The sequence below is a fragment of the Balaenoptera borealis genome (genome assembly GCF_965194805.1).
Source record: "Balaenoptera borealis genome assembly, chromosome: 13".
Classification (NCBI taxonomy): domain Eukaryota; kingdom Metazoa; phylum Chordata; class Mammalia; order Artiodactyla; family Balaenopteridae; genus Balaenoptera; species Balaenoptera borealis.
Genome location: NC_138870.1, coordinates 26,707,694 through 26,779,782, shown reverse-complemented (window position 1 = coordinate 26,779,782; position 72,089 = coordinate 26,707,694). Strand labels below are relative to the sequence as shown.

Here is a 72,089-nt window from a genome sequence, read left to right as displayed (position 1 = left end):
TTTTGTGTATGGTGTTAGGGAGTGTTCTAATTTCATTCTTTTACATGTAGCTGTCTAGTTTCCCCAGCACCACTTATTGAAGAGGCTGTCTTTTCTCCATTGTATATTCTTGCATCCTTTATAAAAAATAAGGTGACCATATGTGCCTGGGTTTATCTCTGGGCTTTCTATCCTGTTCCATTGATCTATATTTCTGTTTTTGTGCCAGTACCATACTGTCTTGATTACTGTATCTTTGTAGTATAGTCTGAAGTCCAGGAGCCTGATTCCTCCAGCTCCATTTTTCTTTCTCAAGATTGCTTTGGCTATTCGGGGTCTTTTGTATTTCCATACAAATTGTGAAATTTTTTGTTCTATTTCTGTGAGAAATGCCCTTGGTAGTTTGATAGGGATTGCATTGAATCTGTAGATTGCTTTGGGTAGAGTAATCATTTTCACAATGTTGATTCTTCCAATCCAAGAACATGGTATATCTCTCCACATGCTTGTATCATCTTTAATTTCTTTCATCAGTGTCTTATAGCTTTCTGCATACAGGTCTTTTGTCTCCCTAGGAAGGTTTATTCCTAGGTATTTTATTCTTTTTGTTGCAGTGGTAAATCAGAGTGTTTCCTTAATTTCTCTTTCAGATTTTTCATCATTAGTGTATAGGAATGCAAGAGATTTCTGTGCATTAATTTTGTATCCTGCTACTTTACCAAATTCATTGATTAGCTCTCGTAGTTTTCTGGTAGCATTTTTAGGATTCTCTATGTATAGTATCATGTCCTCTGCAAACAGTGATAGCTTTACTTCTTTTCCGATTTGGATTCCTTTTATTTCTTTTTCTTCTCTGATTGATGTGGCTAAAACTTCCAAAACTATGTTGAATACTAGTGGTGAGAATGGACAACCTTGTCTTGTTCCTGATCTTAGTGGAAATGGTTTCAGTTTTTTACCATTGAGAAAGATGTTGGCTGTGGGTTTGTCATATATGGCCTTTATTATGTTGAGGTAAGTTCCCTCTATGCCTACTTTGTTGAGGGTTTTTATCATAAATGGATGTTGAATTTTGTTGAAAAATTTTTCTGCATCTATGGAGATGATCGTATGAGTTTTCTCCTTCAATTTGTTAATATGGTGTATCACATTGATTGATTTGTAAATATCGAAGAATCCTTCCATCCTGGGATAAACCCCACTTGATCATGGTGTATGATCCTTTTAATGTGTTGTGGGATTCTGCTTGCTACTATTTTGTTGAGGATTTTTGCATGTATGTTCATCAGTGATATTGGTCTGTAGTTTTCTTTCTTTGTGACATCTTTGTCTGGTTTGGTATCAGGGTGATAGTGGCCTCGTAGAATGATTTTGGGAGTGCTCCTCTCTCTGCTATATTTTCGAAGAGTTTGAAAAGGATAGGTGTTAGCTCTTCTCTAAATGCTTGATAGAATTCGCCTGTGAAGACATCTGGTCCTGGACTTTTGTTTGTTGGAAGATTTTTAATAACAGTCTCAATTTCAGTGCTTGTGATTGGTCTGTTTATATTTTCTATTACTTCCTGGTTCAGTCATGGAAGGTTGTCCCTTTCTATGAATTCGTCCATTTTTTCCAGGTTGTCCATTTTATTGGCATATAGTTGTTTGAGGTAATCTCTCATGATCCTTTGTATTTCTGCAATGTCAGTTGTTACTTCTTTTTCATTTCTAATTCTATTGATTTGAGTCTTCTCCCTTTTTTTCTTGATGAGTCTGGCTAATGGTTTATCAATTTTGTTTATCTTGTCAAAGAACCAGCTTTTAGTTTTATTGATCTTTGCTATTGTTTCCTTCATTTCTTTTTCATTTATTTCTGACCTGATCTTTATGATTTCTTTCCTTCTGCTAACTTTCGGGTTTTTTGTTCTTCTTTCTCTAATTGCTTTACGTGTAAGTTTAGGTTGTTTATTTGAGATGTTTCTAGTTTCTTGAGGTAGGATTGTATTGCTATAAACTTCTCCTTAGAAATGCTTTTGCTGCATCCCATAGATTTTGGGTCGTTGCCTTTTCATTTTCATTTCTTTCTCGGTATTTTTTGATCTCCTCTTTGATTTCTTCAGTGATCTCTGGGTTATTAAGTAGTGTATTGTTTAGCCTCCATGTGTTTCTATTTTTTACAGATTTTTTCCCAGTAATTGATATCTAGTCTCATAGCATTGTGGTAGGAAAAGATACTTGATACGATTTCAATTTTCTTAAATTTACCAAGGCCTGATTTGTGACCCAAGATATGATCTATCCTGGAGAATGTTCTATGAGCACTTGAGAAGAAAGTGTATTCTGTTGTTTTTGGATGGAATGTCCTATAATTGTCAATGAAGTCCATCGTGTTTAATGTATCATTTAAAGCTTGTGTTTCCTTATTTATTTTCAGTTTGGATGATCTGTCCATTGGTGAAAGTGGGGTGCTAAAGTCCCCTACTATGATTGTGTTACTGTCGATTTTCCCTTTTATGGCTGTTAGCATGCCTTATGTACTGAGGTGCTCCTATGTTGGGTGCATAAATATTTACAATTGTTATATCTTCTTCTTGGATTGATCCCTTGATCATTATGTAGTGTCTTTCTTTCTCTCTTGTAATAGTCTTTTTTTTAAAGTTTATTTTGTCTGATATGAGAATTGTTCCTCCAGCTTTCTTCTGACTTCCATTTGCATGGAATATCTTTTTTCCATTCCTTCACTTTCAGTCTGTATGTGTCCCTAGGTCTGAAGTGGGTCTCTTGTAGACAGCATATATATGGGTCTTGTTTTTGTATCCATTCAGCCAGCCTATGTCTTTTGGCTAGAGCATTTAATCCATTTACATTTAGTAATTATTGATATGTATGTTCCTATGACCATTTTCTTAATTGTTTTGGGTTTGTTTTTGTAGGTCTTTTTTATTCCCTTTCTCTTTTGTCCTCTTTTCTTGTGGTTTGATGGTCATCTTTAGTGTTGTGTTTGGGTTGCTTTTTCTTTTGTGTGTGTGTATCTATTGTAGTTTTTGGGTTTGCTGTTCCCATGAGGTTTTGATATAGCAGTCTATATATGTAAAAGGTCATTCTACGTTGCTGGTCTCTTTCCTGCCTAGAGAAGTTCCTTTAGTATTTGTTGCAGAGCTGAATTTGGTGATGCTGTATTCTCTTAGCTTTTGCTTGTCTGTAAAGCTCTTGATTTCTCCATCAAATCTGAATGAGGGCCTTGCTAGGTGGAGTATTCTTGGTTGTAGCTTCTTCCCTTTAATCACTTTATTTACTTATTTATTTATTTATTGGCTGCATTGGGTCTTTGTTGCTGCACCTGTGCTTTCTCTAGTTGTGGTGAGCAGGGGTTACTCTTCGTTGTGGTGCATGGGCTTTTCATTTCAGTGGCTTCTCTTGTTGCAGAGCATTGGGTCTATGTGCGTGGGCTTCAGTAGTTGCAGCACATGGGCCCAGTAGTTGTGGCTCTCAGGCTCCAGAGCACAGGCTCAGTAGTTGTGGTACACAGGCTTAGTTGCTCTGCAGCAGGTGACATCTTCTCAAACCAGGGCTCAAACCCATGTTCCCTGCACTGGCAGGCGGATTCTTAACCACTGACCCACCAGGGAAGTCCCTTTCATCACTTTAAATATATTGTGCCATACCCTTTTGGCCTGAAGAGTTTCTGCTGAGAAATCAGCTGATAGCCTTATGGGAGTTCCATTGTATGTTATTTGTTGTTTTTCCCTTGTTGATTTTAATATTTTTTCTTTGTCTTTAATTTTGGTCAGCTTGTTTACTATGTGTCTCAGCCATATTCCTCCTTGGGTTTATCCTACCTGGGACTCTCTGTGCTTCCTGGACTTGGGTGACTGTTTCCTTTCCCATGTTAGGGAAGTTTTCAGCTGTTATCTCTTCAAATATTTTCTGAGGTCCTTTTTCTCTCTTCTCCTTCTGGAACCCCTAAAATATGAATGTTGGTGTGTTTAATGTTGTCCCAGAGGTCTCTTAGACTGTCTTCACTTCTTTTCTTTCTTTTTTCTTTATTCTGTTCCATGGCAGTGATTTCCACCATTCTGTCTTCCAGGTCACTTATCTGTTCTTCTGTCTCGGTTATTCTGCTCTTGATTCCTTTTAGTATATTTTTCTTTTCAGTTATTGTATTGTTCATCTCTGTTTGTTCTTTAGTTCTTCTACGTCTTTGTTAAACATTTCTTGCATCTTCTCAATCCTTGCCTCCATTCTTTTCCTGAGATCCTGGATCATCTTCCCTATCACTATTCTGAATTCTTTTTCTTGAAGGTTGCCTATTTCCACTTCACTTAGTTGTTTTTCTGGAGTTTTACCTTGTTCCTTCATCTGGGACATATTTCTCTGCCATTTCATTTTGTCTAACTTTCTGTGATTATGGTTTCCTTTACGAAGGCTGCAGGATTGTCCTTCTTGTTTCTACTTTCTGCCCTCTGGTGGATGAGGCTATCTAAGAGGCTTGTGCAAGTTTCCTGAGGGGAGGGACTGGTGGTGGGTGGAGCTGGGTCTTGTCCCTCTGGTGGGCAGGACCATGCTCAGTAAAACTTTAATCCACTTGTCTGCTGATGCGTGGGGCTGTATTCTCACCCTGTTTGTTTTTTGGCCTGAGGTGACCCAGCACTGGAGCCTACAGGCTGTAGGGTGGGGTTGATGGTGGCCTCTGGGAGGGCTCACGCCAATGAGCACTTCCCAGTACTGCTGCTGCCAGTGTCTTTGTCCCCACACTGAGTCATGGCCACCCCCCGCCTCTGCAGGAGACCCTCCAATACTAGTGGGTACTTCTGGCCCAGTTTCTTATGGGCTCACTTCTTTTTTCCTGTGGATCCTCGTGTACATGAGACTTTGTGTGCACCCTCCAAGAGTGGAGTTTCTGTTTCTCCCAGTCCCATGGATGTCCTGTGATCAAACCCAACTGGCCTTCAAAGCCAGATTCTCTGGAGACTCTTCCTCCCCCAGGCTGGGAAGCCTGATGTGGGGCTCAGAGCTTTCACTCCTGTGGGATAACTTCTGTGGTATAATTGTTTTCCAGTTTGTGGGTTGCCCACCTGGCTGGTTTGGGATTTGATTTTATTGCAGTTGTGCCCCTCCTACCATCTCATTGTGGCTTCTTCTTTGTCTTTGGATGTAGGTTATCTTTTTTGGTAGGTTCCAGTATTTTTTTGTCAATGGTTGTTCAGCAGTTAGTTGAGATTTTGGTGTTTTCGTAAGAAGGGGGTGAGCTCACGTCTTTCTACTCTGCCACCTTGAGCTAATCTTCTTATTATTCCCTTTTAGAGGTAATAAGTCTAAAGTTCTAAGAATATAACTTACACTTAGCTACTGTTCTTATCTACCTGTGTCTGAACGTAAATCTCTTTCTTAGAAGAAAATTACGTCAGTGAAGAAGCATTTAAGTGAAGTTCATTTAGTCTCTGCCCCCCACTCCCCCCACCATGTTGTTTAACTTGTTAGCTGTTAGGCGTTTTGAAAAAACTATTAGGAAGGTTTTAAAAGTCTACATCTTTTTTTTCTCTTTCCTATTAAAATCAACATGTTGTTTATTTCCCTTTCTTTTCCATGGCCTAAGAATAATTTCACTGCCAACGTACAGGAAGAGAACATACATTCTCTCAGGATTCCTCCTGAGATTAAGGTAAATATTCTTATTTTTGAAACAGGTAATTTAGTGAATTTATTCTGGCACAGACATCTGTTTTAAATAAAGCTTTAATTAAAGCTGCATGGTTTCAAAGAGGTTAGTTTCCAAGAGACTGAAAAATATCAACACTGTGATGAGTGTGAAACAGATGTAGGGACATTCAGACCAAATAACAAGAAGTAGCTCAATTATCTTTGCAAAGGTAGAGCTTGCTCACCCCACTTTTGCCTGATTTTAATTCCAAACAAAAAGAATCCAAGGAAAGCACTTCCAGTTGGGCAGCTGGGAGAGGACACTGGAAAGGGAAGTAGGGAAGTGACATAGAAAAAGTGAGGCAGCTAATGAAAGGTACATTAAAAAAAAATTTATTTATTTATTTATTTATTTATTTAAGGCTGCATTGGGTCTTTGTTGCTCCACGTGGGCTTTCTCTAGTTGTGGCGAGCAGGGGCTACTCTTCGTTGCGGTGTGAGGTCTTCTCATTGCAGTGGCTTCTCTTGTTGCGGAGCATGGGCTCTAGGCGCACGGGCTTCAGTAGTTGTGGCACGCAGGCTCAGCAGTCGTGGTGCATGGGCTTAGTTGCTCTGCAGCATGTGGGATCTTCCTGGACCAGGGCTTGAACCTGTGTCCCCTGTGTTGGCAGGCAGATTCTAAACCATTGACCCAGCAGGGAAATCCTGAAAAGTACATTATTAAGCTAGCTATCTTGTGGAAAAACTCTGAGAGATAGTGCAACATATCAACCTCAGAATTGTGCCACCCAAGGGAAGAACGAGCTGAAAAGTCATGGGTGAAGGCTGACCCTTGTGTGTGTGTGTGGAGGGGTGTGTGAATGAAAAATATTGCCTGCCATATCAGTAAATAAAGCAAGTCATCACATTACAGCTGCCCCGAGCCCTGAGGGAATTCAGGATAGAAATAGGATGTCCACCATCTAGCAGTCAACTGCTGCAGCCACCCTTGACATTGCACCCCGAGGAGACTCAGGATGAGAAAGCACAGGATACTGGTCCCAGATAGCTCAGGTGCATATCAAAGGAATGGTTTCAGTGAGCCCAGACTCTTGCATCTTCCCACACATAGAAAAGCACTAAATTCCTTAACTTGAGATATATGGTTTTCTTTAATTAACAGTAATCATTTGATGTTTTGTCTACCTGGTCTTTGTTGCAAAAACTCCTATATATCCTGGCTTCTCCCTTACTTCTTCAGAGCAGTCTCTCAGAGTGATCGGAGATGCTGTGTCCTAGGCTTGAAGTCCTCAGTTTTGTCCGCCAAATAAAACATAACTCAACTTTTGGGTTGTGCACTTTTTTCAGTCGAGGAGGTGGGAGAGGGAGAATAATTTTCTATGCTTTTGACCCTTCTTCGTCTCCCCAACTCTGCAATCCTACAGGGAACCATCTGCAGTTGTGGTTGGGGGAGGGTGAACCCTCAGGCACAAGGATGTAGATATTGACAGTTGGAAGTCACAGAACTCACTGACAGGTCTGTGGAACGTGAGCTGGGCTCAGGTGGCAAATGCTGCACATGTTGATGAGGGTGAGTTCATTGCTGATGGGGATCCAAATGCTACTGCTTCTATGGACGGCAATTTGGAGACATCTATCAAAAGCATAATTCAGTAATTCTACTTCAAGAGATTTCCCCTCCAGATACACTCACAAGTGTGCAAGATGATATATGAATAAGACTATTCATATAGAGAAAAATGCAAGGTGCAGCAGTGTTTGTGTGCAAATATTTGGCTAAAAAAATGTTAGTTGTGGGAGAATATATATGTGTATTTGTTGTATGTGTGTAAAATTCTTTGAAAAGATACATAAGAAATAGTTAACACCGGTTGCCTTGGAGGAAGGGAACAGAGGATAAGAGTAAAGGGAGATTTTTCCTCCTGTAGAGTGGCTGTATTGCATTAGCTATTCAAAAATAAATTTTAAATAATTTACAAAGAACATTTAATCTTTTTTTTGAAACTCCAGAGTACTTGGGAAACTTTATTAAAACTACATACCGTTTTTATTTTTATATTTTCAAACTTTTTATTTCATATTGGAGTACAGTTGACTAACAATGTTGTGTTAATTTCAGTTGTACAACAAGGTGATTCAGTTATATATATACATGTATCTATTCCTTTTCAAATACTGTAAGTTCAGAACATTTTATCTTGAGGGCAGTAGGGAGCTACTAAAATTTTGTTTTGATCTTTCATTGATGATAGAGTGACATGAACAGACACGTTAGGACAGACTGGCAGTTAGGAGGGATGCAGAATTTAGGACAGTTAATGACTGGGTAAAGTAGGAACAAAAGTTTAGTTCTCAGGGCTAAAGCTCCAAACAATCAGGAAATACTATTTACTCGTTAACCTCTCAGGCAATGTACTTGAGTAGATAAGGGACTCAGTCCAAGGTAAAAAGTAATTGGATATCTGTTCTTACTGTGTTTTCTTAGATTCTATATGTTTATCCTATTTCCATTAATCACAGCCAAAGTGTTTACCTTTCTCCCGAAATTCAGCTTGTCTGGAACTTACACACCTTATTTAACTCTCATGTACCAAGCCAAAATTTCCCCTGCCCTAAATCTTCCCACAGCAACTAGAGACCACCCGTGTGACCAAAAGCCCACTGAAATTAATCAAAGTAGCCAATCCTACACTGTTTACTCTGCTCTACCTTGCAGAAACCCCACTTAAGGCTCTGGCCTGTGCCTTCCCCTTGCTCCTGCTTCCGCCTCCTTATCAAACCTGGTGCTTCCCATGTGGTGACCCCCCCCCTCCTCTCAGAAAATGCAGATAACACAAATCTTCTTTCAATGCACTGACCTCTCCATGTTATCACTCAGTCATCTCCATAAATTAAAATCCCAAGGGTACAAATGAGACAGTGTCCAATTTTGCATAATAAACATTACTTGGGGGAAATTTTCATATGTAGGAGAATGCAGAGTATCTAAGACTGTCTTCTAGTCCAGTCTGTTCTTAGGAAATCTGAGAATCTATGATAAACTGAGAAAATAAATGGAGTAAGGAAATGGAGAGAACAAGGTTTCTTTGTCTGTGGCCCAGTTACAGAATTAAATGGAGGTGGGAGAAGGTTTCTCAGATAAGGAAACATAAAAGACCTAGGAATGACTGAATTATACTGTCCGGCAGCCCAGACAGTCCCATATGCAATAAAACATAAGTTCATGGCCCCCCAGGAGAAATCTACATGGTTAGGGCCATCTTTTGTCTTCTAGACGTCCAATGCTCTCTGCCACAAAAGTATATAACTTTCCACTTACGACAAACTAAACCCAGAGCCCTTAAAAGACAAAACAAAACAGAACAGAACACGTTTATTAGGATATAATTCACATACCATATGAATTAGTTTCCTAGGGCTGCCATAACAAATTACAGTACCACAAACTAGGTGGCTTAGGACAAAAGAAATTTATTCTCTCACAGTTCTGGAGACCAGAAGTGCGAAATCAAAATCAAGGTGTCAGCAAGGCCACGGCTGCTCCAAAGGCTCTGGGGAAGATTCCTTTGTCTCTCCCTAGTTTCTGGTGGCTGTCAGCAATCCTTGCTGTTCTTTGATTTGTACCTCCGTAGTTTCAGTCAATGTCTCTGTCCTCACATGACATTCTTTCTTTCTTTCTTTTTTTCAGTTATATACATCTATATACTTTTTCAGATTATTCTCCATTATAGGTTATTACAAGATATTGAATATAGTCCCTTGTTGCTTATCTATTTTATGTACAATAGTTTGTATCTGTTAATCCTATACTTCTTAATTTATCCCTTCCCCTCTCCCTTCCCCTTTGGTAACCACAAGTTTGTTTTCTATGTCTGTGAGTCTGTTTCTGTTTTGTAAATAAGTTCACTTGTATCATTTTTTAAGATTCCACATATAGTGGAATAGCATATGCGACAGCATATGATAGCATATGATATTTGTCTTTCTCTGTCTGACTTCACTAAGTATAATATTCTCTACATCCATCCACATTGCTACAAATGGCAATATTTCATTCTTTTTTGTGGCCGAGTAATATTCCATTATATATATCTATATACATACCACATTATGTGTGTATGTGTATATATGTATGTGTGTGTGTATATATATGTATATATATATATATATATATATATATATATATACCACATCTTCTTAAGCACTTGGGTTGATTCCACGTCTTGGCTATTGTACATAGTGATGCTATGAACGTTGGGGTGCATGTATCTCTTTGAATTAGAGTCATCAACTTTTCTGCATATATGCCCAGGAGTGGAATTGCTGGATCATATGGTAGCTCTATTTTTAGTTTTTAAAGGAACCTCCATATTGTTTTCCATAATGGCTGTGCCAATTTACATTCCCACCAACAGTGTAGGAGAGTTCCCTTTTCTCCACACCCTCTCCAGCATTTATTGTTTGTAGATTTTTTGATGATAGCCATTCTGACCAGTGTGAGGTGATATATATATTCTTTTTCATATTCTTTTCCATTATGGTTTATCACAGGATATTGAATATAGTTCCCTGTGCTATACAGTAGGACCCTGTTGTTTTCCATCCTATTTATAATAGTTTGCATCTGTTAATCTCAAACTTCCTATCCATCCCTCCCCCACCCCCCCTCCCCCTTGTCAATCACAATTCTGTTCTCTATATCTATAAGTCTGTTTCTGTTTAGTAGATGTGTTCATTTGTGTCATATTTTAGATTCCACATATAAGTGATACCATATGGTATTTGTCTTTCTCTTTCTGACTTACTTCACTTAGTATGATAATCTCTAGGTCAATCCATGTTGCTGAAAATGGGATTAATTAATTCCTTTTTTATGTCTGAGTAATATTCTATGGTATTATATATATGTGTGCATGCGTGTGTGTATGTATGTGTGTGTGTGTGTGTGTGTGTGTGTGTGTGTATATATATATATATATATATCCCACATTTATATGTACCACATTTTTATCCTTTTAATCTGTCCATGGATATTTTGGTTGTTTCCCTGTCTTGGCTATTGTAAATAGTACTGCTGTGAACATACGGGTGCATGTATCTTTTCCAATTAGAGTTTTGTCTGGGTATATGCCCAGGAACGGTATTGCTGGATCATATGGCAATTCTATTCTTAGTTTTGTTTTTTTTTTAACACCTTTATTGGAGTATAATTGCTTTACAATGGTGTGTTAGTTTCTGCTTTATAACAAAGTGAATCGGCTATACATATACATATATCCCCATATCTCCTCCCTCTTTTGTCTCCCTCCTACCCTCCCTATCCCACCCCTCTAGGTGGTCACAAAGCACCGAGCTGATCTCCCTGTGCTATGTGGCTGCTTCCCACTAGCCATCTATTTTACATTTAAAAATGTGGAATGCTGCACAACTTTGCATGTCATCCTTGTGCAGGGCCCATGCTAATCTTCTCTGTATTGTTGCAATTTTAGTATATGTGCTGTGGAAGTGAGCACTAGTCTTAGTTTTTCAAGGAACCTCCATGCTTTTTTCCATAGTGGCTGCACCAATTTACATTCTCACCAACAGTGTAGGAGGGTTCCCTTTTCTCCACACCCCCTTTAGCATTTGTTATTTGTAGAAAAAGGTTTTAAGTTTGATTAGGACCCATTTGTTTATTTTTGCTTTTATTTCTTTTGCTTGGGAGACTGAACTGAGAAAATGTTGCTACAATTTATGTCCGAGAATGTTTTGGCTATGTTCTCTTCTAGGAGTTTTATGGTGTCATGTCTTATATTTAGGTCTTTAAACAATTTTGAGTTTGTTTTCATATATGGTGTGAGAGACTGTTCTAATTTCATTGATTTACATGTATCTGTCCAGCTTTCCCAACACAATTTGCTAAAGAGACTGTCTCTTTTCCATTATATTCTTGCCTCCTTTGTTGTAGATTAATTGGCTGTAGGTGTGTAGGGTTATTTCAGGGATCTCTGTTCTCTTTCATTGATCTATATGTCTGTTTTTGTGCCAAAACTACACTGTTTTGATTACTGTAGCTTTGTAGTATAGTCTGAAGTCTGGGAGGGTTATGACTCCTGCTTTGTTCTTTTTCCTCAGGATGGCTTTGACAATCCTGTGTATTCTTTTTTTTTTTTTTGTCATCAAGGCCCAGAGAGCCCTTCAAAACCGATTTCTTTATTTACTGGCCATGGATAAACTTTGAGACACTGCGGACACCCCCAAATTATATGCTAATGTTTTAACGTTGTTTATTGAACTAAAATTAATGCGCATACATAGTTTAAAATATATATACATATACTAGAAGGCTTGTAATAAGAAAAGCAGTTTCTGGCCTACTCTTTAGAGGCAATAGCCTCAACTCTTTTAGATATACATCCTGATTGGATCCATATATCTAAATAAATGTGTATACTACTAATTCTTTTTTTTTCCACTTTGCTTTAAGGTTTAATTAAATATCACCTATTTCTGTGATAGCAACATCTATATAAATAACATGAGGTCAATAAAATTGCATAGGATTCTGAAAGTCACACTAGTGTCTATCTCCCTGGTATTGTCACAACACTAAGAAGCCAAAAGGAGAAGAAACATGGTATCAAGAGCAATTTTTTTGTACATCTCACATGGTACAGTTTGTGATAGGTTTATGGAAAAGTGAGGTTGCCCTTCTTTTTTTTTTTTTCTTGACATTTGTTTTCTTTTATCAACATAGATGTCAGTTTCTTTTCTTTTTTTTATACAGCAGGTTCTTATTAGTCATCAATTTTATACACATCAGTGTATACATGTCAATCCCCATCTCCCAATTCATCACACCCCCACCCCCCGCCGCTTCCCCTCCTTGGTGCCCATACATTTGTTCTCTACATCTGTGTCTCTATTTCTGCCCTGCAAATCGGTTCATCTACCATTTTTCTAGGTTCCACATATATGTGTTAATATACGATATTTGTTTTTCTCTTTCTGACTTATTTCACTCTGCATGACAGTCTCTAGATCCATCCATGTCTCAACACATGACCCAATTTCGATCCTTTTTATGGCTGAGTAATATTCCACTGTATATATGTACCACATCTTCTTTATCCATTTGTCTGGCGATGGGCATTTAGATTGCTTCCATGACCTGGCTATTGTAAATAGTGCTGCAATGAACATTAGGGTGCATGTGTCTTTTTGAATTATGGTTTTCTCAGGGTATATGCCCAGTAGTGGGATTGCTGGATCATATGGTAATGGTATTTTTAGTTTTTTAAGGAACCTCCATACTGTTCTCCATAGTGTCTGTATCAATTTACATTCCCACCAACAGTGCAAGAGGGTTCCCTTTTTTCCACACCCTCTCCAGCATTTGTTGTTTGTAGATTTTCTGATGAAGCCCATTCTAACTGGTGTGAGGTGATACCTCATTGTAGTTTTGATTTGCATTTCTCTAATAATTAGTGATGTTGACCAGCTTTTCATGTGCTTCTTGGCCATCTGTATGTCTTCTTCAGAGAAATGTCTATTTAGGTCTTCTGCCCATTTTTGGATTGGGTTGTTTGTTTTTTTAATATTGAGCTGCATGAGCTGTTTATATATTTTGGAGATTAATCCTTTGTCTGTTGATTCGTTTGCAAATATTTTCTCCCATTCTGAGGGTTGTCTTTTTGTCTTGTTTATGGTTTCCTTTGCTATGCAAAAGCTTTTAAGTTTCATTAGGTCCCATTTGTTTATTTTTGTTTTTATTTCCATTACTTTAGGAGGTGGATCAAAAAAGATCTTGCTGTGATTTATGTCAAAGAGTGTTCTTCCTATGTTTTCCTCTAAGAGTTTTATAGTGTCCTGTCTTACATTTAGGTCTCTAATCCATTTTGAGTTTATATTTGTGTATGGTGTTAGGGAGTGTTCTAATTTCATTCTTTTACATGTAGCTGTCCAGTTTCCCAGCACGACTTATTGAAGAGACTGTCTTTTCTCTATTGTATATCCTTGCCTCCTTTGTCATAGATTAGTTGAAGATAGGTGCGTGGGTTTATCTCTGGGCTTTCTATCTTCTTCCATTGGTCTGTTTCTGTTTTTGTGCCAGTACCATATTGTCTTGATTACTGTAGCTTTGTAGTGTAGTTTGAAGTCAGGGAGCCTGATTCCTCCAGCTCTGTTTTTTTCCTTCAAGACTGCTTTGGCTATTCGGGGTCTTTTGTGTCTCCATACAAATTTTAAGATCTTTTGTTCTAGTTCCATAAAAAATGCCATTGGTAATTTGATAGGGGTTGCATTGAATCTGTACATTGCTTTGGGTAGTATAGTCATTTTCACAATATTGATTCTTCCAATCCAAGAACATGGTATATGTCTCCATCTGTTGGTATCATCTTTAATTTCTTTCATCAGTGTCTTATAGTTTTCTGCATACAGGTCTTTTGTCTCCCTGGGTAGGTTTATTCCTAGGTATTTTATTCTTTTTGTTGCAGTGGTAAATGGGAGTGTTTCCTTAATTTCTCTTTCAGGTATTTCATCATTAGTGTATAGGAATGCAAGAGATTTCTGTGCATTAATTTTGTATCCTGCAACTTTACCATATTCATTAATTAGCTCTAGCAGTTTTCTGTACTAGTTTTCTAGTAGTTTTAGGATTCTCTATGTATAGTATCATGTCATCTGAAAACAGTGACAGTTTTACTTCTTCTTTTCCAATTTGTATTCCTTTTATTACTTTTTCTTCTCTGATTGCTGTGGCTAGGACTTCCAAAACTATGTTGAATAAGAGCGGTGAGAGTGGACATCCTTGTCTTGTTCCTGATCTTAGTGGAAATGTTTTCAGCTTTTCACCATTGAGAATGATGTTTGCTGTGGGTTTGTTGTATATGGCCTTTATTATGTTGAGGTAGGTTCCCTCTATGCCCACTTTCTGGAGAGTTTTTATCATAAATGGGTGTTGAATTTTGTCAAAAGCTTTTTCTGCATCTATTGAGATGATCATATGGTTTTTATTCTTCAATTTCTTAATATGGTGTATCACATTGATTTATTTGCATATATTGAAGAATCCTTGCATCCCTGGGATAAATCCCACTTGATCATGGTGTATGATCCTTTTAATGTGTTGTTGGACTCTGTTTGCTAGTATTTTGTTGAGGATTTTCGCATGTATGTTCATCAGTGATATTGGTCTGTAATTTTCCTTTTTTGTAGTATCTTTGTCTGGTTTTGGTATCAGGGGGATGGTGGACTCATAGAATGAGTTTGGGAGTGTTCCTTCCTCCTCAATTTTTTGGAAGAGTTTGAGAAGGAAGGGTGTTAGCTCTTCTCTAAATGTTTGATAGAATTCACCTGTGAAGCCATCTGGTCCTGGACTTTTGTTTGTTGGAAGATTTTTAATCACAGTTTCAATTTCATTACTTGTGAGTGGTCTGTTCATATTTTCTATTTCTTCCTGGTTCAGTCTTGGAAGGTTATACCTTTCTAAGAATTTGTCCATTTCTTCCAGGTTGTCCATTTTATTGGCAGAGAGTTGCTTGTAGTAGCCTCTTAGGATGTTTGTATTTCTGCAGTGTCTGTTGTAACTTCTCCTTTTTCATTTCTAATTTTATTGATTTGAGTCCTCTCCCTCTTTTTCTTGATGAATCTGGCTAATGGTTCATCAATTTTGTTTATCTTCTCAAAGAACCAGCTTTTAGTTTTATTGATCTTTGCTATTGTTTTCTTTGTTTCTATTTCATTTATTTCTGCTCTGATCTTTATGATTTCTTTCCTTCTGCTAACTTTGGGCTTTGTTTGTTTTTCTTTCTCTAGTTCCTTTAGGTGTAAGGTTAGATTGAGATTTTTCTTGTTTCTTGAGGTAGGCTTGTATAGCTATAAACTTCCCTCTTAGAACTGCTTTTGCTGCATCCCGTAGGTTTTGGATCATTGTGTTTTCACTGTCATTTGTCTCTAGGTACTTTTTGATTTCCTCTTTGATTTTTTCCAGTGATCTCTTGGTTATTTAGTAACGTATGGTTTAGTCTCCATGTGTTTGTGTTTTTTACTTTTTTTTCCCTGTAATTGATTTCTAATCTCATAGTGTTGTGGTCAGAAAAGATGCTTGATATGATTTCAATTTTCTTAAATTTACTGAGGCTTGATTTGTGACCCAAGATGTGATCTATCCTGGAGAATGTTCTGTGCACACTTGAGAAGAAAGTGTAATCTGCTATTTTTGGAGGGAATGTCCTATAAATATCAATTAAATCTATCTGGTCTATTGTGTCATTTAAAGCCTGTGTTTCCTTATTAATTTTCTGTTTGGATGATCTGTCCATTGGTGTAAGTGAGGTGTTAAAGTCCCCCACTATTATTGTGTTACTGTTGATTTCCTCTTTTATAGCGTTAGCAATTGCCTTATGTATTGAGGTGCTCCTATGTTGGGTTCATATATATTTATAATTGTTACATCTTCTTCTTGGATTGATCCCTTGATCATTATGTAGTGTCCTTCTTTGTCTCTTGTAATAGTCTTTATTTTAAAGTCTATTTTATCTGATATGAGTATTGCTACTCCAACTTTCTTTTGATTTCCATTTGCATGGAATATCTTTTTCCATCCCCTCACTTTCAGTCTGCATGTGTCCCTAGGTCTGAAGTGGGTCTCTTGTAGACAGCATATATATGGGTCTTGTTTTTGTATCCATTCAGCGAGCCTGTGTGTTTTGGTTGGAGCATTTAATGCATTAATGTTTAAGGTAATTATTGATATGTATGTTCCTATGACCATTTTCTTAATTGTTTTGGGTTTGTTTTTGTAGGTCTTTTCCTTCTCTTGTGTTTCCTGCCTAGAGAAGGTCCTTTAGCATTTGTTGTAGAGCTGGTTTGGTGGTGCTGAATTCTCTTAGCTTTTGCTTGTCTGTAAAGCTTTTGATTTCTCCATCGAATCTGAATGAGATCCTTGCCGGGTAGAGTAGTCTTGGTTGCAGCTTCTTCCCTTTCATCATTTTAAGTATATCTTGTCACTCCTTTCTGGCTTGTAGAGTTTCTGCTGAGAAATCAGCTGTTAACCTTATGGGAGTTCCCTTGTATGTTATTTGTCATTTTTCCCTTGCTGCTTTCAATAATTTTTCTTTGTCTTTAATTTTTGCCAATTTGATTACTATGTGTCTCGGCGTGTTTCTCCTTGGGTTTATCCTGTATGGGACTCTCTGCGCTTCCTGCACTTGGGTGGCTATTTCCTTTCCCATGTTAGGGAAGTTTTTGACTATAATCTCTTCAAATATTTTCTTGAGTCCTTTCTCTCTCTCTTCTCCTTCTGGGACCCCTATGATGCGAATGTTGTTGCATTTAATGTTGTCCAAGGGGTCTTTTAGGCTGTCTTCATTTCTTTTCATTCTTTTTTCTTTATTCTGTTCCGCAGCTGTGAATTCCACCATTCTGTCTTCCAGGTCACTTATAGATTTTGTGAGACTCTGTTTTCATTTTCATTTGTCTCAAGGTATTTTCTGATTTCTTCTTTGATTTCATTGTTGACCCATTGTTTTTTAGTTGCATGTTGTTTAGTCTCCATGTGTTCATTCTTTTCCTGTTTTCTTTCTGTGTTGATTTCTAGTTTCATACCATTGAGGTCAGAAAAGATGCGTGAAATAATTTCTATCCTCTTAAATTTGTTAAGGCTTGTTTTGTGACCTAGTATGTGGTCTACCCTAGAGAATGTTCTATGCGTGCTTGAAAAGAATGTGTGCTCTGGTTTTTTTGGTTTTTTTTGAATATAGTATCCTGTAGATATTAATTAAGTCCAACTGGTCTACTGTGTCATTTAGGACCTCTGTTGCCTTATTGATTATCTGGATTATCTGTCTATTGATGTCAGTGGGGTATTAAAGTCTCCTACTATTATTGTATTCCTGTCAATTTCTTCCTTTATATCTGTTAGTATCAGTTTTATATACTTAGGTCCTCCTACATTGGGTGCATATATGCTAATGAGTATAATATCCCCTTCTTGTATTTGTCCCTTTATATAATGCCCTTCTTTTCTTTCTTTATGGACTTGTTTTAGAGTCTATTGTTTTTGATATGAATATTGCTACCTTCCCTTTCTTGTCATTTCCATTTGCATGAAATATCTTTTTCCATCCCCTCACCTTCAATCTATGTGTGTCTTTTGCCCTAAAGTGAGTCTCTTATGAGCAGCATATTGTTGGTTTTTTTTTTAATCCAATCTGCCACTCTATGTTTTTTGATCAGAACATTATGTAATTATTGATAGGTATGTACTTTTTGCCATTTTAAGCCTTGTTTTCCAGTTGTTTTTGTAGTTATTCTTAGTTTCTTTCCTCTTCTTTTTGTTTTTCCTTTTGTGGTTTGATGATTTTCTTTTGTAGTATGCTTGACTTCCTTTCTCTTTGGATTTTTAAAAATCTATTGTATGTTTTTATTTATGGTATTCTGGATTTCAAGTATGTTGATCCATAACTATATCTACTTGCTTTATTTTTTTTTAATAAATAGCCTTTATTTATTTATGTATTTATGTATTTATTTATTTTTGGCTGTGTTGGGTCTTCGTTGCTGTTCATGGGCTTTCCCTAGTTGCAGCGAGCAGGGGCTACTCTTCATTGTGGTGCGTGGGCTTCTCATTGCGGTGGCTTCTCTTGTTGCGGAGCACGGGCTCTAGGCACATGGGCTCAGTAGTTGTGGCTCACTGGCTCTAGAGCACAGGCTCAGTAGTTGTGATGCACAGGCCTAGTTGCTCCATGGCATGTGGGATCTTCCCGGACCAGGGCTCGAACCCGTGTCCCCTGCATTGGCAGGCGGATTCCTAACTACTGCTCCACCAGGGAAGTCCCTATCTACTTGCTTTAAATCAATAGCCATACAAGTTCAAACACATTCTAGAAGATCTACATTTTTATATTCCCCTCCTGCACATTTTGTGATTTTGATGTCCTATTTTACATCTTCATGCTTATCCTTTTGCTGTTGTAATTGCTTGTAGTTATAATTGCTTTTACAAAATGTTTTGATTGTTTTTTAATCTAGGTACTGGCTTATTTAAGTGATCTTCAATCCTTTTATATATCTGCCTTTCCTACTGTGACTTTTCCTTTCCTATGAATTCTTGCTTCTTTTCTATTTAGAGAAGACCTTTCAATATATTTTTTTTAACATCTTTTTTGGAGTATAATTGCTTTACAATTGTGTGTTAGTTTCTGCTTTATAACAAAGTGAATCAGCTATACTTATACATATACCCCCATATCTCCTCCCTCTTTTCAATACTTCTTTTAGGGTAGGTTTAGTATTGCTGAATTCTTTAATTTTTGTTTGTCTGAGAAATACTTTATCTCTTCTTCTATTCTAAATGATAATTTTGCTGGGTAGAGTATGCTAGGCTGCAGGTTTTTCCTTTCAGGACTTCAAATATATCATTGCCACTCCGCTTCTGGCCTGCAAAATTTCTGCAGAGAAGTCAGCTGAAAACCTTATAGGGGTTCCTTTGTAACTGACTCATTGTTTTTGTCTTGCTGCCTTTAGAATCCTCTCTTTAACTTTTGCCATTTTAACTATGATATGTCTTGGTGTAGGTCTGTTTGGGTTCATCTTGTCTGGAACACTCTGTGCTTCCCATACTTGGATATCTGTTTTCTTTTTTAATTTTAGGACGTTTTCAGCCATAATTTTTTTTTAAATTTATTTTATTCAAGTATAGTTGATATACAATGTTGTCTTAATTTCTGCTGTATAGCAAAGTGATTTGGTTATACATATATATATATACACACACATATATATACGTATATATGTATATATATACATATATATATGTGTGTGTATATATATATACATTTTCATATTCTTTTCCATTATGGTTTATCACAGGATATTGAATATAGTTGCCTGTGCTATACCATAGGTCCTTGTTGTTTATTCATTCTATATATAATAGTTTGCATCTGTTAATACCAAACTCCCAATCCCACCCTCCCCCCCCCCCCTTGGCAACCACAGTCTGTTCTCTATGTCTGTAAGTCTGTCTTGTAGATAAATTCATTTGCGTCATATTTTAGATTGCACGTATAAGTGATATCATATGGTATTTGTCTTTCTCTTTCTGACCTTCTTCACTTAGTATGATAATCTCTAGGTCCATCAATGTTGCTGCAAATGGCATTATTTCAGTCTTTTTTATGGCTGAGTAGTAGTCCACTGTATATATGTACCACATCTTCTCTATCCATTCATCTGCTGATGGACATTTAGGTTGCTTCCATGTCTTGGCAATTGTGAATAGTGCTGCTATGAACATTGGAGTGCATGTATCTTTTTGAGTTAGAGTTTTGTCTGAATATTTGCCCAGGAGTGGGATTGCTGGATCATATGGCAACTCTATTTTTAGTTTTTTCAGGAACCTCCATATGGTTTTCCATAGTGGCTGTACCAATTTGCATTCCCACCAACTGTGTAGGAGGGTTCCCTTTTCTCCACACCCTCTCCAGCATTTGTTATTTTTTAGACTTTTTAATAATGGTCATTCTGATCAGTGTGAGTTGGTACCTCACTGTAGTTTTGATTTGCATTTCTTTAATTACTGGAGATGTTGAGTATCTTTTCATGTGCTCATTGGCCATCTGTATGTCTTTTTGGAGAAATGTCGATTTAGGTCTTCTGCTCATTTTTCAATTGGGTTGTTTGCTTTTTTGTTACTGAGTTGTATGAGCTGTTTTGTATATTTTGGAAATTAAGCCCTTGTTGGTTACATCTTTTGCAAATATTTTCTCCCAGTCCATAAGTTGTCTTTTTGTTTCATTTATGGTTTCCTTTGCTGTACAAAGCTTGTAAGTTTGATTAGGTCTCATTTGTTTATTTTTGTTTTTATTTCTATTGTCTTGGGATACTGACAGTATCTAGTACTATCGTACCCAAGAAAACATTGGTACGATTTACGTCAGAGAATGTTTTGCCTATGTTCTCTTCTAGGATTTTTGTGGTGTCGTGTCTTATATAAGTCTTTAAGCCATTTTGAGTTTATCTTTGTGTATGATGTGAGGGTGTGTTCTAACATCATTGATTTACATGTGTTCAGCCATAATTTCTTCAAATACATTTTTGATCACCTTTTCTCTTTCTTCTTCTTCTAGATCCCCTATTATGTGTAGGTTGGCATGCTTTACATTATCCCATACATCTTGTATGTTGCTTTCATTTTTTTTTCATTCATCTCTCTGACTGCTGTTCTGATTGGGTGATTTCCATTATTCTGTCTTCTAGATCACTTATTCCTTTTTCTATGTCATTTAATCTGCTATTCATTGCTTCCAGGTTGGTTTTTATCTCTGCAATTGAATTGTCTAATTTTGATTGGTTCATCTTCATTGTTTCTATTTCCTTGTTACTGTGATCTGCATTTCTTTTGATAATCTTTCTTAATTCCTTTAGCATTTTTATTGTCTCCTTTTTGAACTCTGGGTCTAGTAGACTGGTGAGGTCTGTTTCATTATTTGGTCCTTCAGGGAATTCCTCTTGTTCTTTTGATTGGGAATAGTTCCTCTGCTTTTTCATTTTACTTAACTTTCTCTGTTTCTATGAACTTAGGAGAAACAGTTAGCTACTGTGGTCTTGAACTGGTGTTTTATGTGGGAGCATCCCTGTCTAGACTTCTGTGACTCCAACTCTTTTGGTTCAAGAGCTGGCTTTGGTATGGATGCCAGCCATATCTTTCTTTATAGTGTGCCAATTGTTATCCCCTTGATAGGGGATGTGATTTGTGTTGTGGTGTCCAGAGCCTGTGCTGGATGTGCGGCAGGGCTTCCTCTTTGCTCTGCAGCTGTCCCTGCCCTGTCGGGGGCAGGGTCTTCTCCCCAGTTGTTGGAGTAGAAGCCCTGAGGATTGGGTTCGATCAGGCTCTTTTGTCTTTGAGTGCATGCCCTGCCCCAAAGGAGGTGCCATTGAAGCATGTGAGGCCTGTGTGGTCACAGCAAACCTATGTGTTACCCATGCAGGTGTCTGCAGTTCTGCCCAAAAGTAGCCCAAGATGGCATCCCTTTCTCTGTTATGTTTTTTCCCAGACCTAGTGCAAGGCTGTGGTGTGGAGTATGCTGGGGTGGGGACCAGCGTGCTGTGGCTGCAGGTCGAGGTGGCTGTGCTGCAACTGAGGTCCTGGGCTGCCGCTGTGGCAAACTTCTCCCAGGATCTGTTCACCCCAGATCCAGCTCCAAGCTGAGGTGTGGAGTGGGAGGAGCTGGAGTGCTCGTAGTACACAGAAACAAACCAATGTGTACTCCTGCCAGGCCCTGCCTGCCCAAGATTCAGTGCCCAGCCTCTGCACATTCTGGACCCACGCTGCTGTGCATGCACTAACAATGGGCTCCCTCTGCTGTTCTCCCTGGACCACACTCCAGCTGCATCCAGTCCTCTCCTGGGGCCTGTCCGCCTGAGATTCAGTGCCAGGCCACTGCACATTCTTGTGGCACTGCCCAGCGCATGTGCTGACAATGGTCTCTGTGGTTGGGCCTGGATCACACCCCAGGCGTCCCTGCCTGTCTCTGCACAGCTAGACTGAATCCCTGACATGATCTCATGCTAGGCTATGGTGTTGAGTGAGTGGGGCTGGGCATTCACCCCTTCAGACTGGGAAGAGCAGTGAGGCAGCAGCCACCAGCACAAGTCTCTCTCAGCCTTGATGGTTCGCATGCAAGCACTCCTTGTGAGCAGAATCTAGTCTTCTCCAGCCCCTCTATCTGTCCAGGTAGATTTCCCAGCAGGCAAGGCAGCTCCTTAGGGTATGAGCCTGCCCATGTGGAACTTCTCTTTCTTACAGATCCCTCCCAGGGGCGCCAGTCCGTCCTGATGCCTCTTTTTCCCTCGTTCTACCTCTTTATGTGGAGATCTTTCTTGTAGCTTTGATTGTATAGGAGCACTTCTGCCAATTTTCAGTTGGTTTTCTGTGAGAAGTGGTCCACATGTAGATGTATTTTTGATGTGTTTGTGGGGGAAGGTGAACTCCATGTCCTCCTGTCAGCCATCTTGGTCTTCCTCCCTCTAGTGGCTTATTAAAAGTAATGGACCAGATGCTCCAACGCTTATATCACCCTAATGGCCTGATGGCTCTGAAAGCCTTCGGCTTTAATCAGATTTTTGACTGCAGCAGGCTCAGGAGATTCCATGATCTCCGGTAGCCAATTCTCTCTTCTTCCAGGGTCTGGCCTTCTTTCTTGTTTCTCCTCTGTGTCTTCAAATCTCTCTCCTCTTATAAAGACCCCAGTCATTGGATTTAGGGTTCCCCCTCATCCAGTATGACCTCGTCTTAACTTGATTATATCTGCAAAAACCCTATTTCCAACTAAGGTTACATTCATGGGTTTTGAGGGTTAGGACTTCAGCATATCTTTTTGACGGACGTAAATCAACCCATAGCATCAAACCACTCACCCATTTAAAGTGTACAATTCAATGATTTTTAGTATATTCACAGAATTGTGCAACCATCATTACTATCAACTTTACAGCACTTTAATCTCCACAAAGAAACCATGTATTAGCAGTCACTCCCCATTTCCCCCTAGAAATTCCCCCAAGCCCTAGACGACCAACTAATCTACTTTCTGTCTTTATAGATCTGCCTATTCTGGACATTTCATATAAGTGGAATAATACAGTATGTGGCCTTTTATGTCTGGCTCTTTTCTTGTAGCATGTTTTCAAGGTTCATCCATGCTTTTGCATGTATCAGCACTTCATCCCTTTTTATGCTTGAATAATATTCCTTTGTATGGGTATACCACATTTTATTTATCCACTCATCAGTTGATGGACATTTGGGTTGTTTCTAATTTGTAGTTATTCGAATAATGCTGCTGTGAAAATCTGTGTTCAAATTTTTGAGTGGAGATATGTTTTCATTTCTCCTGAGTGTATATATATATATATATATATATATATATATATATATATATATATATATATATGACTATATACTTGGAATTGCTGGGTTATATGGAAGCTGTATGTTTAACTGTTTGAGGAACTGCCAAACTGTTTTCCAAAGAGGGTACACTATTTTACATTTCCGCCAGCAGTGCACGAGAATTCCAACCAATTTCTCCACATCCTCATCAACATTTGTTATTATCTGTCTTTTTGATTATAACCATTCTAGTAGGTGTGAAGTGGTATCTCACTGTGTTTTGATTTGCATTTCCTTGATGACTAGTGATGTTGAGCAGCTTTTCAGGTACTTATTGGCTATTTGTATATCTTTTTTGCAGAAATGCCAAATCAGATTCTTTACCCATTTTTAAATTGGTTTTTAAAAGATTATTTAGCTGTAGAGTTCTTTGTATATTCTTATATAAGGAATAAAGACGCAGACGTAGAGAATGGACTTGAGGACATGGGGGGGGAGGGGAAGCTGGGATGAAGTGAGAGAGTAGCATTGATATATATACACTACCAAATGTATAATGGATGGCTAGTGGGAAGCAGCTGCATAGCACAGGGAGATCAGCTCGACGCTTTGTGACGACCCATAGGGGTGGGATAGGGAGGGTGGGAGGGAGGCTCAAGAGGGAGGGGATATGGGGATATATGTATACATACAGGTGATTCACTTTGTTGTACAGCAGAAACTAACACAACATTGTAAAGCAATTAAACTCCAATAAAGATGAAGAAAAAAAAAAAGAGATAACCAGAAAAAAAAGTACAACATTGTATATATATAATATAATATATATTGGTGATATAAGTACCTTATCAGGTATGTGATTTGAAAATATTTTCTCCAGTTCTGTGAACTGTCTTTTCATTTCTTTGATGGTGTCCTTTAAAACACAAAAACTTTTCAGTTTTGATGAAGTCTAATTTATTTATGTTTTTCTTTTTTTGCTGTGCTCTCAGTGTCACATGTAAAAAAATAGAACTCTTTTAAGATGTTTTGCTTATTAAAGATGAGTAAATAATTTATGTGAGAAATTCTGAGGTAACAATATGATGGTGGATAAAAAGTAGTTTTTCAAGTGACAAAATAACTTGTACTATTTTAGGCTTTCTTTTAGGGTAACTTTTTCATGTTTCATTTAGGATTCTTGTCCTTTTATGGGGGGAAGAATTATACAGATTACCATTTATTCAAATATTTATTATTATATATTATTTTTGTGGTTCCATTTGGACAATTAACATTTCTGTTAAATAATGAGGTATCTAACTGATACTTCAAGTAAAGTGTTATTTATTGTTTTTCTAATTTCTAACTTGTTCACAGGGAAGTAAAAAGAAGATAATTAACATCATACAAATTCTAGAACTCAAACGTAACTCAAAGTTAAAATTTGTTTTAATAAAAAGATGTGTACCATATTTTAAGTGAAAATGACTGAATTGCCAAATGCGTTTAGTACATTCCTATTTTTGCAAAAAGATTATATAGATATTTGCTTGGAAATAAAGTCTGGAAGGATGTAAGCAAAAAATTAAGAGTAGTAGTTTTCATGTTTTGGGGTAATTTCTTGGGTCTACTTTGCTATCTAAAATAAACATATGTGGGAATTCCCCGGTGGTCCAGTGGTTAGGACTCCACACTTTCATGGCCTGAGGGCCCAGGTTTGATCCCTGGTTGGGGAACTAAGATCCCACAAGCCGCGTGGTATGGCCAAAAAAATAAAAAAAATAAAAATAAAATAAAATATTAAAAAAAAATAAAATAAACATATGCTATATAAATAAGGAGGAAAATATCTTCTAGCCTTTCCATGCATATTTAAAATTAAATATTTTACAAAATCACAACTGTATTCAATGTCTTATGTTATTATCCTGCCTTTGTTTACTTTGTATAATATCATGCCATTGAATATTATTTTAAAAGATTTGTACTGCTTGAATTATAATTCATGGGTTAGAGTCTCCTTATTTAGCTATTTCCCTACTTTGCCTAGGTTTTTGTTTACAATTTTTCATCACTTAAAAAAGGCTGTGATTAGCATTTTTATAAATAAATTATTGTCTGCATCTCTCATTACTTCCATAGGGGAGATTCCTAATATAAGGGCTATTGGATCAAAAGATATGACTATTTTACAATGTCTATTCAATAAATTCCTTTTAAGGGGACTTCCCTGGCAGTCCAGTGGTTAAGACAAAGCGCTTCCACTGCAGGGGGCACTGGTTCAATCCCTGGTTGGGGAACTAAATCCTGCATGCCACTCTGTGCGGCCAAAACATAAAAAAAAAATTCCTTTGACGATACAGTAACACTAATTGCTTATTCTTTGTGCTTCTAGTTTTGTCAGTGTAATTCTGTTTCTACCCTTTATTCTCTATGGAAGCAGCAAGGAAAAGGGTTGAAGCTACTTGGAATGCACTTTGCACTAGTGGGCAGCAGACCTCGATTCTTTAGGTCCTCAGAAAACTCCCAAATGTCCAGAAGCTTTATTTACCTTATCTTTAAAATAAGGGGAGAGGTTTCACAGCCCTAAGATTCTCTAGTTCTCCTCAGGACACCAGGAGAAATACTGGGCTTCACACTGTTGGAAAAGAAGCACATGAAGATACCTCAGCAGAGGACATGCCTTTTCATAAATGAAATGAAGTCATTAATGACACCATTAAGCAGCTATTATTGCCTTTCTCTTAGAGCTGAAGGAACTGAAGCCCAGAGAATTTAGGTAACTTGCCTAAGATCACTGTGAACTAGTAAGAATCAAATCCAGGTGTGTGTGGTTCCAAAGTCTGTGCTGTTGACCCTTTACAGTGATTTCAAAGTTGGACACAAATAGTATTTTTATGCTCCTGATATTATTAACCACACACACATTCACAATTTCTAAACTGATCATTTCTCTCCAAAGAACTCTTATTCCAAAGGGACTTAACTGGTGAAACACTGTTAATGTATTAATTCCAATACCATAAAAATAGTTTAAACAAAACCTCTGGGAATGTGGTGCTATAATTTCAGGAAATAATAAGCCCACAAAAATATTAACCTTAGAAACTATAAGAATTCTGTTATAATGCTTCAAAGAATTACGGCAAAAAATTTTTTTTCTAACTGAAGGCTATATTGGTCAGTCCTTCACTTACATAACTTTCTCTCAAGTATTTGAAGACACACCCAATGAATCTGAAAATATGTGAAAGTGCAATATTTTAAAATAACTTTACTATGTTACCTGTTCCCTGAGAATCTTTCTTAGTCTTTTCTTCCTTCCTTCCTTCTCTTCCTTCCTTCCCTCCCTCCCTCTCTCTCTCTTTCTCCTCTCCCCACCTTTTTGTGGCAACACTCCAGAAAGCCTTGTAGAACCAAAGAGAAGCAGATTTCTATCACTCATAACAAAATAAACAAGATAATTTCTCATATCTCCACTCATATGCTACCAGCTTCAACATCCTTTGGTGAATTAATCTTTCCAGCTTCAACAATATGTAGCTACATTAATTTTAAGTGACTACAGCATAACCATTCCTATAGGAACCATGCATTTTTAAAACCTTCACATTTTCAAGGTATGCAAAGTTCGGCTATTTTTACAGAAATGAGATGATCCATTGTAAGTCTTTAGTATTTTTGTTTTTCTATTTTGAGTTTGTTGTTTTTGCTATTTATTCCTGTAGCTTTTATTGAATTCCCACTCAGCTCCATGAGGGCAGGGGCTATATTTGTCTCACTCAACATTGTATCCCTATCACCCAACACATATCTGGTGCCCAATAAATATTTGGTTTTCCCCCCAGCTTTACTGAGATATAACTAACATAACAAAACATATTTGTGGAATGAATGTATTCTTCCCCCATTGATTTGAAACAACTTTTAATATCACATTTTAAATATAGTAATTCGTTGCTAAGCTTAGAGGTGGCTATCCACAAATCCTGCCTCACTGTTGGCAAGGCAAATCAAGGTGTAGAAAACAGGGAGTGGGGGAGGGGAAAATAAAGACAAGCCCTAACAGTAAAAATTGAGGGGGCACGTGCTTTCAAAATAAACTGGATTCATTGGCTTTAAAGATCTTTTCTAGTAGGAAAGCTTTTTTCTGAATCACCTTTTTCATTTTTTTCAGAAAACATCACTGCAACATTATCTGTAAGGTACAATCTCCTACAAATGTCATGCTGTGCTTATACAGAGGGTACCTTACCAGACTTGAAGTTTAATTATGTTTGCTTTTGCATTCTTGATTCATTTTCTGAAATATGTTTGGAAATAAAACTGTATAGATTTATTCAGAATTATTCCATTTAGTGGAATATTTAGGATCTATGGCTAGATCTATATGACCCAAGGGATAGTTTATTATTGGTCAATTAGGAGGCAAACATTTAATGATTAATATGTCTGAAATACCATTCTGAGGTTCACTATTAGTTCAGGCTACAACAGGCATAACCTGTGCTGTAACTTTGAGCCTGCTCGTTGATCCAAAAGTGTGTCCTTCACATTTTTTTTTAACTTTGTCCACTTTTTTCCTCCTCCCCTCACGTTAAGCAGCTTCTGCTCTATCTCTCATTGTAAACAATGAAACAAATGGACAGTGTAGTATTTGTCTGACCCTCAAGGTCACATATGGAATTCAGAGATTCAAAGCTAAAATGCAACATTAAGGTACAATAGGTTACCAGAGACTGAAAAGAACACAGATAATAACTGGCAAAATACTGTATCAAGAAATGTTAAAAATCATGATAATTTTTGTGTAGGTTTCCCCAACACTTTTTAAACTGGACTTTGATTTCCTTAATTATACTTCTGATTTTTCTCTGTTCTTCTCTTGCTAGTCTAAATAATTTTTATCAGAGCCCCAAGGACAGGACCTAAAACAATTCTATTTGGTGTAATAGCTGGACACATGGTAGGTATTCCTGTTCTTTTTTTTTTTTTTCTCCCCTCTTATTCTTTTGGTATGAGAAACACATACCTTCCTTCAGAAACACTGATGTATTTCCAGCCTTTTCTCTTAATTTGATGCAAGCTTACCAAGATTTTTATCAGCTTTTTCTCTGAGTGACAACGAATTAATGTTTCAAAGCAACAAATGACACAGCCTAAATAAAATCTTGCTACTGAAGGTTGCGGAGTCACCCACTCCGTTTTTACGGCAACGCTGGTTTGGAGCATTCTGCTCTTACATGCTGTCCTTTCTGAGGAAACGGTGATTTTTCCCCATCCTACTGTGAAGGATGGAATCTGGGGGGCAAAGGCATCCCTGCATTTCAAGAGTGCCCACCTAAACCTCCAGAGGCTCAAGCTCGGTTTAACTGGCAATTCCACAAAGGGCTCACTGCGCTTTTCGAGTGATCGAAATCACCTGCTCAAGGTCGCACATCCAATTGTTACTGGATGCAATCAGCAAGGTCGGGCAGGGCTGCCGGGTCTGCGGCCCGCCAGCTCCCGGCGACTCAGCAGGCCCACCTGGTGCCCCGCAATCTGCGCAATCGCTGGGAGAACGCGCCCTCTCGCGACCGACTTCGCGCCGCAGCTGGGCCTGGCGCAAACGCCCCCCGGGCGGAGGCCGGCGGCTGCAGGGCCGGGGAACCGGAAGGAGGAGGCAGCGGCGGCCCGAGGCTGGGAGAGCGGGTGGGGGAGGGGCGCGCCTATATAAGCCCCGTGCGGGGTTGAGGGCGGGCCTAGGTGAGAGCGGCTAAGTCGGCTGGGCGTCCGGCGCCGCAGACGCCGCCAGCGAGGACTGGGAAGGGAGAGGGAGGAGACAGGAGGAGGAGACGCGAGTGCGGGGTGGCGCCGGTCCACCTCCGCAGCTCTCCTGGCTCCCGCCGGCTTTCGAAGGCGGGCCCGTGCTGCGGCAGCAGCGGCGGCAGCGGCCTCGGCGTCCTGCGGAGGTGAAGCCTGGCTGCCGCGGCCTGGGTCGGCGGCGCGGGGGCAGGTGGCCGGCCGGCGTGGGTGGGCAGGGTTGGGCGGCCGCCGCCGTGAGTGCAGGGGCGGCTTGGCATCCTCGGGGCGGGGCCCTGGAGGGCAGGTGGCCCGTGCGTCTTACTGCAGGTCGGCCTCCTAGAGGCACCTGCAGAAGTGGCCCCGGCCGTGTGCTTCGGCGTCCGGAGGACTGTGGGGAGGGCGGGGGTCGCTGCTTTCGGGGCGCCGAGGGCCCGCCGCGTAGAAGCGCCTCTCGCCCGGGCCCTGCAGGGGCTTGGGATCCGCGCCGGCTGCCTGGGGCCTGTTGTGCCCTTGCTTTGGGGATGCTCCTCAAGGGGAGTGGGGGGAATAGCGCCGATGCGCGGGGGTGGAGGGGGAGCTAGGGCCAGGGTCGGGGCGGTGTAAGACTCGCCAGGATGAGCCCTTAAACCGGTTGGATGTGAGTGGTTATCGGTTAGTCTAAACAAAACTGAACACCAAGTCGGGGCGGTCGCAGTTTCAGAGAGTACCTGGCTCCAAATGTCCAGTAGTGACGGACTTGCTTTATAGGCCCCAGAGCAATCAAAGGGAAGTTAGCATTCTTGTTCAAGAAGTTTCTCTTCACTTAGTGAATGAGAGCTCTAAAAGAATTGTGTGTGTTCGGGATTTTCTTTTAAAAGTCGTTGTTAGTGATTGGGGTCGGGGCTCGTGGTGAGGGATAATGTAGAGAGTTTCGAATGGCTGCCTTGTCCCGATGGGGAAGGCTTATTTTTTGTGTGTCATCACTTGACCATAGAAATTATTCAATATGTGGATTGCCCTCAGCTCTGAAGCCACTGATTGATTAGCGGCTCTTCCTCCCTATGTGGGAAATTGAATTTCTGGAAACGTCCCCCATATTGTAGATTTTTGCCTACGTAAAGGCGCCAGTGCGTGGCACTAATTGCCTTCAAGGTAGTGAAATGGAAGTGTGGTATTTAAAGCATCATTAGGTTTTGAGCTCACTTCTGTGGAAGAGAATTTTGAGGGCGTGGGTCTAGACTTTTCAGGGAATTTAAAGCCTCTAGTCGTAATTTACTTTTATACTTAACTTATTTTTTTTCTTCCCTCTTTCAGCCTCATCTGTTTCAATGGTGCAACTCTCTTCATCTCCTTTTGGTTACCAGTCACCTTCAGGCCATTCGGAGGAGGGAAAAGAGGGGAATATGAAGTCAGCCAGGCCCCAAGTGAACCACAGTCAGCATGGGGAAAGCCAGCGGGCCATGAGCCCCTTGCAGCCTGCTCTCAGTTCTGCTGCCTCTCCTTCCCAAGCATATGAGACATATATTGATAATGGACTCATATGCCTTAAACACAAAATCAGAAACATCGAGAAAAAGAAGGTAACTGTTTTTTTTTTCTCCCAGCCCTGTATATGCACCATCTTAAATAAGGGTTAAGGAACTGGCATTTTTGCTTTCTATCAGGGCTCATAGGTATTCTTCCTAAAGATATTTTTCCTAAAGATTTAAGTAACCTTGAGATTTAGCTGGCTAAAATGTACAAGTGGGCTAAATATTGGCTATATTAAACATTTTCTGTTTGATTTGTCAGAATGAATAAAAATATTCTTCATAGTAAAATTATTATGCCTGCTACTGTTGAAATACTTGAAGGGCTGGCTACTTTACGTCAGATTAATTCCTTGAGTGTAGTATTAATGTTTCTTTTCATAAATGAGTAATAGTCTGAATTTTTTAGCTTGTTTTCCTTGTGACTTTCTGCAGCAGTTGATATTGCAGTATAGCTGCTGCAGTCTTTGGAAGCTTTAATGATGGTAGAGCCAGAAAATGTTTTAGCACTAATTTTTGTGTTGCTAGGTGATCGTTTAAGATTGGTAGGTGAAAGCATTGTAGAGAGCCTTGTGAAGATACTCAGGGTTATAATCAGCCTAACGTTACAGTAAATGCTGATGTAAAGATCCAAATCATTCTTCATTTCCTGAGTCATGTAGCCTGTGAAACGGTACTGCACGTAGCTTTGTTGTGTCATGATCCTCTTTTGCTTGTGATAGTAAGGTGAGTTAATAACTATCTGGACCTAGGAACTCTTAAATATTATTATGCCAAGACCTAGTTAAACCTTAGGAAAGTTGCTTTTAATGGAGGAAGGTGAAGAGATTTTTAAGAGTCTGGTTGACTCTTTTTTCCTTCCCCTTCTCCCCTCCCTCGGGCCCCCTCCCCCCCACTAACACACACACTAGGAAGGTAGTGAAGACGAGCCAGTTACTAGTAGCTTCTCTGTAGCCGTAGCTCTTACCAGTTGTCTTTTGAATGCATGCAGTTGATCACAAGTGTGATAAGGTGAGTGTGCCTGGGTCAGCACAAATTCCCTGCCACTGTGGGAAATTAGTCAAAGCAGGATCTATTGATAGACTCACTAATGTCTTACCTCAGGTGGAGGAACTACATATATATGTATAATTATGCTCTTCAGCTTAACTATAATGCCTCTTTAATTTTGAATACCATTCTGGACAGTACTTACACATTTGTTTCAAGCTTCTGGAAAAGCATTTTAAAGCTATCAAGCCAATATGGAAGGAGCCTAAACATTGCTTTTAGAATACCATAAAGGGTCATGTCATTATTATGTGGACAATAAATGCAATTAGTTTGTCATCTGTTTACTTCATGAGAAATTTTATATGAAAAATAGCTTCAAGTCGAGGCTACTATAATTCTAGAAAAGAAGTATTTTACATTTCTGTACTTCTATTAGGAAGTTTCCTATTGAACAAATGCCTACATAATTCAACAGGTAACAGTTTCAGTGTGAGGTTAGAGTAGGACTTCTCAGCCTCAACACTATTGACATTTTGGGCTGGATAATTCTTGGTTGTGGGGGGCTGTCCTTTGCACTGTAGGATGTTCAGCAGCATCCCTGGCCTCTACCCGCAAGACGCCAGTAGCACCTTCTTCCTCCCTTCCATCCTCCAAGTTGTGATAACCAAAAATATCTCCAGACATTGTCGTCTATCCTTGGGGGACAAAATTGCCCCTGATTGAGCACCACTGGGTTAGGAGCATATGATTGATTAAATCCCTGTGTGTCACGTAGTCTAATTATAGAGGCCATTAAGAGAAAAGAGTTTTCTTACTGCTTAACTTTTGTAATTCCAGACTAATGTTGATTGTGGGTAATATTTTTTGGCCTGACTGGAACTCATCTACAATTGCTGCTTGCCTTGTAGTAAAATGTTATTCTTACAGATTGATAGCTAACTTCAAGAACTTTGTTTTCATAAGGAACAGTCTGGTATTTAGTTTGTTTCAGAATTTTATATCAGGTTGTAGTAGATACCAAGTTTCTCTTTTGTAGCTCAAACTGGAAGATTACAAGGATCGCCTGAAAAATGGAGAGCAACTTAATCCAGACCAGTTGGTAAGTGGTTTATGATCCTTTGGCCAGACCTACTGATTTTCTTTTCTTAGTAAAACTCTAGATGAATTTGGGGGAGACCAAAGATTTGATAGGCTAAAAAAGAAGAGTGAGAATCCACTGGATTTTTCAAAAGACTTTGTCTTCACCTATTAGATCTCATAGCTTTGACTTAAAGAAGTATCTTTTGCACTAGTAGATGGTGTACAGATGGGGGTGTGTGTTGTCAAATAAGAGGGAAAATGTAGACTATCACTAAGAGTTAACGTATGGATTTAAATTAACCTTTCACTAGAGTGGACTAAAGGAGAAGAGCAGGGAATCATCTAGCTTTCTACTTTTCTAAACCTAACATCTCTCTGCTCTACAATATAAAAGAATATTTACTACAGCTTGCCTTGGTTTTCTCTAGTTGCTTCCCCCTAATTCCTTTGATGGTTTCTCCCTGCTTTTCTATCCTGAATTGCCATGTTCCTTCTCAGGAGGCATGTTTATCTGACAGATAGATATTGGGCCTTTTTTTAAAAAAAATCTTACTATATTTACTATTTACCACATTTAAAAATACTGTTTACCTTGCCCATGGTATACCTGGTAATTGCAAATTTTATCTAATGTGGTGAAGGAGAGTTTTTGCAATATGGAAAATTTAAAAAATGCTTTATTGATGTTTGCCATTTTGACCTGATCACATCTCCTGGCTAAGATGGGGACAAAATTAATCTAAAACTTATTCGATCTAGCTTGTAGATCTGTTGTCTTTTATCTTTTTTAACTAAAATTTTTGGTTGTGAATCATAGGTCCTGGTATTCAAGGGCTTTTCCCTTGCCCTATTGGCCCTTCTTCACTGACCTCGAATTTTTGTGATGTAGTAAATTACAGTTTTGCTGAGGCACAGATTTGAATTGTCTGAGCTCCGAGATTGATGTGCTTAGATAGCTGGTGAAAGGACTTAGCTGGACATTCAGCGTTTCAACATGGCTTTGTTTTTAAGTAGTCATGGTATATTCAATAACTTTTAAAGTGATGAAACGTCCCTTTGTGTAAATACCCTTGGAGGAAATGTTCTGTTACAGTAGTGTTTTTGACTTTGGGGAAACATAGGGGATGGGAGTGGGGAGGTTGGTGGTTCTCATGATAGCTCTGTAAGAAATGTCGAGGATACGCTATATTTCAGAGCTCCAGCCAGGTAAACTTTAATCTCAGCATTTCATTACTTCCTTCACAACTCCGTGTTGCTTCTATAGTATTAACTTTGATTTCTTAAGTAATATCCTGACAAATGCCAAATTTATATTGCCAATAGATCAGTCCTCTGAACTCTGGATTCTTATGTCCAGTTGTCTTTGACATCTTTGACTTCATTCTGCTTCCCAGAACCTGTTCCTCCTTTAACCTTCACTATGTCAGTTAATGACTTGATGAATTAGAAGGATGGAGTTGCCCAAAACCTTGGAGAATTTCTCATTTTTCTCCTCATACCTCATATCTAGCCCATCAGCAAGTCTGGTCAATCCTGCCTTCAAAATAAATCCAGAAACAGACCATTCTCATAAATTCTGCTTCTGCCTTCCTGTTCCACACCACATCACCTTTCATCTGCATTAACTGTGACAGCTTCCTCACAGGTTTTTCTATTTCTGCTCTCTCTCCAAGTCTATTCTTAACATAGTAGCCTCAGTAATTCTTTTCAAATACAAGTCAGATAGTTATTCCTCTGCTCAAAAGTCCCTCCCTATTGGTTCCCATCATGGTGGCAAAATGTCCTATAAGGCCCTACAAAATATGCTCGCCACTTCCTTTTACATCTTTATTGCATTTCCTGCACTTCTCTCTCTTGCTGGCTTCATCCCAGCAACACTGGGCTTCTTGCTGGTCCTCAAACATCCCAGCCACACTTCTACTTTGGGGCTTTTGCATGTGCTGTTCTTACTGCCTGGGATGCTTTTTTCCCCCAGATGTCTAAATGGCTCCATTCCCAACCTCCTTCAGCTTTTTATTTGAAGGTCATCTTGGTAACGTATGTCCTGACAATACCATACCTCCATTCCCCCATTCACATTCCTTTGCTCCTTTCCTTCCTTTAATTTTCTTAATAAAAGTGCTTCTCCGACAAACTGTAAAGTTTTATCTCTCCTTCCCTTAGTTCCATTAAAGTAGAGATTTTGTCTGTTCACTGTTGTTTTCCTAGTACTTAGAATGGTTTATAGCATATGGTAGGCATTTAAATATTTATTACATATAGATTTACTAAATATAAAATGATTGAATATTAGGTTTTTAGGTGTGATTGAGTATATAGTTAGTGGTACTTTTGAGAAATAACATCTCCTCATACAGGGAATATATACTTAAGGTAGAAATTTAAAAAATGCAGATGAGTCAGAAGAAAAAAAAAATCTATAATCTGACCCCTCGGAGAACTGTTGTCAGTAGTATAATACTTAATTTAAAAGCTCTAAGTTTAGTTTTTAAAGTTGGAAGTAATTCACATAGTTTAGAAATCAGGAAATATTAAAAAAGATACAGTTGTTCTTTCACCCTGTCCTTCCTCTGTTCAGTTCTCATCTTACAAAATAATGATTCTAATAGATTACTTTGTATTTGTCCATAGTTTCTTTAAGCCTGTATACAGTTTAGCTTAATACAGATACTTTTGGGGGCTTTATTTTTGCTTCTTTTTTTTTTTAGTGTACTTTATTTTTTGGGCAGCTTTAGATTCACAGTAAAATTGAGCCGACAGTAGAGAGAGTTCCTGTATACCCCTTGACCCCACCACACATGCACAGCCTTCTTAGCTGTCAATGGTCCTTCCCAGAGTGGTACATTTGTTACAATTGAACCTACATTGACACATCATCATCAAAGTCCATAGCTTACATTAGGGTTCAACTCATTCTCTGGGTTTTGACAAATATGTAATGGCATGTATCCACTGTTATAGTAACATACAGAATAGTTTCACTGCCCTAAACATCTGGGCTCTGGCTGTTCATCCTTTATTAATATGGTGTCAGTGTTTCCATAGTACTTTAAAGTTTGGTTGAAATGTTCTCAAACTATCAGCCTGGTTCTTTTTTGGGTGGGAGTGCTTTGAAAATATTCTCCATTTTTTCTTTGAAAATTGATCTGTTTAGATTTTTATTGTTTTTGGAGTCAACTTTTTAAAACCTTTCCTTGAAAATCACTAATATTTCATCCAGTTTAAAATAATTATTTGCAAAGATTGGGACAATGTAATTATTTATAAAAGCCTATTTCTGTATTACTTTGTTTATTTCTAACTGTGTGGTTGTATTTCCTCGTTTACTCAATTAATTAAGTTAGTGAGTATCTTAAAAAATTCTTTCTTAAAGCCACCTTTATTTTTTCTCTCCTACGCCTTTTATCTTTTTGCTTTCCTTTGGTTTATTTGCTTCATTTTCTATCTTTAAGCTGAGTGCTTAATTTGTTTCCTCCCCCCCCCCAACCTATATGTATTTAAAGCTGTGACTATTACTTCAAGCACTGCTTTAGCTGATACTATAGATTTGATTTGATACTGTTTTTGGTATTATTGGCTAGAAATTTTGTAATTCAGTTTGTATTTCTTCTTTAACCCAACAGATATTTGTAATACTGTAAATAAAGCTTTCTATGATCTGCGTGATTATATGTGCCTAGCTAATGTAACCTCTTTTGGTAGTAACTCTTAAGTAACCTGTTGAGAATAAGCTATAAGCTATAGACTTCTAAGATTTCACTATTGCTAACATAAACTTAGATTTCTGCTTTAAAATAGTAAGAAAAGTGTCTTAATGAAGTTTTTTAGAGTCCCATTTGTAACTTTAATATCTATTTTGATTCAGGTCTGGATTTGAAACGGAGAAACGAGACTCAAGTGAGCGCTTGAGCAAAAGGCAAGGGTACTTGATGCTTTCAGCTGCTACACCTGTAGTCTAAGTCAGAGCTTTTGGGAGCTGGTACCAAGATAGTGGCAGAGGGGTTTGAATAAAGTAGTTGGATTTGAGAGGTAAAATCTACATAGCTTGGTACTGTGTAGGAATAGAGAGAAGAACCAAGAGTGGTTTCCAGGTTTCTGGCTTGAACAGTTGGGTGGATGGCAAAACCATTTATTGGGCTTGGAAACACTGGGAGAGAAGAATATTTTGGGAGGATGGGATAAAGAGCTCAATGTTGGACCATTGATTTTAATGTGACTGTGAAACATTAAAGGGTGAGATATCTAGTAAGTATTTATGAGAAGGTCTGGAGCATAGAGAAGTTTAGTCTACAGATCTATCACCTGTATGGCTGCTAATTGAAGCCATGAGAAAAGATGAGACTATCACGGGTGAGTGTAGAAAGCAGAAAAGAAGCGTTAAGACAGAATGCTAAAGAAATCTGACATTTCATGTTTGGATAATAATGGCTAAAAATATTGATAGTGAACTTACTTTCGGGCCAGGCATCATTCTGAGTGATTTATAAACATGAAATCATTTAAATTGCACATCTCTGTGATGTAGGTCCTATTATCTTTATAAGTGCTTAAAAACTGAGGTGAGAATAGTTAATGGAAAAATTGCCGGTAAATAAAAAGCTGGAGAAATGGGAAGTTAGTGTTATAAAAAAACAAGGGATCTTAGTAGAGCAGGAGGATGACTTTGTGTTGAAGTCTTCTGAGAAGTTAACCAAAATGAGAGCTATACAAGATCCATAGGTTTAAAGGATGGGATTGACATGGCTGACTTTAGCCAGGACAGTTCTGGTGGAATGGTGGAAACAATCCAGGTTGATAAGGGCTGAGGAGGAAATGGAAACTGTGCAGGCATTTTTGATACATGTCTGAGACTGGAAGGACGTGGTTGCCAGAACGGCACTTTTTATTTTTCTTATTTAGGTTGGGGGAGACTTGAACTTGTTAAATGCTGGTTTCAGCATCAACAGAGAGGGAGAGGCTCAAGACATTAAAGAGGGAATCAGAGTAAGATCTCCCATGAAGGCAGAATTGAATAGTATCCAGGGCACAGGTGGAAGGACATCTCCTCCACTATATAAAGAAAGAGAGAAAGAAAGGATGGATCCACATTTGATGATGGGAAGTCGAGGTAGTTCCCATTTGATTTTGCTTTTCTTGAGTCAAAGTTAATACCATTTGGGAGTAGATATGAAGTGGTATTCCTTTTTAGTTTTACATCCCCTTGAGGACTGTATAATATGGTTATGTTATCTGTGCATTCTTGGTTCTGTATTTGGAAGGCCTCTCTACCTGTTTTATTAAGAAATATGTAGTCCAAACAAAGTATTGCATGTAAGTTACAATGCATAATAAAGCAAGTGTCAGAACCCACTACTCAAATTACCAACAACACTGAAGCTCCTTCACAGAGCTCTCTTTCCTGTAACCTGACCTTGAACTTTTTCCCCCTCATTCCCTTCCTTTTGTTTTGACAGAACTTATTTGTTGTTCTTAAATCTGTTAGGGTTGCTTTTTTGAAACTTATGATAAATGTTATACTGTATATTCTTCAGTTTATCTTTTTTGCTCATTATGTTTAGGATTTTTATATTGATGCAAGTAGCTATATTTCCTTTGCTTTTCTCTACTTAGTAGTAATCTGTAGATAGATGGATGTTTGAGTTGTTTATTTTTTGGCATTCTACTTTGATTGGTCTTATATGTGTTATTGAGATACAGGTGTAAGATTTCTTCAGGGTGTATACCTATCATTGGGTTGTAGGGTATACCCATAGTTAACTTCATAGTAAAAACGTTAAACAATTTTCCAAAATTATTGTACCAATTTATGCTAAGACAAATAGTACACAGGAGTTCCTATTGTTCTGTACCTTTGTAAAGATGTAGTACTATCAGATTATTTTAAAAACAGCTTTATTGAGGTATCATAAATATAACATTAACCCATTGTAAGTACACAATTCAATAATTTATAGTAAATTTGTAGAGTTATGCAGCTATCACAACAATTGTGTTTTAGAACATTTCTATAACCCCTTCAAGTTCTCTTTTGTGCCCTTATTTGCTTTCTATCTATAAATTTGGCTTTTCTGGATATTTCATATAAAATAAAGTCTTGCATCCGGCTTTTTTGACTTACCATTATGTTTTTGAGGTTCATCCATGTTATAGCATGTATCAGTAATTCATTTATTTTTATTGCTAACTAGAATTCCTTTGTATGGTTATAACACATTTTGCTTATCCATTTACCAGTTGCTGAATATTTGGATTGTTTTTATTTTGGGCTGTAATGAATAATGTACTATATAAATTTACTTATAAGTCTTTAAGTGGGCATATGTTTTAATTTCTTTTGGGTAGATACCCAGAGTGGAATATTATATTATTTTAACCATGGAGGCTTTGTAATATGCCTTTGTCTGATTGGACAAGTTCCCCATCTTGTTCTGTTTCATAATGGCCCTTTGATGTAAAGTCCCATAAAAAAAAATAGATAACTAATGAGAACCTGCTGTATAGCACAGGGAATTCTACTTCACTGTACAGTAGAAACTAACACAACATTGGAAAACAACTATACCCCAATTAAAAAAAAAAACAACCTATCCCTTCTCTAATTATCAACTTTGTTCATCTGTGAAATCTCAAAGAAAAATTTCCCTCTTTAAATTTACAGGGAATTCCATGGAAGTCCAGTGGTTAGGACTCTGCACTTTCACTGCTGAGGGCTCGGGTTCATCCCTGGTTGGGGAACTATGATCCTGCAAGCCGCACGTTGTGGCCAAAAAAAAAAAAAAAAAAATTTACAATATTTCTGTCACAATACTTAATTTGTCTGTTATAAGTAATTATTTACAAGTCTTTCCTACCATAGTATAAATTTCTTGAGGTTGCTTTCATCTGTGTGATTCTTACTCTGCTACTTGTGTAATATATTTGTGTAGTGAATGAATATCGACAGAGGAATCCTATTGGCTCAGTGCTCTTAAAACCCACAGGCCTCTCTGACCTTAGACTTTATAGATAGCTTTATTATTATTATTATTATTATTACGGTTCAGATTTCTAGCATAAACAATTGAATTTTTAAATTTAACTTTATGTAACTTCTATTAAATACTTTCTCCTTACTTTTTTTGAGTATGTATAGTAAATGGCTAGTTCCTAAAGTCTTAAATCTCCTCTGCTGTTATTAAGGAACTTATTTTGAGATATTTGTACTTAGAAGTTCACAGAATTGATTTTTTTTATCCTATTCGGTAGGAAGCAGTTGAGAAATATGAAGAAGTGCTACATAACTTAGAATTTGCCAAGGAGCTTCAGAAAACCTTTTCTGGACTGAGCCAAGATGTGAGTATGTTTTCTTTGCTTTTCCTAAAACGAATTTAACCACTGATCTTGAAGAAAATATCAGTGTCTGATAATGGTGCTTGGTTATTGTTCATCTAATTCCTGCTTATATTTTATTGGAGGAGGTGGGGTGGAGTATAGTTTCTGAAGAACTAGTGTTTTCAGATTTCTGGAGTCTCAACACAAATGTTATCTGAATATGAGGTATTGTGAATAAAGTGTTAGTTATCTAATGTGTATTATTTCACTCTGGAATTATGGTAATCATTGAGAAGGGGAATGAAAACTATTTTGACAGATACATTTATTAAAGACATTTTAGAATATAGGCTTGAAAATTTATATAGGCTTGTAAGTTTAGCATTATTGGTAGACTCTTCTTGAGAGCGTGGTAGTTATTACCAGGAAAATTTACGGTTCATCTTAAATTTAAATAGTGTTAAGTCTGGTCCCACTGCTTGTTTCAATTGCTCTGTGTTGGCAACTCAAACTTTTCCACAGATTTAATCAGTAATTAATAGTCAAGTCTTAAGCATTCATTAATGAAGTATTCTTCATTGTTTTAGAATCTTAGTGTTAGATGGCCCTTTAAAGATCATGTTCTACCAATTGAGGAAATAATTTGGTGAATTCATTTCTGAGATGGGGAGCATGCCTCATAAGATAGTCTTTTCCAGTTTTTGGATATTTTCTTGTTTGGCGAATTAAAATTCTCTTCTCCATTCCTGTGGCATCAAAAAAGAACAAATAAAAAAATAAAAACCCCAAAACATCATTCTGAAGCTGAAGACAGCTGCCATCTTAATCCTTGTAAAACATAGTTCTGAGTTGCTCTCTTCTGGATGTCTGACTTAATTAACTTTTAAAAGGTATTGTGAAACCTAAAATAGTGTAGTATAGAGATACTTTCTTCTGTTTTCTGGATAATTCTGTTAATGCAAGTCTAAGATGATATTAGCTCTGTTATCCATAGCACACTTTAACTCGTGTTTACTTATTCATCACTTAATTATAATACTTTCTGTTAGTTTCACAGTTGTTAAATACTCCTAGGCTGTTTTAGATACAATACTTCTAAGTCATTTTTTTTCTTGTGTGATTGATTCCCCGCCCCCCCACCCCCCATATGTTAAGTTTAGTTAGTTTTGGTCCATTGTGCTAAAAAAAAGATCTTTTATATCTGCCTTCTGGTTGGAGGTTTGAAGTATATTTTTATAATACTTAAAAATTTCCATTAACTCTCTTTTCTGAGTTACCCTATCAAATTTTCATTTTCCACTCAGGTGTTGTTTTTTCAATGTATGATGTTCTTTTTAGATTTAAATCTTTTTTTAAACACCATCCATGTGCCAGGCACCTATGGAGGTTCACTATTTTTTTTTTTTTTAATAGATTTATTTATTTATTTATTTAGTTTTTGGCTGCGTTGGGTCTTCGTTGCTGCGTGCGGGCTTTCTCTAGTTGTGGCGAGCGGGGGCTACTCATTGTGGCTTCTCTTGTGGCGGAGCACGGGCTCTAGGTGCCCGGGCTTCAGTAGTTGTGGCGTGTGGGCTATAGAGCAGAGGTTCAGTAGTTGTGGCGCACGGGCTTAGTTGCTCTGTGGCATGCGCGATCTTCCCGGACTGGTGCTCGAACCCGTGTCCCCTGCATTGGCAGGCAGATTCTTAACCACTGCACCACCAGGGAAGTCCAAGGTTCACTATTTTTATAGCGAAGTACCTTCCAGCCTAGGAATTTGGGGGCTTTTTTTTTTTTTTGCTAAACTCTTTCTTTTGTCAGACCTCTTCTATGATAGCCTGTTTTGCAGTTTGTGTAACATTTTCTTCTTTCCCTTCAAACTAAAGTTGGAAGCCTTCAGCCCACCACATCTCTCTTTATCTTCATGATATGAGCTTTGTCCTTTGGGGATTTATCATTCTAAGTCATGGTTCAGAAAATAAATTTTATGGTTGGGTGCTATTGGTTGACAGCAGTTTACTTCATATCTTCTTCTTTCTAAATCAGTTTTCAACTGAAAGAAGAGAAGTAACCTGATTCCTTAGTTTCCACATAAATAAGAATAGGCTGCTGTAAGTGGTTTTCATGACATCTGATTATGACCTAGGAGACAGCATGTTTCTTGCTTGATACCTGATAGAATCAATAAATATTTGAGGTCCTGTCATGTGTCAGACTCTATGCTGGGTACTAGTGATATACTGGTGAACAACAGAGATATGGTCCCTGTCATCATGGAGCTGAAGCATAAGGGGGATGCAGCTAAAGAAAAAGATAAGCATTTCATGTAATAGATACTTTGATAGGGGAAGTTCAGAGTGACCTGAGCCCTTAAGAACACCTAATCCAGCCCTGGGAGGTGGCCAAAGAGAGAGCTGAGGTAATCATGTGATATAGTCCTGAAGATGTCCTCAGCACCAATTGCCTTTTCTTATACCATCATGAATCTGTGTCCAAGGGAATCCCACTGTCTTGGAGAGCTAGAATTGCCACCTCTATCGTCTTTCCTCCTCTCAAGCAGAAGCTGAGTTTGGTAAGTGTTATTGGTATAAGTCCATATTAAGGTCTTGGAAAAAGCTTTCTGAGTCTTTGCCATCCTGAAGAAAATACCCTTGCCCACGTAACCCCCAACCAGTCCATTTCTCACTCTTAAAATTTTATCTTCAGCCATTGTCTCTTGTCCCTGGTAGTAGCACAAGTCATATTTATTAAGTTGCTTTCATACCCTGTAGAAAGGAATTAATAATGCCTAATGAATCTTTTTCCTGAGGTTTTTTTTTTTTTTTTTTAACCCCCGTCTTGATTAGGATTTATGAACGTCTCTTAGAGTTTTAAATGTTGATGCTGAATCAAAGTACTTTAACTCATCTATAGGAAAAAATCAAAAAGTTGTTTTTTTTTTTTTTTGTTATCTTGATTTTCATACCTTGGAAAATATCCAGTACGATGTAAACATTACAAACAGAAAAGCACCTATGGGGAGAAAAGACCTTTTGGGTTTCTCAGTGGAAATAGATGGTACTTTTTGTTATTGGTATTTTACAAATGAGAAGCCACTTTTGGGACCCACGTATTATATCAGACTTTAAGGTATTACAGTTGTAAGCTTTAGAGTAGACTCGGAGCTGCTCAGTGTACACACACACACACACTCATCTGAGGGAAAACTTATATTCCACTAATTTTCCATGTGTGTTTCCATGACAAACTATTATGAAAATCTCTCTCAATTTTGCTTAAAAAAAACCCCTGTTTGCTGTGGCTGTTTTTTTGGCATTACATTTGTAAGACATTTTATTTCTGTTTGGTTTTCAATTCCTTATGCGTTAAGCAGTCTTCTTTGGTTGGTTGAAAATCAACCATTTTGAATACTCTTCCCCTGGAACATAAGATTTAAAAAAAAACCCAAACTAAACTGAAGCATTTTCTTAAAATATTTAGCCTAAAAAGGCTTGGTATACATAATATGGAAAAGTAAAACCTTGTGATTAATATGGACATTAATGATAGGTACTTTGCTTCTCATCATGGTGATAGTAGAGGTACTAGATTCAGCCTGGGGTTGAGAGTCACATATTTGGACTTCTTTAGCTTTGGTTAGCTGAGACAAACCAGCTAAGTACCCGGTGACTTCTTTAGCTCAAAAAGCAAGCAGGCGGTTAAATGACCTTGTCAGTTTCACAGTCAGTGTTATATATTTGAGATTTATCATCTAATCTCAACTCTTTGGGATTAGACTTTTGTAGACTAATGGATTGCTAGTATGGGTTGTGGAGAGTTGTCAGCCTTAATTAGCGTTTGTTTTAACAGCTGCTTAAAGCGCAGAAGAAAGCCCAGAGAAGGGAGCACATGCTAAAACTTGAGGCTGAGAAGAAAAAGCTTCGCACTATACTTCAAGTTCAGTATGTATTACAGAACTTGATGCAGGAACATGTACAGAAAGACTTCAAAGGGGGCTTGAATGGTGCAGTGTATTTGCCTTTAAAAGAACTTGACTACCTCATTAAATTTTCAAAATTGACCTGTCCTGAAAGAAATGAAAGTCTGAGGTAAGTTAATGAAAATATTTTCCTGAAACAGGACATATGACACTTTAGTCTAGCTTTTCAGCATGTATATATGTATATGTATGTGTGTATGTGTATATATATATATATATATTCAGCTTTGGAAACGTTGGCCTGCTCAGACTCTTACGAGGTTGATAAGCCTGTCTAGTAAGAAAGTGAATTTGAATGATCTCATTAACCTGCTTATTTATTGTAACACTGATTTTTAAAATGTCTGATCAAGTTTTAACCTTACATAGGTATTAACCATAATACTAATTATGTATATTCTTAAAAATTTTTTTGTAATTATATCAGGCTGTTGTGTTACCTGAGAGTCTTTGCCTCCTTACTACTGCTGTACTTAAGTGGAGGTGAATAAAATTTAACTTGATTAGTATCACTAAACTGTCAAAGTAAGAATTATTTAGTGTTCTTTTTAGGCTGTGAGTAAATACTGAGAAACCAATCTGATAATTTAAAATATAAAACCAGCAAATTGAGGCAACCCAATTTTTTTCTCCTACAGTATCTATTTACTGTTTTTGCTTAGATGGAGTGAATCAGCTAATGAGCAGAAACTCTATGCTTTTGGTTTGTTAGATACAGGTTGTTTCAATGCTGTGTCTGTTAGCCATGCAAAAGCAGTTAGATTTCAACTGCTTTAGAAATTAGCCCTATCAGTGCAGGAAGAAACCTGATAAAACTCTTAATTACCTATATATAGCCATATATATATATTTATTCCCATCCCAATAGTCTATTCCATCATCATTACCTATTTGGATGCTTCCTTCTCTGGCTTCACTTTGGTAGATCCAAGGAATGTAGCTTACTTTAATATGTGAAATGTAAGTGAAACAATTTGAAAAATGAGCTGCTCTCTTTAAAGACAAATGCAGCTCTTAATATTTCCATTCCACGGTTTTTTTAAATCTAGGACATACACTTGATAATGAAGGATACCACACTGATTGCTTTAAACTCTTTTTGGTCTATTCCTTGATAGCTGTATTTGGTAAAATCTTTATTTTAGTTTTAAGGAAAAATGCTTACATTTGAAATCCATAAATGGGTATTTAGTCACCTTTTATAAAATTTCAATTTTTCATTTCCAAAGAGTAAAAAACCACATAATTAACACTGAATGTCTTAATTGTTGATGGATTATATTGTATAAATTGTACTGCTCCATATATAAATATATGTGCCTCTAAAGCCACTTTGTTCTGCTGCTGCTTTTCCTTGTCAGTGTTGAAGACCAGATGGAGCAGTCATCCTTGTACTTTTGGGACCTTTTGGAAGGTAGTGAGAAAGCAGTGGTAGGAACGACATGTGAGTTTTCTCTACTCTGGACTTATGCAGTAAATACTAAACTTTATGTCTAGGAGTTTAGTATGATATTGAGGGCCAAAACTGTGTCAGTCCATCAGAACTTACATGTCTGACAATACTAGATTCATCGGCAGAATGATATCTTTGTTTAGTTCTGTTAAAAGCAGCTGTTGTATAATTGTACTCACTAAAATGGAGCCTAGGGAGAGTTTTGAGGTGACGAGTCACTGTGATTTGGGAACAAGAGCTAGGGACTAGTGCTTGACCGTTTTGGGGTTCAGTTCTCTATTGTGCGGTGGTAGTACCTGTTCTATTTACAAATCTTAAATCCACATATTGTTAATATCCAGGCTTATCTACCAGATCTGCTTAAGAAAATGAGAATCACTTGGCTACATAGTCTATTGAAACATTGTTGTCTGTTGGTCTGGAAATGATCTGGAGAGAAAGAGTCCTTTTGGCTTCCTAGATAGGCTTTGGCCGAATGACCAAGTACAAATGTTTGGACGTGAAGTACACAGTTTTGTGTACTAGTTTAGGATAATGAAGACTCATTGGAAGCTGGTAAACATTTTTGTTACTAGTGATTGCTTCCTTTTTAAAAATATTTAAGTATGAATAACTATCTCAATTTCTAAGTCCTTTCAAGTTTAAACCACAGAAATTTATTGCTTGGCTAGAATGCAAAATGATACAAATACTTTGGAAACTAGTTTGTTAGTTTCTTATAAAATTAAGCATGCACTTACTATATAACCAAGCTATTACACTTATAGTACCCGAGAGAATTGAAAACATACATTCACATGAGTACTTGTACATGAATGTTCATACCAGCTTATTCATAATAGTCCCAAATTGAACACAGCCAGGATGTACACCAACTGATAATTAATAAACAGAATGTGATATATTCATGCAATGGAATCTACTCAGCAATGAAAAAAGGAATGAACTATTGATACTGCAACAGCATGTATGAATCTCAAAATAATTATGCTGAGTGAAAGAAGCCAGACAAAAAATGAGTACATATTGTATGATTCCATTTATATGAAATTCTAGAAAAGACATAACTAGAACGATAGTAGGTCAGTGGTTGCCAGGGAGTAGGGGGAGGAGATTGATTATAAAAGGGGCATAAGGGAACTTTCGGAGTTGTTTAAGATGTTCTGTATCATGGTTATGGTGGAAGTAACATGACTGTTAACATCTGTTAAAACTGTGCACTTAAAATGTGAATTTTGTAAATTATACCTCAAATTTGATTTAAAAAAAAAAAAGGTCATCTGTGTCATAGTATTCCTGTGAAAGGAATAGTAGACCCAAATCAAGTATGAGAGCTCTGCTTAATTTGGGAATTATGTTTTTAGTGGATATTAAAAATAAAATAGACTTCAGACCTATTTATGGTGCAGTGACTTTAATAACATCATTTTAAGATTTTTCTTGATCATCAAATGGTGATGTGCTAGGAGTGAAATATAGCATAACTCAAGAGTAAAATCTTAATCATGGAATTTTATACTTTAAAAATTTTTTAGAGGTTGTCCAAAATAGGTTTTTCTAAAGTTTATGTTTGAGGAACTGTGTTGTTTATTTCTCTTAAAGCCTTAATTACTTGGGGAAGGTAGAGTAATTGCTTTTTGTCATGTCTTGGGGGCAGATGGGAGAAATCACTTTTCTCCCAGCTCAGGGAATAGATGTGTGCTTTTATAACATACTAGATAGAGTCCTTGATTGGAGTCTCTGATTTTTAGCCATTTTTCAAATGGTGGAAATGGAGGCCCAGGGAAACTTAAGTGACTTGCTAAACTTCGGGATTCTGATTTTTAAAATTTATATTGCTTCAGCATGATGTAACGATGGACTGCATATTTCCTTTTCATGGTACGACCAGTTCTTTGAATACCCCCAGTGTAGACGGTTATAATGACATACTACAACTAGGATAAAATTATATAAGGATTTCTAGTCCAAATAATTTTCCATGAACTATTAGGCTATGTGATAACTAAGTCTTAATCACTCTTTCTTAGACAAACACATGAAAGATCTACTATCTAAATTGCTGAACTCAGGCTATTTTGAAAGTATCCCAGTTCCAAAAAATGCTAAGGAAAAAGAAGTATCATTGGAGGAAGAAATGCTAATAAAATCAGAGAAGAAAAAACAATTATCGAAGACTGAATCTGTCAAAGAGTCAGGTTTGTTGTGATCTCTGAAATTCTTTATAGTGGTTGCATTTTTAACACTTAACCAAAATGAGTCAAATCACTGTAAAATGATTATTTTATTTTCTACATGCATGGAAATCTTTACTTGCCCCAGGATAAGCCTAGGTTTAGGACACATCTCTAGGCTTTACTACCATGATTTGCAGAGTCAACCTTAATAGAAACATTAGGTTATACTTTGTTACAAGAGAGTGCACTGTTAAAATGAGGCATTTATGGAATTTGAATTCTTTGTTAAACTATTAGGATCATTCCATTTAAAACCGTTGTTTAAAATGTGAGTTATAGTACATTCCAATACTGTAGTAGAACAAGAATGTAAATAATCTAAGGTTAACATATTGATTTAGGAAAAAAATTGCCAAAATCAGTAAAAGAAATAATGTTTTTCAAAATTCCACTTTTCTTGGGGAAGAAATACTTTGAGTAAATGGCACCTTTGCTATTTATTGTTGAGGCTGGATTTATTTAAGAAATATTACGTCTAAGGAGGTAGTCCAAGCAGCCTTCTGGTAGCCACTAGCAAGATTCGAGTATTTCTTGTTTACCCCATGGCACCAGAGCTATAAATCCAACTTGAAAGAAGCTGTGTTTGTGGGTAAGAGGAGATAGTCCTATTTTCAATCAGAAATCAATTTTTAACTACAACCTGACTTCAGAAAAGTGTCTTATATAAGCAGAGCTACTAGCTTCAACTAGCCTCAGACCACATGCTTTTGACCAGCACCCAATAGTGAGAATTACTCCTGCCATGAATATACTTAATTGCACTATCCTTTTTCTGTTACTATTCTGAAATTTGTTGCTAGAATGAATTACGGTGTAATCAGTCTAAAAACTTATAGTTTACCTAGTACTTATTTAATATTCCTTTTATCTTCTCAGAGTCTCTTGTGGAACTTGCACAGCCAGAGATACAACCACAAGAGGTAAGGTACCGAAAGGTAATTTTCATTCAGTTGTGGTTTTTGAGACTTTTGTATAGTGTTGTGGTTAGGAGCTGAGGCTTTGGAGCTAGACTGCCTAAGCTTGAATCCCGGCTCTGCAGCTTATTAGCTTAATGAGTTTGGGCAAGATATGTAGCTCAGCTGTGTCTGTTAGCCTCCTACCTAAAATGGGGATAATAACAATGCCTGCCTCATATGGTTATTGTGAGGTTTGAAGGAGTTAAATCTGAATTACTTACAATTTGGCCTGGCGCGCAGAACGGCTCAAGTGTTAGCTGATGTTGGTGGTGGTGGTTTTGGTCCCTGTATTGGAATTTGAAGATGGGTGGGATTTTGCTCTTTCCAGACTTTACTCATATTGGTAATAGAAGAGGACATTTGTTCTCTTTCTGAAGTGACATCGGAATTCATGGAAACCGAAAAGAATGGAAGAAGCAAAATCACAGTATGATTGATATATAATGGGAATAAAGAAAAGGCTGGTAATTCAGGAAACATAAGACTTCAGTGTAAAGAGTAGGACTTTGTGTAGTTGAACTACCCTCTGCCTTAACTTGAAGGGAGTCAGGTGGTCCTAAGGCTGGCAGAGGCAGAGTAACCTTGGTAAGAGAGCCTGAGTCAAGCAAATGTGGCACCGCAGTGTGCACTGCTTACCAGTCTTAGGTGAATCAAATATAGGTTGCTACTTTTGAAGTATACTTTTGAAGTTTGTCTTTCTGTTAATTGAGGGGAAAGGAATGGACATAAAAGTAGGATACTCTTTTCAAGTAGGATAAGGTCAGAAGTTTCCTGTTAGCACAGTGGCTCAGACCAGTGGACATAGGAGTTCAGTATTCTCTTCAAGGTCTTCTACAGACTGTGACTTGAGCACATTTTCCCTGTGGTTTAGTTTCTTAACAGACGCTACATGACAGAAGTAGATTATTCAAGTAAACAAGATGAAGAGCAATCTTGGGAAGCAGATTATGCTAGAAAACCAAATCTCCCCAAATGTTGGGATGTGCTTACCGAGCCAGATGGTCAGGAGAAGAAACAGGAATCCTTCAAGTCCTGGGAGTCTTCCGTTAAGCACCAGGAGGTATCAAAGCCCGCAGTTTCCTTAGAACAGAGGAAACAAGAGATTCCAAAACTCAGGTCCACTCTGCAGGAAGAGCAGAAGAAGCAGGATGTCTCGAAAACCAAGTCAGCTCCCAGCCAGTGGAAGCCAGAAGCTCTTAAGTCCAAAGTGGGGTACATTCAGGAGGAACAGAAGAAGCAGGAGACACCAAAGCCTTGGCCAGTTCAGCTGCAGAAAGAACAGGATCCAAAGAAGCAAACTCCAAAGTCTTGGACACCTTCTGTGCAGAGTGAACAGGACATCACCAAGTCATGGGCCACTCCCATGTGTGAAGAACAGGATTCAAGACAGCCAGAGACTCCAAAATCCTGGGAAAACAATGTTGAGAGTCAAAAACACCCTTTAACACCACAGTCACAGATTTCTCCAAAGTCCTGGGGGGTAGCTACAGCAAGCCTCATACCAAATGACCAGCTGCTGCCCAGGAAGTTTAATACAGAACCCAAAGATGTGAGTTGATTTGTATCAGTTTGTTCCTGTCAATGTAGGCATAAATAGAGATTAGTGGTAGTGATAATTTAAAAGTTCTCTTTAGGAAAAGATCAGTAAAACCCATGTTTAATTAATGTATAAAATGTTTCACTTAACTCTTTAATGCATAATTTGTTTTCCCTAGAAAATTGGAAGCAGATTTAATCTGTCATTTGCGCCTAACCTGAAGTGAAATTTCCACAATTAGAAAATATTGTTTTAGTGCTCAAATTTTAATGACATGATATGACATCAAAATAGTGGATAGTTCAGAAAAGACCATAATGTTGAAGAAGTGAGAAATGTAAATGCATGTCAAAAGGCAGGAGACCTTTTTCTGACAGAAGTTACATTTTTCTGTATTCTCTTCCTTCTCTTTCATTTATAGTCACTCAAATTAGCCTGTCCTCTTTGAAGAAGGTACAGATGGTCAGGAGAAGAAACAGTAATCTTTCATGTCCTGTTTCAGAAGAAGCAGTAGTTGGGGAAGGATCTGAATTAGTTCTCTATTTCTGTTTCAAAAGAATTTTCTGCAGATGAAAAGTATAGGCATTAAATATTCTGTAATTAGGTTTTGTAGTATGAGATTTAGTTCAAATATAAGGCCTCATTCTGCTAATGATAAATAACCCATGTCAATAAGATAAGAAGCCTTATAATGAATAATCCTTGGATATGATGCTAGTTAGTGTTGTCTTTTATTATAAGTTATTTACCACTGTTTCATTGCAGACTTGTTGAAGACTTGTTACCGCCTTGTTTGCTAAGAGATGTGAACTTGCTACCCTCCCAGTGTTCTCCATATACATCTAGTAGTGTTCCCTGCACTTCCACACCATTTTAGCCAAAGGCTTGCCCGTAAATCTTTGATCCTCTAACAGTTTGAAAAACATTTTGCTAAGGACCTACTTTATTGCACAGGGAACTATACTAAATATTTTGTAATAACCTATAAGGGAAAAAACTCTGAAAAAGAATACACACACACACACAAAACTGAATCACTGTCATGTATACCTGAAATTAACACGATATTGTAAATCAACTATACTTCAATTAAAAAAGGTTGGGGGAGAAAAAGATTTCGCTTAGGGAATTCAAAGCATTGCATTTTATAAATTACCCCCGCCTCAAATCTACCTTATGGGAAGAGAATTTTAGAATTATTTGTCTCCTTTTATTTTCCTTTCTTCCTCTTTAAGTGGTAATATAATTTTAGCTTCTTCCTGACCCTGCAGAAGATTGATAGCCTTTTTCATTAACTAGATATCATATGACAGTAATTGTAATATAGCAACTACTTTGAGAGATTTATATCTAAAAACCCAATTTAATACCTCAATAAAGCTGTTTAAAAAACCGCAATTAAAAATTCCACTAGGTATAGCAGTGTTGAACCTTGACCGTACCAGAATATTGATACCATGCTGTTTGCTGAATAGTATTTAAAATTAGGGGTGTTTAATTGGAAAAGTCAAAACTCATTTAACGTGCTTTATGGCACAGACATCATTATATTGAAGTTACAGGGTCTCTCAGGGACTGAGAGGACGCTTCTCTGTATAATAGAGTATTTGCCTCTATCTGTATTGAAATCTCAGCTGTTTGGAACATGACTAAGTACTGTCAAGGGCAAAATAGAGTTCAAAGCCAAAAGACTAGATAACATGAAATAAATCACTAAAGTTCATACTTTTCTCCTAAAAGAGCCTTTCATATATTCCCTTAGGGTCTATTAACAGTTATTTCATGACACTGTTGACAAGCTTAGCTGTGTGACTTCCCAGTGAGTTTAGAAGGTGGAGAAGAGGAGCTGGTAGGGACAGGCTTGCTGATACCTGTAAGAAATAACCATAAGCATGAGGTCTATTCCAGGGTATTCAGCAATCTTAAGAAATTTAGCAGGAGGGCGAGCCACCTTCTAAGCATCAGTAGCCCCCTGCCCCCCAAAGTATACTTACTGTGTGACAGAATATAGTAGTATATTTCCTCAACTCTAGGATATATATGTATATGTTTTTACAACTTACTGTTTCTGAAATCAGATATGTGTTAAAAATGGGATGTATATTTAATGTGGTAGTAGTAATTTTTTTCCCTGGGGAAAAAAATCATTGATGTGTTTTATATTTATAGTCAGTGGCATCTTATCATAGAGGACACAGGGTAACTGATGTCCATAATGAGAGAACTTCTATCAAGGAAGTTCTGTTGCTCTGGGCCTTCCCTTTAAAAAGATGATGTTTAGAAACCTTTCCCATTAGAGTTGTTCTGAAGGAGGAAACATGTAAAGTTTGCTTAAATTACTTAGAAAATGCATTTATGTGGAAATTCTTTACCTGAGATAAATCTATAAATGAGCACTGCTATGTGTTTTGATTACATTAAGATGTAGTGATAAGCTTAGTTTCCTGAACTAGGCTTTTGAATTTGAATTTCACTCTTATACATTATGGGTTTATCTTGTAGGTGCCTAAGCCTATGCATCAGCCTGTAGGTTCTTCCTCTACCCTTCCAAAGGATCCAGTATTGAGGAAAGAAAAACTGCAGGATCTGATGACCCAGATTCAAGGAACTTGTAACTTTATGCAAGTATGAGTCATTATTAAGTGAATCTTAAATGATAGTCATGGGGCTACTAGCTTCTGATCTGAAGCATTAAATGAAGTTGTTAAGGGCATAGATTCTGGTGTCCAGAATGAGTACAAATCTTGGTTCTGCCACTTCCTAGCTCTGAGAATTTAGGCAAGTTACTTAACTCTCTTCCTCAGTTTCTTTTTGGAAAAAATGATAATAGTTCCTATTCCTGTTTGTTGTGAGTAATACAATGAATTAAACATGTAAGAAGCTTAAAGTGCTCAAATGATATCGCTGCTGTTGTGTGTAGATAATCATAAGACATTCATTATGACACATGCTAAATTGTGTCATACAGACTCTTACAGAATTTCAGAATAGTGTGGTATTACTGAGGGATGAAGTAGGCAAATAAGAGATTTTTGTGTAGTAAAAAGATTTTGAGCTTTGGAATTAGACCTGCATTTAAATCCACTTCTACCAGTTACCAGTTGTATAATCTGTGGCAAGTTATTTAACCTCCAACCTTCTGCTTATTTGTAAAGTGAGGGAATTGCATACCTCTTCAGATTATTTGATATATAAAAGACCTAAAATGATCACTGTAAGTATATAAAGTTAAGTACTCAAAACGTTGGAAATATTTTTAGGATAACCAGGATAGGCAGATGGGAGAAGAGAATGCCTTCTTGTCATGAAAGTCTCTAAGGGCATGAGTTAGTTTAGTGGTTGAGATAAAATAATTAGACCCTCTCATTGGTTATAATAAAAATGAGGGCTCAGTCTACGCTAGGATTAATGTTTAAGACTTCAAGTCAGGAGTTTTCTTTTCCTAACTTGGCCTTAGAATTACTATTAGAGTTTTAATACTTGACACAATCTTTTTTAAAAAAATTAATTAATTAATTAATTTTTGGCTGCTTTGGGTCTTCGTTGCTGCACATGGGCTTTCTAGTTGTGGCGAGCAGGGGCTACTCTTTGTTGCGGTGCGCAGGCTTCTCATTGCAGTGGCTTCTCTTGTTGTGGAGCATGGGCTCTAGGCACTGAGGCTTCAGTAGTTGCAGCACGTGGGCTCAGTAGTTGTGGCTCACAGACTCTAGAACACAGGCTCAGTAGTTGTGGTGCACGGGCTTAGTTGGTCCGTGGCATGTGGGATCTTCCCAGACCAGGGCTTGAACCCATGTCCCCTGCATTGGCAGGTGGATTCTTAACCACTGTACCACCAGGGAAGTCCTGACACAGTCTTTTTTTTTTTTAAGAAATTTATTTTTTTTATTTATTTTTGGCTGTGTTGGGTCTTTGTTGCTGCGCCTGGGCTTTCTCTAGTTGTGGCAAGTGGGGGCTACTCTTTGTTGCGGTGTGTGGGCTTCTCATTGTGGTGGCTTCTCTTGTGGTGGAGCATGGGCTCTAGGCACGTGGGCTTCAGTAGTTGCAGCATGCAGGCTCAGTAGTTGTGGCTCGTGGGCTCTAGAGTGCAGGCTCAGTAGTTGTGGTGCATGGGCTTAGTTGCTCCACGGCATGTGAGATCTTCCCGGACCAGGGCTTGAACCCGTGTAGGCAGATTCCTAATGACTGCGCCACCAGGGAAGCCCCTGACACAGTCTTAAGGTTTGACAGTTACTTTAGATTTCGTTTGTAATTCTCAATTTCTTCTCCTATAAAGACTAAGTTATTAACATCTTGAGATAGTTATTAGCTAGATTCCTATAGCTAATAAGCAGTTGACAACATCATAAATAATTTAATGGTAATAGCTTTACCAACAAATGATAATCTTTGTTTTCACTCATTATTTAAACTCTTGTCTTTAGGAATCTATTCTGGATTTTGACAAACCTCCAAGTGCAATTCCATCATCACAGCCGCCTTCAGCTACTCCAGGTAGCCCAGTAGGTATGTCCTCATTCTTAAGACTTGTTAGACCTACAGCTGTTTTTCCAATTACTTCTTTTGCATATAATTTTACTCTAGATTATCTTAAGGTTAAACTATGTCCGTGTGTTAATTTTTTCTAAATGTGTACATATGTTATCAGAGTTACATACGGGTAAATTACCGTGAGGATGTTAGTGTACTTAACTGACCTGTTTGCATTTTAGAGAAGGTCTCCAGATCGGTGAATGGAAGTACACAATGTTCGTTGTCTTTGCCACTTTTTATATTCTTCTTGGAGTGTATTCTGACTAGAACCTGCTTGACTTCTTTCAACTCTGTATGTCTAGTGTGGAGGCTTTTGGATCCTAACTATGAGTGAAATTACATCAGTGGTATTTAGTGCACAGGTTAACACAGTAACTAATGATGCAGACCGGATCTGAATCTGGTCTGATGCTTCAGACTTTAGGCTTTTTGTTCTACACTAGTTTATCTCAGAGGTGGAATGACATAATCAAAGCCATAGTTCAGCTGCAGTGAGCAGTAGACACCAACCAGAAGACTGGTCCAGTAATTCCTGGGTAGGGTAAGGAGAAGGAAGAGAGAGTAATTAACAAAAGTGATAGACATTAGTAAGAAGAAACCACACTGACACTGTGTAATTGAAAAGTATATTTAATTTACATGATCAAAGAGAAAAAAAAAACTGAAGAGCCAGATGACCCCTGCACTTGTAACTTAAAGTGTATCAGCTAATTACTGCTCATGATAGCTCAGGTTTTATCATCCAGATTACAATTACCAGTTTTTTAAAAGTCATAGTTCTTTTCTTTTGGAAGCCTTGAAATACTGCTTTTGTCCATTGATGGAACTAGTATCCTTTTCTTCTGTAATCCTCTCTGACTCTTTTTTAGAGCTCTACTACAGTAGAAAGGACTTGAGAGCTAGTTCTTCCAGATACTGCTTTGTTTTATAAAGTATAAACTTTAGTTTCCACCCAGTTGGTATGCATAAACTTTTCTCCTCCCTCAGTTCACTGTTGATTTCACTCTCTGCAGCATCTACAGAACAAAATCTATCCAATCAAAGTGATTTTCTTCAAGAGCCATTACAGGTAACTTTACCAGACTGATCTTTCATTTACTCTTCTTTGCTATTCAGGGAGGAAACTCTTGCTTTGGCAAGAATGATCAGACTCGCTGATTCTAATATACCTAATGAAATTATTGAAAATGTTCTAAGGATATCTAGTATTTTAGATTAAGTACAGCTGGTTCTCAAAAGATTCCCTAATAAACATGGGGAAGTCATCTATTATAATAGAGAAGGTTAGCTGATGTTAGTAAGGAAAGAGTAAGCCTGAAGAATTCGGAGGTACTTTGGGAATCTTACTTTGCTGTTGAGCTACCTAAGTCACTTAGTATATTGGCAGAGTAAAGGGTATAAAGAAAGAAACTAATTTTGCTTAACTCATGGTTAGCCAGTCCTACCTGCACACATATATCTAACATTCTGATGAACTGATTTTCACAGAACACACTTAGAGTTATAAAGGGACCAGATCATTGAGATCTGTAAATGCCACATTGCATTTCCATCAATAGTAAGTTCAAGATTTGCTAGTTTTCTGGTCATTACTTAAAAAAAATTTTTTTTTCTCAGGATCCTTCTGAAAACCTGACGGCAGTTGTCTAGACAGCAACTGCTTTGACAGTCGGTTAAATATTTTGATCAGGTGGTTCAGCAGTTGCCTTGCCTTCCAAAACCTTACAAGTAAATACCATTTGTTTACAGTGGTTTATATTTAGTTTAAGATGTGGCTCGGTTTTCAAGATGTGTTTGTTAAGCAGGGTCCCTCACCCCAGTCACTGCTTTAACTGAAGAATTCCATGTTATCTGGTCTAGCTATTAGGTTCTATATGAGGCTTTCAAGTGACAAGTTAAGATTTTTTTTGATAAACCAATAGTCTGGTAGTTCTCAGGGCATGCCTGTGGGATGGCTGCATCAGAATCACTTGGTCACTTTAATAAAAGTACATACAGTTGACCCTTGAACAGTATGCATTTGAACTGCTCGGGTCCACTTATATGTGGGTTTTTTCCACTAAATACGTAGAGTACTACGCTTCACGAATTTGCGTGTCATCCTTGCGCAGGGGCCATGCTAATCTTCTCTGAATCGTTCCAATTTTAGTATATGTGCTGCCGAAGCGAGCACTAAATACATAGAGTACTACGGATCTGAGGTTGGTTTAATCCGAGGTTGCGGAACCACGGGCATGAAGGGTCAACTATGGGACCTGAGCATCTGCGAATTTTGGTATCCATAGCGTGTCTTGGAACCAATTCCCTGTGGATACTGAGGGATGACTGTATTGTTAGATACCATGTTAGACCTATAGGGTCAGAATTTCCAGGGGTGTCGTCTAGTCATCTGTATTTTTAATCTGCTCCCTGGGTGAATCTGCACATCCATTTTTTGGAACCACTGGCCTCAAACATCGTGCTTACTCAGCAGTACTTAAAACGAACTCCAGCCGGTCTTAAAGAGCAATAATTTGGAAGCAAGAACTGCCGTAACTTCTAAATAAATACTAATGTAAAGAATGTTTCTTTATCTTTTTTGTTAAGTTAACGTTTTAACTAAAATAATATTCAGAGTCTTTTAAAGCTTAACTATCAAGTGGGCCAAGTTGCCTTTACTTAGTATCTTTGAATTTTTCTTTGGCAATAGAGTTAGTAATGTCCCCACAATAGCCAGTCTCACTTATTTTGGGTGGTTGTCTCATTGTTTTAATGAGAGGACCAGAAGAAAGGCCTACTTTTAGAAACACTACCATTTTATAATAATTCTAATAGTTTGGTCAGATCTAAATTATACCTATTTATTTTGGTATATTAAATGCTCTAAAGGATTTCAAAATTTTCTCCATAAGACCTTTTAAAGGTCTTCCATTAGACTTTTTAAAACTTGGTCCCCATCTCCTTATCAAGAAGTGGTATATCATGATGAACCCTTCTAGAAGGTCACTGAAACATAACTGCTCTGATATTTGGTTACCATTAATTAGTTTCCATTTAACCCATATTATTACTTGGGCTTCTGAGAACCACATTGAAACATTTAGATAAAAGGAGTGGATTCACCGACACTTCAGACCTTGCCATTGCTAGAATTTTATGTATCTCTGTTATATTCTAGTACCTGTTGTGCCATAGAATTCCTTCCTAGCTACGCTCTTAGTTTTTAATTGGTTACAGTTGTCACAGCATTAGTTCCTACTGTGCTTTCTCCCAATTAGTATTTTATACATATTAGTTTTATTTTTCTTAAATATTGGTGCTGTTGTGATTTATGTAGAGCTTATCCTTTCTATTTACACTTCTGCCGACTTCTTTAAGACACTGAGAGCATGTAGAGTAAAAGCATAGTTGTAATGATCCCTGGCAGGCCTGTGCCTAGAGCGTTAATGTACCCTGGGCTCCTCTCCCACGGAACTGCTATTGAGAGCCTGATAGAAAATCTGACCCCAGGTTTCCAGGGCCGAGAATCTTGATAAATGAGGATGGGATTAGATGTGTAGCTCTGGTGACTAGGCCTGGAAAGGCAACGTAGCTGACTGCTTGGGTTAGAATCTCAGCTCTTCCGCTTAATTTTAGTGTGACCTTGGGTAAATTACTTAACTTTCTTTGCTTCTGCCTGATTATGAATAAAATGGGAATAGTTGTACCTATTGCACAGGGTTATTGTTAGGATTAAATATATTAATATGTGTTAAAAGTGTTTAGCATACCATTTGGCACTAGTGATTGCTCAACGAGAGTAATGTGTTAGGAAGCCCAGGGCCCAAGAAATATAAAGTGAACAAAATGTGCCTTTTACAATGTTTTATATCTTCCTGTATTTAGGCTGCTTCTTCTCCAGTTACTTGTAGCCCAAATGCTTGCTTGGTTACTACCGATCAGGCCTCTTCGGGATCTGAAACAGAGTTTATGACCTCAGAGACTCCTGAGGTAATAAGAGACCAATTGTCTTAATTTCTTTTCTGTCTTAAAGAATAGCAGAACCAGCTTATTGTATGAATTACAGGCATAATCAGTTTAATGATTTAACATTTATACCTTACTAATGTTTGCTTTCTATAGATGTTGTAGTCCTGGAACTTATACAGGTAACTTTAACTTTATTGTGACCTTACCTTATAAATGGACTTAATAGTGTATTGCCTTTTCAGATACAATAAATATGTCCAAATTGCTAGTGTCAAAAAAAATGAAAATTTCTAGGTAAGGGTAAGGTTAGTTCAAGTTTCTCACTATATTCATATTGAAGGACTCCTTAGGAGAAAAATCTTTTTATCCATGTAACAGAAGACTCAATAACTTTATAGTTTTAATATTAGCACTGACTCAATTGGAATGAGTTACATTCTCTTTTTGCCTAATTTTGTCAAAGCATTTTGACAGTATTACGTTTTTCCTCTTGATTGTCAAGTGAAAGTTTTCACTGTGTTTGAGCAAATCCTTGAGATAGATATAGCAAGATAGGATGATTTTTTGGATTAATTTAGCAATTCTTAGGTTTTATTATTATTTTTTAGTTAACTATTATACGAGAATTTGTGTTCATTGTATAAGAAAATAAAGGTAAGCATTAGTTTTTATGGTGTTGACTTGGTCTAAATTGAAATTACTTGGTTCCTTATTTTAAGGTGAGGAAGTGTTTGCCACCTAGTGAGTCACAGTTGTCTGCTTCATAATCTCATTGGTACTGGTGTTTTCATATCTTTTAAAGCATTTGGCTTTATAATCTATTATATTAAGGACTTGCTTATTCCCATTAGTTAAGAGTTACTTAGATTAGCTCAGGTTTGGTTTTCTATTTTTAGGCAGCTGACTTGAGGAATCCACTAATAAGACTTTAAAATAGAGAAAAATTAACACTGACTAAGTAACTAACCCAAGGTTTTTCTTAAGCCTAATTCTTCTGTATAAATTTGGAATAATACTAGATTCTGAACTGGAAAATACCATTACAGGGTTTGAAAAGGACTAGGTACTCATAAAAAGTTCAGCCCCTCGTCTGTTAGACTGATTAATAGTAAGATTCTCACTTAGTCAGCAAGCTGTGCAAAAGCAAATGCTCGTGTGCATCCTCAGCAATTGAGATTTGAAATTGTAAGCAAAAGCTATTCTTCTGGATTCCTGTGTCCAAATGTCGTCCTGTAGGACTTGCTGACTTATGCCAGTCTGGGGTTTAGTGTTAACTGTTTATTGTATGGCAGGTGATTGGCTGATACTGCATTTCTCCTCCCTAGGCAGCAGTTCCCCCAAGCAAGAAACCGTCTTCACTAGCTTCTCCAAATCCTCCCATGTCAAAGGGCTCTGAACAGGGCTTCCAGTCACCTCCAGCAAGTAGTAGTTCAGTAACCATTAACACAGCACCCTTTCAAGCCATGCAGACAGTGAGTATGAAACGTGAATGATGATTGCAGTTCATTATTCCTGTTAAAGAGCTATTGTTTCTCTTACATTAGGTACTATGTGAAAAAATTTGCCATTTCTATTACTCTTTTTTGGGCTGGTAGAATTTGCATTTGTCCAATGGAAATATTGTTTTTGTGGGAAGAGTATTAAATCCAAAGCCTCAATAATTTTGAATGGAAATTTTATCAGGGCATTTTCCCCTCTGAAAATTAGTGGCAGGCAAAGCTGAGGACCCATATTAAATGAATGAAATGTGAGTGAGAAACATAATTTTCTGCAAATAGCTTAATAATACTAACCATTACTAATATCACAGTAGCACTGTTCCATGGCATCAATAACCTGAAATACAGGACACACACTTGTGTGCTCTATCACTGTTGAAACTTTCATTTGATTTCATCTTCGTCTCATCTGGGTTTTGGAGAATTGTTCAGATTTTTATGGTAGTTTGAATTACATATTCCGCTACAAATTGTAGTTTAAAACTTCTTAAGGTGATATTTCAACTAGGTTTGTATGTTTATTCTCTAAACGTAGAATAAGTATAAAACTTTTCTTTAGAAGAAAGCAAAAAGTCTTAGCCGATAAGTACCTTTCCTGATGGTGCTTAATGCCCCACTCCAGGTACTTCCGTGTGATGGTGGTGGGATGGGGCCAGTGGAGTGGCAAGCAGGCACAATGCAGGGAGATGGTCTGGCGAATTCACACCCCTGAATTCACTGATCTTATTACTTCCTGCTTGGCCACCTAGCACAGCTTTGTGTCCTTGCTTTCTCTCTATCCCTGTCAATCCATCCTACACAGTATTGCCACATTGGTTTTACTAACTTTTTCTTATTCCTAATTAAAAGCAAATATTGGTCCATTATAGAATGAAATTGAAAGTCCTTTGCCTGACACTCAGTAACTTTTGAAGTCTGGTATAACTTGCCAGACTAGTCCCCTGGGCTTGCCTTGTACACTCTTTGTCACAATACCTTTTTTGTGTGTGTGTGTTTTAAGATTTTTAATTTTAATTTGAAATGAAATACAATTATTCATTCAACAAATTGGAAAATATTAAAACAATTGACATTATCTAGAGTGGGGAAAGAAATCAGAAAGTTTTATACACTGCTGATGTGACAGTAAATCATCACAACCTTTTAGGAAAGGCATTTCCTGTTAAAATTTTTTAAAAAGGGGGCATAAAGCCGTGACAGAAGTTTCACCTTGAGGAATCCATACTACAGGAACAAAGGGATTAGTAGCTAAGGATATGCTTCAGTAGCTGAAGATATGTTGTATATAGCGGCACTAGAAGGCAATCGCAACAAAACCAATCTGAATTGGAGACCATCTGAACGTCTGTCAACTGGGAAATGATTGACTAAATTATGGTATTTCCAATTCTATGGCTCATTCATTCACTCACCGTATATATTTTTCGAGGCAGGCATTGTTTTACTGTATGCCAGGCATTGTTCTAGATACTGGGGGTAAGGAAATGAATAATACAGATTTGTCCCCTTTACCATGAAGCTTACATTCTAGTGTGTGTGTGTGTGTGTGTGTGTGTGTGTAGCAAGGGAGAGACAAAAATGATAAATGATAATAACAACAACAGCAACAATAAAACAAGTCAGTTAACCTTTAGAATAATTGCCTGTTTCTAGAGGCAGGTACCTTGGGTTTTTCAGTGAAAAAATTACATCCAGATTTGTATTCTGCTTTGAAATCTTTGTTTCCTGATAAGTTGCTCCTGGTGTGTCTTCTCATTGTATCTTGGAAATTTTTAATAGCACTTATCCTACTTTATTTTTATGTTCTTTAAGTGAAACTTCAGACTTTATCTGGATTTCCCTAGTTTTTCCACCAGTGTTGTTTTTCTTTTCCAGGATCCCATGCAGGATGCCCCACTGCATCACAGTACCTTTTTGCTCATGCCAATCTGTCTTCTCTACCTGTTTGGATTCTATCCAGTACAAACTGGTTCTTATTTGTTTGCTTACTCATTTATTCAATAAACAGGTAGTTATGAAGCCAGGCACTGTTCTTAGGGGTTGTAACAATGGAGAATAGACAGGTCTTTGTGCTTAAGAAGCTTAAACTTTATTATGGAGGTGGGAGGGCTAGAGAGAAGAATATTCGTATATATATTATATCAGATGCTATGTGTTGTGAGGAAAAATGGAGCAGGATAAGAGGGCTAGAGAGTAGCAGAAGTGCTATATTATAGATGATGACCAGAGTCTGGACAGATCATTGCCTGCTACATGGTAGAAATCAGTAAATGGCAGATTTTTTCATTTGTTTCCAATTTCTGAAAAAGTACCCTTTTCCCCTATATAGCTTTCATTCTCAGTAAGCATTATTATAATGTAATAGCAGGAGAGTTAATTTTTGTACTTGGTTTAACTTCTGTCAGAAATCAAATAGAGGGGCCTCCCTGGTGGCACAGTGGTTGAGAATCTGCCTGCCAATGCAGGGGACACGGGTTCGAGCCCTGGTCTGGGAAGATCCCACATGCCGCGGAGCAACTAGGCCCGTGTGCCACAACTACTGAGCCTGCGCATCTGGAGCTTGTGCTCCGCAACAAGAGAGGCCGCGACATTGAGAGGCCTGTGCACCGCGATGAAGAGTGGCCCCCGCTCGTCGCAACTAGAGAAAGCCCTCGCACAGAAACGAAGACCCAACACAGCCAAAAATAAAAATAAATAAATCAATTAAAAAAAAAATCAAATAGAAATTCGGTTTTTTTACTACGGTAAAATATGCATAAACATAAAGTTTACTGTTTTAACCGTATTTAAATGTATAATTCAATGGCATTAAGTACATCCACAGTGTTGTACAGCCATCACCACTATCTATTTCCAGAACTTTTTCATCATCCCCTCCCCCTTCCTAGCCCCTGGTAACTTCTATTCTACTTTGTCTCTATGAATTTACCTATTCTTAGGTACCTCATATAAGTGGGATCACGGTGTTTGTCCTTTTGTATCTGGCTTATTTCAGTTAGCATAGAATTTTCAAGGTTCATCCATGTTGTAGCATAGATCAGAATTTCATTCTTTTTTATGGTGAAATAACATTCCATTGTATGTATGTACCACATTCTGTTTATCCATTCATCTGCTGATGGACACTTGGGTTGTTTCCATCTTTTGGCTATTATGAATAATGCCATGAACATTGGTGTACAAATATTTGAGTCTCTGCTTTCAGTTCTTTTGGTTATATGCCTAGAAGTGGAATTGCTGGATCCTATTCTGCTTGGTAATTCTACTTGGTAAATGGGAATTCTGCATTTAGCTTTTTGAAGAACCTCTGTACTATTTTCTGCAGTGGCTGCACCATTTTACGTTCCCACCAGCACTGCACGAGGGTGGCAACAGTACCACACCCTCAGCAATACTTAGATTTTCTGGGTTTTTTTTTTTTTTTTTTTTAAGTAATAGCCATCCTAATGGGTATGAAGTGGAATCTCATTGTGGTTTTGATTTATATTTGTCTAATGACTAATGATGTTGGGCATCTTTTCATGTGCTTATTGGCCATTTATCTTCTTTGAAGAAATGTCTATTCAAGTCCTTTGCCCATCAAATAGAAGTTTTTGAATGTTGCAGAGTTTTGCTGAATGTCACCTTTAATCGTTTTCTGTAAAACTTCACAAATGACTCAGTGTACCCTGTCTTTTAAGGTATTTAATGTTAATGCACCTCTCCCTCCACGTAAAGAACAAGAAATAAAAGAATCCCCTTATTCACCTGGCTACAATCAAAGTTTTACTACAGCAAGTACACAGACACCACCCCAGTGCCAGCTGCCAGCTATACACGTAGAACAGACTGTCCTTTCTCAAGAGACTGGTAAGATCTTTGTGTATCATATTTTGAAGACTTAGATGAGAGCTAATTAAATGGAAAGCAAGTCTGTAGTGACACTTGAGAGGTTCTTTCTTGACTAGTAAGCCTTATCTCTTCACATGTTCAAGTATTGAGAAACAATGCTTTTTCGTCTCTTTAGTTAAGTTCACTTATTACTTTTAACTTTTGTAGAGGTAGAACTTAGATGGTTGATTTAACCTTGAAGTAGGCTTTTATTTTTAAATCTGATTGCTTTAATTACCATCAACAGTGGTAGAGGTGCATAAGGCACTACCCAGCTGCTTTTATGAAGGTTTTGAAACCATTCTGTTAACTCCATGTTAGCACAGACAGGTGGCTATCTGGCCTTTTTTCTTCCCTCTTGTAATAAAGCATTGATTAATGTGAAGATATAATTTAGTATGCTTATTCTACTCTTTGCTTAGAGATGGGAGACCCTTTTGATTGTTCATGCTATTCTAATACGTACATGAAAGAATAGCAACTTTGTAGTTATTTCCCAATTTAAGAAGCACTTGTAGATTTTTAGTGTTGGTATTTCAGGCCCCTATTGGGTTCTCTAAAACTTAAGCTGGGAGCAAACGAATTGCTTGGTTAATCACAAGAGGTAGTAAATGTAAATCCCTGGACCTAGCCACAGATGACCTCATTCTGTTCTCACCTGCACTGTGAAAACATAGGGCAGGTGATTTACATAAAGGATACTTTTTGTCATATGCCTTTTCAATTACAGTATTAATAAGAGTTCATTTTCTTTTACTCCTCGATCTGGCATATTTAGCCTGTTTTTTTCCTTTAATTGTGGTAAAATATACGTAACATAAAATTCATCATTTTAACCATTTTTAAGTGTACAGGCTTTATGGCATTAAGTACATCCAGGTTGTTGTGCAGCCATCACCACCATTCACCTCTAGGAATTTTTCATCTTCCCCATTTAACACTAACTCCCCATTTCCCTTTCCCTGTAATCCCTGGCAACCAGCATTCTACTCTATGAATTTGACTGTTCTAAATACGTAACTTGTATAAGTGGAATCATACAGTATTTGTCCTTTTGTAACACCATAATGTCTTCAAGGTTCATCCATGTTGTATTGTAGAATGTGTCAGAATTTTCTTCCTTTCTAAGGCTGAATAATATTTTATTACTTAAACATATATACAGAGAGAGATATCTGTGTCTCTCTCTATATATACACATACATATCTATAGCATCTGTTTTTTTAAAAAAGGGAGAAAGTTGTATTAAAGGTTTTGATATACACTGACTTCTAAGTATAAAGAATATTAAACTTTTATTACCATTTAACTCTTGGACTCTAAAACTGTTTCCTTAAGCAGCAAGTTATCCTGATGGAACTATTCAAGTAAGCAATGGTAGCCTTGCCTTTTACCCAGCACAGACGAATGTATTTCCCAGACCCTCTCAACCATTTGTCAATAGCCGGGGATCTGTTAGAGGATGTACTCGTGGTGGGAGATTACTAACCAATTCGTATCGGTCCCCTGGTGGTTATAAAGGTATGCTCTGAATAAAATTTGTATGTTTACTTGACTCAAACTGTTTTTACTTTACCTTGTTCCTTTTTGTGGTTTCCATTTATAATGTAGTAGAGAATTCCCTATTTCTGCAAAATATGGTATTTCTAATATGTCTATTGTCTATAACAGAGGAACTCTTTGAATGAAAAACAGATCGATCCTGTGACTTACTGAAGTGAAAGGTTGAGCATTTTGGTTTTTTCCAGGGATGAATTTTGGTTTTCATATTTGAATAATTTCTTTCTTCTGTTAATTGACTTGGCTGGCTCAAAACACGTCATATTTAAGACAGTGCCCATTTCCTAGTTATCAGAGTATACCACAGATGAAAACTTTGAGACAATAATAGTGATACGCTTTTAAGTTAGATATGGTTCCAAGTATTCTAGTCACTGCTGGTATTAGCAGAAGTACTCTAGACCAAGGCCTTAACCACCATCCTTTCCCAACCCCACCTGCATCCCAGCAATAGTAAATTTCTACAGTTGGCTTGTTTGAAGTCTGTGATATTTTTATAAATGTGTGTTTTATTGTGGAAACAGTATTATGGAGTTTGCTTAAAGAAGGCATAAATCTAACGATGGCTTTATAGGATCAATTTAACTTTCTAAGTGGTATAGAACAGACTATTTAAAAGTTTAGTGTAATTTTGCCCATAATTTTATGTAAGTTGTTTATTTATTAGGTTTTGATACCTATAGAGGACCTCCTTCAATTTCCAATGGAAATTATAGCCAGCTACAGTTCCAAGCTAGAGAGTATCCTGGAACACCTTATTCCCAAAGGGTAAGAATAATTGTTATAACTGAACAATAGTACAATTGATGTGAAGCTGGTGACTAAACTATAGCAGAGTCGTAATTTGTTTTGTAAAGACGCTCTTGTAACTGTGGAGAGTGGATCTGGAAGCTTTTCTAATAACCCAAGTAGGGTACATGACAACTGCCTGTTACATGGAACTTAGGAGGTCTTAAGGACTTTATTAAGTTTGCATTAACTCATTTATTCCACCATCCTATAAGAGAAACTGGGGTTCAGAAACAAGTAACTTATCTAAGGTCACTCAGCAAGTAAATGATAGAACTAAGATTAGATGCAAGTTTCTTAACTCCAGAGCCCATGGTCTTTACTATATTGCCTTCAGTTTAACTTTTTTAGATATCAGGTATAGGAAAGTCCTTTTTTGTAAGTTTGATTTTTTTGGTTTATTCTTGATTGACTAGTTCAGCAGATTTTCTTTACTATATATGATAAAAGACTGATAGGAGGATGGTAGACATTCCACTTGAACAGCCCTTGGAAACTCCCTGTCATTGGTCGTATATGGATACGAATTTATACTACATTAGCATTTTCAGTTTTGAAGTTTTACAAGCCTTTAAGTGTGTATGTGGTGTTTTACTGAGTTCTGTTGTTAACATACGAAGGAGCTTACGGTTACGTGAGGTAAGATAGACGTCTATACAGAGGCAATATTGAAGAACACACCTTGGAGAACACACCAGGTCACCTAAATGACTTGGGTTTGACCCCTGATCTCACCAGTTTCCTCTTTGTGTGACCTTGGGCATGTTAGTAAACTTTCTGAGCTTTAGTTCCTTATCTGTTAGGTGAAGACTCATCTGTTTGAGTTCCTTATCTTACTCTGAAGTGTTGATTACTCTATGAGAGATTCTGAGGATTAAATGAAGCCATATACATACATAAGTGCTTTGCATATATCAAGGATATATGCATATATACATAAGTGCTTTGCATATATCAAGGATGCAAATATAACTTATTACTTGATTGTCACATACTGTGTGTGCAGGGAAAACTTTGATTAATGCGGTCTTTCGGTAATGGAGCTATCTGTTCTTAATACCAGTATTCTAGTATTTTTGTGTGCTGCTTTAAACTTCTTCCTGAGGAAACATAAGATATCAGTGATAGCAGTGCTATTGGGAAGAGGATTAGGAGTTTGGGGTAGGAAAATTAATTATTATTTTTACTGTATACATTCTTGTTCTGTTTAAATTTTTATTACATGTATTGATATTAATCTGATTACACCATTAATTATTCTTTTCATGACTTGCATGGGGGCTGACTTTCACCATACTTGGGAGTCAGTTTGAAATGTTGCCTCTTGAACATTTTTTCTTAAAGATTCCAGGCAATAATATGTTCATGTATTATAATTCTTATCAATTTCCCTGTCAAAACAAAACAAAACCCTAACATAGTTTGTAATTGTCTTCACACTTTGGTTTATAAATAGAGCAAGACTGAAATTGTCTGTATTTTTGCTTTATCATCTCCTTTTATATTGAGATGAGGCACAGAGGACCAGGACATATTTCTGAATTTCCCTCATTACCTAGCATTGTGTCTTTTACGTAGTGTTCTCTAAATGCTTTCTTGTTTTTGCAAGTATTAACATATCTAATTTGTCAGGTTAATTAACAGAGGAAGCAAATATTGCTACTGTGACTCTTGCTTTGTTTTTCTTGGTGTCATCTGAGCCCCTTTGGTTGCCGGAGAAGGCTAGATCAAGGGCTAGGAGGACTTAGTCTTACAAATTTATCTGCCAATAATAATTACTGTTTTGCATTTTTGGTGCTAAGGTAAATATTATGTGTTCATTTTAGGATAATTTCCAGCAGTGTTACAAGCGAGGAGGAACATCTGGTGGTCCTCGGGCAAATTCGAGAGGTAAGGATAATTTATTGAGGAGTTTATTTACCCAAAACATACCTCTAGATCTTTCTTCATCCTTTGTCAAGTTCTCCCCAAAGTATATTATTAGCATTTATCTTTTGAGGTTTTCAGTTTGCTTAGATGTTGTACTGAAGATCTTAGGGAGATATTAGACTACTAGAAAGGCTGTGGAAATCATTTGTCAGTTTAAGTGTGTGTGTGTTTTAAATTTGCTTGACACCAGAGCATGATTTACCCTTAGATACATATTCACTATGCTGACTTGATATAGTTTCAGGTGATATTTCAGGATGGTGGTTTTGGAATAATGGGCACTTCTAGATACTCTAGTGCCCCTTAGTACATTGATAGATAAGGAATAAACAACAATTAAGACACAATGACTTGAACAAAAGCAGGATACTTTTAATACTTCTTAAAATGTGAAGGTACTATTAAAAGGTTCAGTGTAACTGAGAAAATCAAGAATTACTGAAGATTAACTTTGTCACAAGAAAAGAGAAGCTTTTCCTTTTAAGAAAGTAGCCACTATTCACATTATCTTTGCCTTCTATCTGAGCAGTGTTTTTGTACAATACTGAAAACATTAAAATTTTATGATACCACATTAACTTAGAAATAAAGAACAAGCATTTATTATGGGGCTTAGTACCATGACAAAATACGTTTGAATGTCTAGTAGGCTAGTAGTTCCAGAAGTTGCTACTTTTATGTAATCTCAGTTTGAGTCCTTCTCCGTTAGATACTTAGTGGATTTATCACTGAGGAATTAAGAACTCAGAATTATGGGAGAAAGGTAAAGTATTAAAGAGTGTTCACACCTGGGTTTTAGACTCTGCTAACCATAACTACTGTTAAGTTATCGAACCTTTGGGGGCCTCATTTTTTTAATATTAAAAAAAAAATGAGGCTACTGGACAAAATCATCCAGGTCCTTTCTGGCTTTAGAATAGTAGTAGAAAAGCCTATTGTCAGAGAAATCTAGAAAAGTGTACTGTAGCTATACTTTATTGCTTTTTAAAAAAAATTTACTATAAAATGTATTTTTATCTGTATTTCAGTAGCCGACTAATGTTAAATATTGTGTTCAAAGCTAACTGCTTCATTATGAGAAACTCACTGTTGCTAATAAAACAGCAGGGTGGAGTGATTCTTCTCAGGTGAGCAGCCCAGAAAGAGACAACGAAACCTTTAACAGTGGTGACTCTGGACAAGGAGACTCCCGTAGCATGACCCCTGTGGATGTGCCAGTGACAAACCCAGCAGCCACCATACTGCCAGTACACGTGTATCCCCTGCCTCAGCAGATGCGAGTTGCCTTCTCAGCAGCCAGAACCTCCAATCTTGCCCCCGGAACTTTAGACCAACCTATCGTGTTTGATCTTCTTCTGAACAACTTGGGAGAAACTTTTGATCTTCAGCTTGGTAGATTTAATTGCCCAGTGAATGGCACTTATGTTTTCATTTTTCACATGCTAAAGCTGGCAGTGAATGTGCCACTGTATGTCAACCTCATGAAGAATGAAGAGGTCTTGGTATCCGCCTATGCCAATGATGGTGCTCCAGACCATGAAACTGCTAGCAATCATGCAATTCTTCAGCTCTTCCAGGGAGACCAGATATGGTTACGTTTGCACAGAGGAGCAATTTATGGAAGTAGTTGGAAATATTCTACGTTTTCAGGCTATCTTCTTTACCAAGATTGAAAGTCAGTACAGAATTGACAATAAAAGGATATGGTGTTCTGATTAGTGGGAATAAAGGAAAAGTAGTCCTTGCCCTTCTTACAGATTGGTTTAGGAAAATGTTTTCATTCCTAGAGGAAGGAGGAGGTCCTTACTTTTTTGTTTTCCTCCCCATGGTGAAAAATTTCAAGCTGAATGACAATTAGCACTAATCTGGCACTTTATAAATTGTGATGTAGCCTCGCTAGTCAAGCTGTGAATGTATATTGTTTGCACTTAATCCTTAACTGTATTAACGTTCAGCTTACTAAACTAACTGCCTCAAGTTCAGGCAAGTTATAATGCCTTGTTGTGCCTCAATAAAAAAGTTACATGCACCTTCAGTGTTCTTACTTGATTAAACATTCAGTTAAGAAGTAAAATGTTTAATTTTTAGTGTTCATCACTGGTAACTCTTGAATGGGAATCTATTCATGGGTTCATACTATTATTTTAAAATAAGCCTTTTATATATAACAGCTCCTTTTAGAGTTACTTTTCTCTGTTATTATACATATCTTTCATCAAAAGATTTCATCTGTTTTCCACTGGCCAAATCACATATTCTCCTTGAAGCTGTTTTGCAGTAGGGTGTTTTATCCTTTAGTTAGCTATCTTCAAGTACCTACTATATGAATAATAATACAAGATACAGGAGGCGATACATGGGTAATACTACTGGTTCACCATCAGTAAGGCTTATGCTTTCTAGTGGATTCTTAATTTGAGTAGGTAAAATATTCAGTCATCAAAAAGCATAGGTATGTGGTCAGGCAATGCTGTATTTGAGTGCTGATTTTGCCACTTAGTAACTGATCTTGGGCAAGTTATTATACCTCAAAGATTTTTTTAAAGACCATTTCCCGAAATGCAAAATGGGCATGATAGATCAGCCTCAGGGCAGTTGTGAAGTTCAACTAAGAATTTATCTAAAAGACTTTACACAGTGCCTGGCACATAAGCATTTAATAAATGTTAGATGCCGTAATTGTGTTTTTCTCATTCGGAAATCTTTAGGGTGCTGTGTGTGTATATACTGTCTTGTAAGCAGGGTAGCAGGCAATGCCAGAGTTTAGTATCCATTCTAGACATACATCCTCACGTCTCAATTTAAGTTTGTATATGATTACTACTAAGAACTTAATATGTTTCTCAATTACTTTAAAGAATAGTAATTCAAAATAAACATTTTGACTGAATATTCCAGAGTTTATTAAGGGTTGGAGAAAGGGCATTCTTAGCCTGCAACCAAGCAAGTCACTTGCTGAGGCAGAAAGTTCTTGTTTTGATCCTCTGCTCACTCTGTGTTGTTAAAAAATCTCAGGAAGATATAAGAGCATTAAATTATTATGGTTAATATTTTTGAGCTAGGTGTGGGTTCAGCAATTAAATCCTTAAGCCATGTTTAATTCTGTGGTGTTAAGTGTTAGTACAGTGCTCTCAAGATAGAGGATGTAATGTGATTCACTATTTAACAGAACTTTTTCAATTCATGGTAAGTACTTTGTGAGTTAGGGATATTAGTATTCCAGTTAAATAAATTAGTTCATGGCTTTTATGTCCAGAACACAAAATGAAAAGTGCAGGAAAGCAGAAATATGATTAAATGCTGGAGGGGAAAACTTAATGTTTAAGAACAGTTGTTGATCAAGTTCGAGGCCTTTCTCAGTCTTTTTTAGCCACTGTTTTCTGCTGCATTAGGGTCTTCAGCTTAGTCTTTTGTCCTGCACATGATTGACATTTATTGAAAAAATATTGTGAATGACTCTTTATATTTTTTAAGTGTCCAACAAGAAGAGATTCATTAACTAGGGTATCCCCTCATGATAATACTCATGTTTTAGGAGAGTATTTTAAATAAAATACTATTTCTCTAAGTGTAAAGACAATAAACTAGAAAATTATTCTTAGACTTAAAGAATGAATGGACAAGATCTTTCATTCTGAAGCAGTGTAACTTTTGAAGACACAGTTCTTCTGGAAGCTTTTAGTAAAAGT

At 37.5% G+C, this 72,089-nt stretch overlaps 1 protein-coding gene and 1 long non-coding RNA gene across 30 annotated transcripts; one reads left to right on the top strand and one right to left on the bottom strand.

The window, feature by feature from the left end:
• Positions 1 to 25,418: 25,418 nt before the first annotated feature.
• Positions 25,419 to 28,943, bottom strand: LOC309610017. The gene is made up of 2 exons (XR_014233705.1): positions 28,880 to 28,943; positions 25,419 to 26,095 (listed from the first exon to the last, which is right to left on the bottom strand). It is a non-coding gene; the product is annotated as an uncharacterized lncRNA (long non-coding RNA).
• Positions 28,944 to 29,169: 226 nt separating this feature from the next.
• On the top strand, positions 29,170 to 70,429 carry CAPRIN2 (caprin family member 2). 29 transcript variants are annotated; one of them, XM_082352103.1, is made up of 20 exons: positions 29,276 to 29,408; positions 30,535 to 30,800; positions 32,779 to 32,841; positions 40,068 to 40,154; positions 42,610 to 42,684; positions 43,962 to 44,200; positions 45,453 to 45,535; positions 47,575 to 47,742; positions 48,658 to 48,701; positions 49,609 to 50,286; positions 52,777 to 52,899; positions 54,696 to 54,777; positions 55,818 to 55,873; positions 58,669 to 58,773; positions 60,078 to 60,224; positions 63,932 to 64,100; positions 65,461 to 65,643; positions 66,350 to 66,450; positions 68,298 to 68,361; positions 69,505 to 70,429. In XM_082352103.1, exons 2-20 carry the CDS (start codon positions 30,549 to 30,551, stop codon positions 70,071 to 70,073), a joined length of 3,288 nt encoding a protein of 1,095 aa, XP_082208229.1. In that variant the 5' UTR covers positions 29,276 to 29,408; positions 30,535 to 30,548; the 3' UTR covers positions 70,074 to 70,429. The 29 variants fall into 29 exon arrangements, with proteins under 29 accessions (XP_082208222.1, XP_082208228.1, XP_082208223.1 ...); XM_082352096.1 differs by lacking the exons at positions 29,276 to 29,408; positions 42,610 to 42,684 and adding an exon at positions 29,170 to 29,202 and having other exon boundaries at positions 69,461 to 69,663; XM_082352097.1 differs by lacking the exons at positions 29,276 to 29,408; positions 42,610 to 42,684 and adding an exon at positions 29,171 to 29,202 and having other exon boundaries at positions 65,464 to 65,643; positions 69,461 to 69,663.
• Positions 70,430 to 72,089: the final 1,660 nt, after the last annotated feature.

Excerpts from the sequence above, each read along its gene's own strand:
- CAPRIN2 (XM_082352103.1), top strand. The coding sequence starts at position 30,549 with ATGGTGCAACTCTCTTCATCTCCTTTTGGTTACCAGTCACCTTCAGGC. Across the intron at positions 32,842-40,067 it reads AACTTAATCCAGACCAGTTG|GAAGCAGTTGAGAAATATGA; the intron begins GTAAGTGGTTTA and ends CCTATTCGGTAG. Across the intron at positions 54,778-55,817 it reads TACTCCAGGTAGCCCAGTAG|CATCTACAGAACAAAATCTA; the intron begins GTATGTCCTCAT and ends CACTCTCTGCAG.